This window comes from Lycium barbarum, chromosome 11 (assembly GCF_019175385.1).
Source record: "Lycium barbarum isolate Lr01 chromosome 11, ASM1917538v2, whole genome shotgun sequence".
Lineage (NCBI taxonomy): Eukaryota > Viridiplantae > Streptophyta > Magnoliopsida > Solanales > Solanaceae > Lycium > Lycium barbarum.
This window is the reverse complement of record NC_083347.1, coordinates 54,379,429-54,451,517: the sequence shown is the minus strand read 5'-3', so window position 1 is coordinate 54,451,517 and position 72,089 is coordinate 54,379,429. Positions and strand designations below refer to the sequence as shown.

At 37.9% G+C, this 72,089-nt stretch overlaps 1 protein-coding gene and 2 long non-coding RNA genes across 3 annotated transcripts; all 3 read left to right on the top strand.

The window, feature by feature from the left end:
* The first annotated feature begins 5,978 nt into the window (after window positions 1-5,978).
* Window positions 5,979-8,034, top strand: LOC132618424 (uncharacterized). Its single transcript, XM_060333479.1, has 3 exons — window positions 5,979-6,677; window positions 6,762-6,914; window positions 6,990-8,034. Exons 1-3 carry the CDS (start codon window positions 6,510-6,512, stop codon window positions 7,668-7,670), a joined length of 1,002 nt encoding a protein of 333 aa, XP_060189462.1. The 5' UTR covers window positions 5,979-6,509; the 3' UTR covers window positions 7,671-8,034.
* A 10,592-nt stretch (window positions 8,035-18,626) lies between these two features.
* LOC132618042 (uncharacterized) lies at window positions 18,627-19,315 on the top strand. Its single transcript, XR_009573928.1, has 2 exons — window positions 18,627-18,691; window positions 19,049-19,315. It is a non-coding gene; the product is annotated as an uncharacterized LOC132618042 (long non-coding RNA).
* Window positions 19,316-25,902: 6,587 nt separating this feature from the next.
* LOC132617093 (uncharacterized) lies at window positions 25,903-30,139 on the top strand. Its single transcript, XR_009573578.1, has 3 exons — window positions 25,903-26,039; window positions 28,396-29,664; window positions 29,740-30,139. It is a non-coding gene; the product is annotated as an uncharacterized LOC132617093 (long non-coding RNA).
* The last annotated feature ends 41,950 nt before the right edge of the window (window positions 30,140-72,089 follow it).

Genomic DNA, 72,089 nt, shown 5'->3' with positions numbered 1-72,089 from the left:
CTGTTAAAAGAGCATGATTCATAATTTATGTTTGAAGAAAAATTCGCATTCCTTTTACCCCACCTCATTTTCATACCTAACTCGTCATTGTTTATCCATATTACTTATAATTTGCACTATGGATAAAGGGAGTCGAGGAAATGGAGAACTAGAGAAGCATGGATCGAGAAATAGACCAAGAGGAACGGAGTGAATTATGTCTGTTCTCAGTATCTAAAGACCTAAAATTTTAAATCTACTATACAAAAAAAGCATATACTGTAACCATATGTGAAAAATGCATCATTTTAGACATGACTTGATAAATGCACCATATAGTTTAACTTAATACCAGAAAAAGATAATAAATGCATTTTCTTCTCTCTTTTTTTTTTTTTTTTTTTAAAAAAATTTTAGAAAGCGGGTGTTTCTTTTTATAATACAAGTTCATGTCTATCGACTATGCCTCCACTCTCGAATTTGTACTTTGTTCATCAAATATCCCTTTTCCACCAATTCTTCTTCTTGTTATCAAAGATGGTGCACCTGTAATAAAAGCAGTTAAAAAGGCAGGATTCATACATAAAAATTATGTTTAAGGAAAAATTTCTTCCTTTTGCCCGACCTGATCATTTCCATACCTAACTCGTCACTTTTTTAATCCCTATTACTTACTCCCTCAGTTTCAATTTATGTTAACCTATTTCCTTATTAATTCGTGCAAAAAAGAATGACTCTTTTTTATATTTGAAAACAATTTACCTTTAATAGCCACACAAAATATATGTGACTCATTTACCACTATAAATTTAAAAATCTTATTTTATTTCTTAAATTTCATGCCCAGTCAAATGGGTTTACATAAATTGAAACGGAGGGAGTCTAAGTTGCACTATGGAAAAACGGAGTCGAGGAAATGGAAAGCTAGAGGCTGGAGAAGGATGGATCGAGAAAATAGCCCAAGAGGAACGAAGTGAATTATGTCCATATTCAGTATCTAGTGACTTAAAATTCAAAATCTGCTACACAAAAAACGCATATATTGTAACCATATGTAAATCATTTTAGACATGACTTGATAAATGCACCATAGATAACAAGTTGGCAGCATGAACCAAATAGTTCCAGTGAGGAAAGAGAGAGCAGTGATTTAGATTTAAAGCACTAGCCAAGATTCCTTTGCTTTTAAAGGAATATACTTGTATGCCTATGTTTTCAGCTTGCTTAGCTTTAATTAAATAATATAATTATGCCATTCCTTACCTCCAAACCAACAAACAATTACCTACCATTACAACAATTTTTCAGGAAAGCAGGTTTCACCTTAATTAGGTAAAGCGGTGATATATCCTTTCATTTCTCTTTATTGTCTTTTCCTTAGATAACATCTTAAAAGAAAATAACAGTTGCTTATAAGAGAAAAGGCACGATAATCGTTCGAACTCATAAGCTAAGATAGAAAAATCAAAGCCTGTGCTGTATAATTGCCTTAATATTTGGTTTAATTTCTTCTCTATTTTTGAGTACTAGCAGGTTATTTATTTGTGTTCTTCAAGAAAAAAATCAAACCGAAGTGAGACAAGTGCCTTTCCTAGACCTAATCACCTAGGTAAAGAAAAAACAAAGTGATGGTCGGTTTTGTAGGGTCAGAAAAGGACCTAGCTACTTCTTAAAGAGTTTGTTGCAATTGGGACCTAAGCCAGCCTCCTGCCTATTGTTGAATAAGCACATGTTATAAGTAGGCATAGATTTCACATGCCTTTGTAAAGTTATGAGAGCATAGAGATATATGTTTCTTTCAGCTGATAATAAAAGGAAAGTTTCGGTTTCCTTCTTACTTCCAAGTGGTTGGAGCATATATATCATCAACCCTTATTTACATGGAGTTTCCGTTTTCCTGAAGGTGTTAAACCATAGCAAGTGGAGGACGGGATAAGATAAACCCAAAATTGCATGAAAAGAAGTCATTTTGAAAAGACATACAATCTCTTGAAATTTATATCTGCAGTCCTAGCAAAAAGTCGATCGAACACCATGAAAGAAAAAGATTTATGCAATACAAGACAGTTGTAAGTTTTAGTCCTACTTTAGATCAAACTAATGTTTGCTAGTAATCATTTTACATCTTGTCAGAGATTTATGTACCGGTAGAGAATATAGAATAGAGAAATTAATTTTTATAATTATTGGATTTAAGTTGGGACTTAAATGGAGCTAGTTCATATAGACACCTCATGTTGAGATTGAGACATAATTAATGTTTTTGTTAGCGTTTATTCCCTGCTGGTTTGACATAGTGGTACGTGACGGTGAATGGTCAGTGGTCTATTTCTCCACTCGTGGTCCTGTAGCGTTCAAGCCTCGATAATTATTACTACCAAAAAAGTGAAGTGTTAGGGTTTGAACTCGTGACATTTAGATTTAATACTCCTAGTGACTTATACATTCTTGACCACCTCGACGATGTCTCATGGGAAACAAGATGCATATGCTGGCAACAATTTAAGTCGCGGAGAAAGAAGAAGCATATATATATATATATATATATATATATATATATATATATATATATATATATATATATATATAAAAGCATTGTGAATTTGTGACCATGGAGTCCAATAAGTTGTGGTGGAAAGGCATTTTTTTTTTCTTTTTATCTGAAAACTGAAAAGGCAAATAAGAGGAGAGTATTTGGCTTTGAAGTCACTCCCTTAGTTTAATTTGCAACAGGACCACTCATTTTTTTTTCCTTTATTTTTTTATTTTAGGGTTAAGGTTAGTGGTCCCGAGGTCACTTTACAATTTTAAATTTTTTAGAGTTTTCAACTTATACACTTAAGTCCCCTTTCACTTATTATTAAAATATACAAAAGCCCCTTCTCTCTTCTCACTTCTTCCCAACTCCCGCTCTAAAAAAATTAAAGTTTCCAACAAAATTCTCCCTCTCCCTCGGTCTTGATAACGTTCCTGCCGTCCATTCCAGGTATTTTCTTTAATTTAGCAACTCCTCCAGAGCATTTAGAGCTCCATTTTGCCATGAAAGTTGTTATTATTTTACGAACTCGATAGAACCCTAGTGTTCATAAAGTTGAGATTTTTTTTTCAAAATTTTGGAAGTTTCGCCTGTTTTTTGCTAGAAATATGTGTTATTTCTACTTATTTTGCTTGTTTTGATCTTTATTTTTCTGTTTTTCCTTTTTGTTCAGTATGGTCTATTAATAGACTTTTGGTCGATTATTCTTGTTTTTTGTCGTGGCTGATCAACGTCACTGTGTTGTTTGTATATTGATTATAAAAAATGGTTAGAACTAGAGGAAGAGGAAGGCACATAATTCAAACCAGTTCTAGGGCCACATCTGACTATAGAAAAAGAAAAGGTAGAGAAGTTAGCCGAGAAGGTAAAAGAAGAAAAATTGTAGAACCTGAAAATAAAGCGTACTCGGAGGAGAATAATGATATGTATCGTGTCGAGGAAGGTGAAAGAGATGATCCCCATGTTTCCGAGGAGTCTGGTGGTGATGAAAATGCTGATCCCTTGTCGTTGCCATATTGTGCAAGGACAATTGACGTCGACAAGTATGGTCTGATCAATTGGTTGGATGATTACGAATCGTTTCCAGCAAAAGTTTCGGTTAGGAGTAGGCTAGCATTGCTTGCTAATTTTAAAACATTGATAAAAGATTATAAACTTAGGAAAATGTTCAGGCATTCCTGTTTTGGTTGTCACGACCCGACTAGGGGCCGCAACGGATACCCGGGGCTAACCACCGAGCATCCTTCGTTCTACTATCTATCATGCTCATTTAAATCTCTTTTATTCGATATTATACTCGAAGCACAACGAAGTTCATCTTTCGTTTCAAAAACATAATTACCTTTCTATGCACAAGCCTTTTGGTCATTGAAATAACATATACATATATATATATAGCAATCTCGTGAGACCATACAACCCACACTGCATATCTACGAGCCTCTACTAGAGTACTAGACATATGGACGGGACAAGATTCCGTCGTGCCCAAAATATACATGTACATAAAGGAAATAACCATAAGCACCTCCGGAACAATGGAGTGCTCTCAATTTCGCTAACAGCTCCTACAAATCTGGATCAAGATCACCTCCCTGTCTACCTGTGGGCATGAACACAGTGTTCAAAGAAAACGGACGTCAGTACGAACATTGTACTGAGTATGAGAGGCATAAACCATAATAATACATCAATGAAATAAGGGGACACCAATGAAGAGCAACCTGTAACTGACCATGCAGCATAAAGAATAATGCGTGCTGACTTACCCTCATAATTATCATCATCCCATGTAAGCATAGATACAAATATATATATATATATATATATATATATATATATATACTGCCCGACCAAATAGGTACGGTGTAATAATCAATAACATCAGCCCGCGTCCGGGGTACCATCTCATGCCGCCCACTAGTGGTGTCTGCCCATGCCATCTGGCCATGGTGTATAGCTGCCCACCTTAGCGGTGACTGCCCGGCCAAATAGGCGCGATGTAATCTCATCATCATAATATGCTCAATATAATGCATGCATAAAGACTTAAGGTTAACTATGCTTTATCGGGGTGACGTAAGGTTGTGTTTCCCCGATTTCCTTATGGAGCACACATTAACATTCTGCCTCACCTTGAAGGGAATAGTGTATGAGGTGAGTGTAAACAATAAATGACACCATGAATGTTTTGGGAACTTCCCATCATGAACATCCAAAATTTATATACTCTAACTCATTACCTTGTGTAGTAATTTAGGGTCATAGGTTCGTAACTTTTCCGGAATTTAAGAGATTCATGAAGAGAAGAGAGATCATGCTACAGGATTCATGCCATGGAAAGAAAGGACTAGCCTCACATACCTTTTGCGCTTAACTAGATTATTGTTCGCTTGGTTCCCCTCGTTGCCCACGTTTCTACCTTCAAAAGGAGTCGCATTAACATTAGTTACTCGGCTATAAGAACATTTCACTATTTCTAGGGAAAATTGGGCAGCACTTCCTTTGTTTATACTACTTTTTCCACATCCTCTATCAACTCCCAACGTTAATAACAACATCCACAATATGGCAAAAACAATCATCATATATTTATATTTACCACAATTCACCATTTCTCTCCAATTTCTCCACAATTTTGATTATAACCCACTATCGCGTTTTCTCATATATAATACTTATTCCATGGTCTAAATGTCATTTATAACATAATTACAATCACAACATACCACCATTCATGATTCATCCCAACCACTATTCAATAATGACACTATTCACCCATTCATGACCCAATTTCCATATCTTTCCACAGCTCAAGTGTTACAACTTTCAACCACTCAAACCATTGAAGAAGTGTCATAAAACGTACCTTAGATGATGGATGAACAACCCTCAAGTGAAGCTCATCTTCTTTCACCAAAACCCTAACTCACTTCCCTTGAGTTTTCTTGGTTTAGATGAACTTTTAATGGGTTTCATAAGCTTGATTTCATGGATTTGGTGTAGTTGACCATGGTTTTCCTTTGATTTCTTGTGGATGAATGGTGGAGAAGGTTTTAGAGAGTTCTTGGAGAGAAGAGGGAGGAAGATGAAATGAAATAAAATGGAGGAGGGTCCTTATATTAATTCTTGAAATCAATCCCGACCGAGATGTACGGTGAGATCGACGGAGCGTCAATTGGATCGACGGAGCATCGATTGGATCGACGGGGCATAGATCTGGTCGTCGAAGTCGTTAAATTTCCAGTGAGCAATCTGCCATTTCCCTTCATTCGACGGTGAGAACGACGGTTTGTCGAAATCGACGGAGTGTCGACCTGTCCGTCGGATGGTCTTTACTCTAACTCAATTATACGGTACGATCGACGAAACGTCGACTCGTTCGACGGTACAAAGGACGGCCGTCGAACTCCCTTTTCACAAACTGCGTCGGGGTTTCGTTTGACGAACTTTTCTTTCTTGCCTCTAACTTCTCTGAAATCTTAATTAGAATTATCAAGTATCCCTTCTCACTTGTAGGGACATCACGTTCACCCTAACTTACGTTAGTCCCTTCGCTGCTCAGCAACCCAAAGTTCCGAGGTTTAACATTGGTCACTTAAGAAAAATATCAGAACACTTCAATAAATTCAATGAAATGTTGGTGCACTATACGGTTCTTCGTCATTTGATTCATAAGAAGAAACACGAGATGTGGTTCTTGGTGAATGACAAGCCCGTGTGTTTTGGCTTGAATGAGTTTGCTTTGATCACTGGTCTAAACTGTGGATCATATCCCAGCCGAACTAGAGAGGAAAGGGAACTTAAGAAAGGGGCAGCATTTTGCACAAAAGTTTGTCGCGATAGAAAGATTTCGGCAGAAAAGCTGTTGGCGGTGATCAGAGGGCCTAGGCTGACCAAAGAGGAAAAGCTCAAATTTTGTCTAGTGTAGTTTCTGCACACAATATTGCTTGCCAAAGATGTGTCGAGGGGTGTGGATCATGACACGATAAAAATGGCAGACGATTTGGAGTTCTTTAGTAGCTATCCTTGGGGAAAGGAATCATTTAAACTCACTCTGGACTACTTGAAGAACAAGATAGACATTCCCAAGCACCACCAAGTGCACGCGGAGAAAAGGGTTGCATCATATGCTCTCTATGGCTTCCCCTGGGCATTCATGGTAAATATTATAGACCACTGGTGCAGTAGAGTATAGACTGTGTCTTGTTTATTTTTCACTCAGTTTTTATTTCTGTGATTACAGGTCTGGGCATATGAAGCTTTTCCTGCACTTGGAAGGAATGCTGGGAAATCAGAGGAGGTTCCTTTCCCTATTCTTAGGATTCTTAGGTGGCACATGAAGAAAATGGAGCGATTTGGTGAAGGAGATCCATTTAAGAGAGCTGGAGTTATCGAGGTATAAATTTGAAGTCTATTATTAATTTTTTTAGCAAATAAATAAGCTTAATGTTAATGTTTTCTTTATTTGTAGATGGTGCACCCTCACCTCATCCCTACAGTGCATGAGTTGGAGCAGGATTACATGAAAAATCTGCTGCCATATGATGATGAAAATAATGACCCAATCATTGATGAGTTGGAGCGTGAACCTGAAGGCGTGACTGTTTTGATTACACCAAAAAATTCCTCGAAGCCTTCTAGTAGGAAGGGGAAGGAGTCCATGGAGAATTTTGATGAGGACTATACTCAAGAGGCCGAGGATAATCATTCGGAAGATCTTGGTGGTAATTCAGCCGCAAAAGATAATGTTGGTGTTGGGACATCTATGGGCCGTGCTGTACCAAGTGGGCAGGTAGAGCATGATCAACTGAAGCAGCGTGTGGAGAAGATTGAGGAGTCTTTGAAGGTTCTTGTCACTTATGTTGAGGGGGAGAGAATTAGAAAGAGCGAGAAGGCGAAGAAGAAGAAAGAGACTCTCAATGAAGCTGCTGGTGAGGTTGAGGTTGATGTTGATGTTGATCAGCCAATTGCTCGACATATCGATGTGCCAAATGCTCAAGATGTTCATGTGCAAGTGCTCAAGATCTCTCTGTGCCAACTTATCAAGATCTCCCTGCTGCTGTGTCTGCTACTGAAGTTGAGAAGGAGTCTGCTACTGAAGTTGCGAATGAAAAAGAAGTCCCTGCTGCTGAAGTCGAGACCCTGTTGCTGAAGTCGAGATCCCTGCTGCTGAAAGAGAGAAGGAAAAAGAAGTCTCCGCTGATGAAGTTGAGGTACAAAAAGAAGTCCCTAATGATGAAGCTGAGAATGAAAAATAAGTCCCTAATGATAAAGCTAATGCTGAGTTTGACGCTGTCAAAGTTGTGTCGACTGTTGTCGAGGAAATTAATGGCTCCATCAAGGAGTAATTTGACATTTGGGTTGTAACAAACAATTAATTTGTGTGTGGTGGATGATAACAAACAATTTTATTGCTTAGTTTTAACTATTTTTTAATTTAACAAACAATTTAAGACAACTATGTTGTTGCCTTGTGAATTTGGATGGGCAAATTTTTGTAAGTGGTAATTTATGACGAGGTTGGAACATTGCAACATTTGTATTTAACTGTGTTGTTGCTCTGTGGATTTGAATGTGCTTTTGTTTATTATAAACTTGAGTATATGTTTATGATAATCAACTGTGAGTATGTATTGAATGTTTATTATAGACTTGATTATTATTATTAGAGTCCCCATCCATTATATACATGATCCAAAGATCTTTAGAACAAGTAATGGTCCTTAATCATCAAATATTTGCCAAAAAAGGCTATAATAAAATAAAATAAAATAAAATAAAAGATTTGATGCTATTTTAACACTATATTAACACTTTATTACATCATATTAGAGTCCCCATCCATTATACACATGATCCAAAGATCTTTAGAACAAGTAATGGTCCTTAATCATCAAATGTCACACCCCAACCTTGGGGGGGGGGGGGGGGGTATGGCCGGCACCCAACACCCGAAGGGCCGAGCGAACCAACTATGATATCTAAACTCTGTAACGTGAATCATAGGCCGACAAGGCCGCTGAATAACAATAGTAAGAAGTATATCATGACAACCTGCAAGCAGAAAAGGCCCAACAACACATATATGCTTAACTAGGGCCGATAAGGCCATAACTAAGAAAGACAACTGATTAAGGACCAAAATGGCTATACGACTCCGAATGTCTGACATGACATAACTGACTTGTCTAGTCTATGAAACCTCTATCATGAGTCTGACTGGAAAACATACTTACTGGGACAAGGCCCCCAGCATACCTTAGATGCATGACTAACCATAAAACAAAAGTTGACTAAACCCCGAATGAGATGGGGCTCACCAATAAGCTGATACGGATGCTGTCCTACTGAGCAGATGTGTCGTCCTGTATATCAGTACCTGCATCGTGAAATGCAGGCCCCCGGGCAATAAAAGGGGACGTCATCACATTGAATGTACTGGTATGTAAAGCAACTGAAAGAAATAACACGGGACAAGGAATAACATGATAAGAGCTGAAACTGAAAACCTGGACATGAACATGAGCATGAGCATGAGTACATATATACATAACATAAGTAAAACATGATAAGTAGGGAGAGCATTTCATAAACCGACATGTGAAATCACCACGTGGGTACGTGGAGTCTGGTACCTCGCCGGACCAGCAGAGCCCTCATACCTTGCTATAGTATAAGGTAGTAAATCACCACGTGGGTACGTAGAGTCTGGTACCTCGCCGGACCAGCAGAGCCCTCATACCTTGCCAGAGTATAAGGTAGTAAATCACCACGTGGGTACGTGGAGTCTGGTACCTCGCCGGACCAGCAGAGCCCTCATACCTTGCCCGAGTATAAGGTAGTAAGGTACCTGATGGATCCATTCAGTGTAAAATTAAGGTATCGTCTTATCTGGGCGGAGCGATCCTTGTCCTACGGTGGCTACGTAGTTTCAGGCTATCTGAGCCTTCTCGGTAATTTGTGCAACTCCCAAAAACATTAACATAATATAGTTGGCTAAGAAGCCCATGATTTTCGTGAATTAACTTGTACTTGTCTTGAAATAATGATTTCACGAAATAACTTGTAAACATGGTTTTATGAAATAACTTGTACACATGGTTTTATGAAATAACTTGTATTTAGTATGTATGTATCTTGTATCATAGCATGAAAACAATCATATAATATAGTTACATGAAAACTTGTAGACATGTAGGATATTTATGAAATAATCATCTTATTTAAAAACATGCATGCAAGAACCCATAGAATACAAGATATGGGTTTTCATGGATTACGGACGGATTCTCAATAATCATAAAGAAATATTAAGAACTCAATGATGGAATTATAACAATTCATACATGATATAATCATAGACATGGACCTAGGGTTATCATGAGCGTGGTATTGAAACCCTAGTTTTAGTAGAGAATCAAAATTCTATGGATTATGAGGCGTGGGGAAGAACAATGATGTTCCCACACGTAGATAGTAACTCTACATACCTGGTAATACTCCAAACTTGAATTAAAGATTTGAACTTGAAGAAGTTTTCCAAAAATCTTGGTTCTTGAACCTTGAGATGGGTTTTCTTGAAAACCCTAGTTTATGAACAATGATTTCGTGCTTAGATTACAAGGATATATTTTAGAATTGACTTGGAATGATTAGAATAGGCTTACCTTAATGTTCTTGATGATGGGAGAGAATAGAAGGTCGTTCTAGGGCTTGGGGTGTGAAGAATGAAGTGAAAAAGCCTTAGAACGAAGTTTTAAAATTACTTTCGGACCCATTTTACGCTCAATTTTACGTCCCGTATAATTTGTACGGACCGTATATCATACCGTATAATCATTCCAGTGATTTGGACATTCTGGACCAATTATACGGCTGGAATATACGGCCCGTATAATTTTTACGGTTCGTATGTTCCACCGTATAATTTTTACGGTCCGTATGTTTTCACCGTAAACTGACAGAATACTGTTTAATAAAACGGGCATAACATTTTGTACACAGCTCCGTTCAAGACCCATAATATACCGTTGGAAAGCTATTTCAAAGGGCTACAACTTTCATTAAGGAAGTCTTCCCAAATTACAAATTAATAAAGGGGTTATGGTCGTTGGAAGTAAGACTTTCTATAAACTCACTTGCAAACATGCCCCGTAGAGTGGCTTTCAACTTTGCTTTGCCCAAAGACTCTTCTCTTGTCTTGATTGGGTTTCAAACACAATTTATACACTACTCAAATTGGGTTCATTATACCCCCGTCTTATGAGTCAAATCTTAGCCCGAATGCACGAGGTGTTACAAAATATCACGGAAAGAGTCGGAATGACCTATCGTCGTTATCCTCCGACTGTCGTTATTGTCGCTACATTTATCATTCTTTAATCAATAGGCCAAAGAAGTAAAAGTATAGGGAAACATCTTGTTATGAATTATACACAAAGCCAAAGTTAGCCAAACTCTTATGAAATATGATCGACACAACTTTTATTGGAAAGCGTGTGCCAACGAGAGGTTCGTCACCTTTGAGCAATAGACAAGAAAATAAGGATTAACTCAATTAAAGGAAGTACAATCAACTCAACTTTGATGTGAAGAGTACCGTAACTAATATCATTCTTCATTCGATAAACAAGAGGGATACGAAATGTGAAAGGTACTTCAATACAAGCTATTCACGAGAAAAGAGTAAGCTTAACCATTTTGGAATATAATCGACACAAGTTGAACGGAAAGTCTTTTAGTCGATAGGCAAAAGGAGATGTGGAACATAATTTGGTACAAGTCATAGATGAAGTATGTGTCTGCTCAATTATCATAGAACTCGATCGATCCAAGTTAACGGAACAACTTTTCAATGAAAGGTCATTTGAAATCTAGTCATGCCACAAAGAGAATAGAAAGCCATACATACCTCGTCGATGAAGTTATATATGTTTCCTGAGTCCTCTAATGCCTTACGAATGATCACCTACATCATACGACCAATATGGGATCAATTCCAAGTTCATAGCTTATGGAAATACTCGTTGAGGCATTTCGTCGAACAACTTGCGGGCGTAAGTTCGTAGGGTCATTTGTAGTTTAATTTCTTCAGTCAAGACTACCATTTTCTTCTCCCTTACTCCTATTCTTCCTTATCAATCCATCCATACCTTCACAGCTCCAAGAAAATACATTTAAACCACATAAATCAGCTCAACCAATCAATTTCATCCATACTAGTTCATATGGTTCATATACATGGAATTTCCTCCGAATTTCTTAGATTAAATACTTGAAGAATCATAAGGAGATAATAAAGAGGATAAAACGTACCTTAGATTCCCAGAATCAATCCAAAATAGAAGTTGCTTCAAGATGGCATTGTTTTTCGAAAAGCGAATTTATGGAGAAATGAAGGTTTCGTGATTGCCACGGTCTTTGTTGTGTTAAGATGGATTGATTAGCTCCTTCATATGTTCATGGATCATGGAGTAATGTTTGAGAGGGTTTGGGAGGTGTCTTAGGGTTTGGTCTTGAGAGAAATGAAGTTGAAAATGATTTGGGGCTTTTTTTATATGTGTTGAGCTAGTAGCCACCGACCTTGGGCTTTTCTGTCCCGTGATAGTTTACATCCTTAGACGGAAATGCGAATATCTCTCTACTCCAATGTCGTATCGACGAACGGTAAAATATGCTGGAAACTAGACTCATAGACCTTCGATTGGATAGGTGGATCACCTCGTAAATCCAAGTATATTGAGAGAAACGCGCTTCGACATCTGACCCAAATTTCAGTGAAATTTACAAGCTTAACTCGCGAAGCCCTTTGTCGATTTTCGTATTACAACTCGTTTGACTTCAAAACTTAACAAGAGACCATTATACGATTAAAATACTTCATATCATTACTTGATTAGCATATGAAGCACTCCTAATCTCACCCAAAAGTACAAGTTATCGTATTCCCAACTTGCTGACTTTTGACGAAACTCATCCTTCTTTGATTCATTCACCCTCCAAACCTTCCGCCACTTACTAATATTTTTTTTATAGACTCTTATAGCCATTTATATTAATAAGCTCAATCCTTTTTAACCTCAAGATAATTTCTTTTGAACTTGCGTCGACTAACTCATGATGTGGCTTTAACGTGCGAAAACTTCGGGGTGTAACATCAAATATTTGCCTAAAAAGGCTATAATTAAATAAAATAATATAAATAAAAAGACTTGATGCTATTTTAACACTATATTACATCATATTAGAGTCCCCATCCATTATACACATGATCCAAAGATCTTTAGAACAAGTAATGGTCCTTAATCATCAAATATTTGCCTAAAAAGGCTATAATTAAATAAAATAAATAAAAAGACTTGATGCTATTTTAACATTAAATTAACACTTTATTACATCATATTAGAGTCTCCATCCATTATACACATGATCCAAAGAGCTTTAGAACAACTAATGGTAATCATAACACTACTATCCAATAAGTCTGACAATAAGCTAATGTTCTCAAATTACAACCTTATTCCAAGGATGACCATTACTTGTTCTAAAGATCTTTGGATCATTTGTATAATGTATGGGGACTCTAATATGATGTAATAAAGTGTTAATATAGTGTTAAAATAGCATCAAGTCTTTCTATTTATTTTATTTAATTTAATTATAGCCTTTTTAGGCTAATATTTGATGATTAAGGACCATTGCTTGTTCTAAAGCTCTTTGGATCATGTGTATAATAGATGGGGACTCTAATATGATGTAATAAAGTGTTAAAATAGTATCAAGTCTTTTTATTTATTTTATTTAATTTAATTTAAGGACCATTACTTGTTCTAAAGATCTTTGGATCATGTGTATAATGAGTGGGGACTCTAATAATAATAATCAAGTGTTAATATAGTGTTAAAATAGCATCAAGTCTTTTGATTTAGTTTATTTAATTTAATTATAGCCTTTTTAGGCAAATAGTGGCCTGGTTTATATATCAACTGCAGTAGAGTATAGACAAACTACGGAATCTATAATATACTTTACTCATTGGCTATTATACACTTTGGGTATATTATAGACCTATCCACCGTCCGTTAGATTTACGCAGTTTGGGGTTTGACTTTTTTTTAAAAAAAAAATTAATTATTTTTACGAGCTTTACATTCATCAGGCTTCTCATTCCAAAACAATCCCCTTTATTTACTTGGTCTATAATAGACCAATAGTCTATAATAGGCTATAGCTTGTGGTTATTATAGATATTGTATTTGTTTGGTTATTAATCAACTTACCTTGTGGTTATCATAGATATGGTAGTTGTTGGTTATTAATCTACTCATCAAACAACATTAAACTAACAGTATGCAGAAAATAAAGTAAGAACACAAAGATCATAACATAAACTATTTTCATTAATATGGTGGATTTTTACATAACAAAATAAAACCCCAAAACACCACCCAAAGCTTTCAGCGATGAAAGTCCAAAAACTTCCATCTACCACTTTTATCACTGAAAGCTTATACAAAAATATACTTAAAACTAATATTCTAGGGGGATGGTGGGGGGGGGGGGGGGGGGGGGGTCATCAGAGCATCGGGGTCAACACCCTCGAGCTTAAGAAGCACATGTAGGATGTGCGTGATTCTGCGGATGGCAGTTTCCAGCCACTCCGTATCCTCGCCGAGGCCCCTAAAGAGCCTCTGGAAATCGTTCCTGAGGAGTAGCAACTCAGGATGTGGTGCTCTGAACTGAGGGTGACAGTTTGCTCTGTTCCTAATCCTTCTCGCCATTGTTGATCAGAAAGTTTTTAGGAGTTTTTTGTGATGAGAGAGATGAGATGGTGTATTTGAAATAGGCTTAGGCGATTTATAGACTGATGACCTCGGTTTAGTGAATCGACGGCTAATGTGTGAGCGACGCGTGTCAATGCGCATGGAGATAGCGTTTAATATTGGATTTGATTAGACATAACCGAAGGCTTTTTGAATTTTAATTGGTGGCGTTTGGTGGTTCAGCAGTCGATGGGCTTTAAAGGCGATTATATATCATATACGTTATCTAGTATAGACTAGATATTAAGTTTATTATTTACTATACCTAGTAGATATATAGAACATAGTCATGGTTTATTAAATACAATTATACAGTTGATTAATATTGAACTGACATTCAAGAAAAACACAATGAAATACATTCACTGAAATATTTAATTGAAGAACCAAAAACTGCAAAGTACAAGAAAAGCATATTTAATTGAAGAACCAAAAACTGCAAAGTACAAGAAAACCACAATGAAATACATTGAAAAATACATCAAGTTCATCCCTCTCTATTTCGGCACGTTGTTCTCTTGTGGTCGCTTCCCTGGCAAATTGAGCACTTGTTTCTCCTCCCTTTTACACGTCCTTTGGGCTTAAAAGATTTTGCGATGCCAGGGATACACTTTATTCTCTTCCTTCAAAATTGGTTTGCCTGCCCATCATGCTCTTCAACATCAACATCACGATCATCCGTATCAACATCATGATCATCCGTATCCATTGAATGATCACCCATGCTCTCATTTTGCATTGAATTTGCATCCATTGGCTGTCGTGGCTGCGGTGGGGGTCGGGGTGGGGGTAGTGCTGCTGATGTTGACGCTGCTTGAGACCTCTCAACAACATTTATTCTCAAAACAGGCCTACAACCATCAGCAGAAACATCAAGCATATACAACACCACATGCCTATCATTCGTTATGAAAGAAGGGTGAGCTTTTCCCCTAGTGGGCAGAGCATTAATCATATAACTAATGCGCAAGTCGCTGAGGTCACAATCTAACTCCCCGCTTTCCTTTACGCTCTCAACCAAATCGTTATACGTACCATTGCGACGCACGGCGATCGGCACTGTCACCTTGCTCGCAGAATTCCAAATCCAACATTTTGGGGTCTCCACCCATTCACCCATGTAATCACCACCTACTATAACGTATTCTGCAATAGACTCCATACTAAAGATATAATAGACTATTGCTATGGTCTATAATTGGTAGATGCTAGACTTAGAACAGTACCAGATTCAGACAAAGAAATCAACGGGGATACGACTCTTTTAATGGAGAATTGACTCTACAAGAGGATTAGAACAAAAAACGAACTTCACTACCAGTAGACGCGGACGGAATTGACACCTGGTAATTGAGCTTTGACAATAATGGTGAAACTAATTCGAGCTTCTTTTCAATAATTTCTAAGAGATTTAAGTTACAATGACTGAAGGGGGGAAAAAATCTGTCGTTTGGGACTGATTTTCAGATGAAAAGCCAGAAATTTGGCTAGAAACGGGATCGGAAAAGTGCAGAAATAGGGAGCATCCTTGCTGTTGGAGGGAACAAAAAAATTTGGGCTGCTAAATTGGGGTAATTAAATATTGGTGGTTGGGGGCTGTTTTGTATTTTTTGAAACTTTGGGTATAGGGGTGACAACATGGGAGACTTCATTTGATGATGTCATAAATAGTGGCCCTTTAGCCAATTCTTTGAGACTTATGACCTTTTGTCAAAATAAGTGTTGAGAGTGGCCTTTTAGCAAACTCCCCCAAATAAGGAGCCGTTTGGACATGATTTGAAATCATGAGATGAAATCATGCATGTTTGGACATGCAATTTGGATTTCTTAAGTTGCAGCTTTTTTTATAAACATAAAAACCCCACAAGTTGTGAAAACCATAATTTTTTTTTTCAATTCTTATATAATCTTACCAAATAAGTAAATCATAGTTCATAATAAAATTAATACGTTACTAGAAGGTCTTTCTAAAAAATACAATATCAATTGATCAAACTTTAGTTCAATAAAAAGGAAAATTTAACATGAATAGTAATGTAACTACTCTTTAATATAATCCTCCCACATGGTAAACATGATTGATAAATATATTTTACCAACTTGCAGATTAATATTTAATACAAATGGTTGGTAAACATGATTGGTAAAATTATCTACCAACTTATGGGTCTTTTTTTACAAAATATAAACGTATGAGTCAAATTTTACATTTATATTTTTTGAAATCATGATTTCAAATCCCAAATCATACCTTTTTGGATGATTTGGGATTTCATCTCATGAGATGAAATCAGAAATGAAATCGCATGTCCAAACGCTGATTTCATCTCATGAGATGAAATCGCATATCCAAACGCCTACTAAGAGAGATGGGAACATGCGGATTACTGAGTGAATAGGAAAATACAACATTAGAGTGAGCACGTTTTGGCAAACATATACTCCTTCTGTTTCAATTTATGTGAACCTATTTTTTTTTAGTCCGTGCCAAAATGAATGACATCTTTCCTAATTTGGAAAAAAATTCACTTTATAAAATGCTTTACAGCCACACAAATATTCAAGACTTATTTTGAATCACAAATTTTAAAAGTCTACACTTTTTCTTAAATGTTGTACCCAATGAAATGCATATAAATTAAACGGAGGGAGTATAAGTCAAGAAACAAGTGGAATGCCATCACAACTTTCTCAAAATAGTTTCCTAACTAGCTTCGCATGTCTCATATCCATCTTGTTACTTTACTTCATTACAAAGACATCCTCTTTTTCCTTAAATCACGTATTTCACTGTTTTGGAGCAGTTACTACATTACAACTTACCCTGCCTCTTCAGTTTTTTCTTCTATATATTTTCAGTTTTGGTAGCTAGCTAGTCGAAGACAAGATGATCTCTTTGTTCCTTCAAGTCAAAAAGATATATACATATTATATGAACAAGAGTTTAACTAATAAATCTGTTACGTAAGTTTTACATACATTTTCACGTCACTTAAAAAAAAGTGAATAAACAGGTATAACTATAGTTACAATTTACTGATTGTTTAAAGGTTTTTACAAAGTCGATCTGTGTATAAGTTAAATCCAGTAACAATTACTCCTTTCATCCCAATTGATGTGATATATTTTGACTAGACACGAAATTTAAGAAAGAAAAGAAGATTTTTGAAATTTGTCGTTTAAAACAAGTCATAGATATTTGTGTGGCTGTAAATCATTTCATTAAAGGTAAAAGAGTAAGTTTTAAGCTAAATGATTTCTAAATATAGAAATGTATCATTCTTTTTGTGATACACTAAAAAGAAAAGTATATCACATAAATTGGGATAGAGGAAATAGTATATAAGTTTGAAATGAAAATGGTTCGGGTGCTGAGATGAACACCACATGGCATCCGCCTCATCAACATATCAGCGCCACATGAGATTGGGTGTCTGCCTTGGACAGCCCTAATGAGGAGGGGTAATTTGAACCATTTAGGTAATGACGGAATATTTTTGAACCGATAGTACAACGGAGGGTAAAATTAATCATTTTTGCTTAGTAGAGAGGCAAATTTGACCCTTTTCCTTAATTATATCTATGTATTTGGACAGAGTTTTTTTCTTTTTCATTCTAATAAAGAATTTCAAATATTCATTTTGGGCTTTAAAACCATCTTTCAACGGATTATTCATTCTGTTTTGAGGTTACCTATCCAATACCTGATATAAATACTTGAGCTTAAGTGTTATATACCGTGAGTGTAAAATAACTTTTTACACTATCGGGTTACCTAAAAGATATCTACAGAACACTACAGATAAGTCTCCTTAAAATGTGTGGGTTGTGAAATCTTAAAAATAAGATATATTATCTACTACAACAAGTACCCGATGGTGTAAAAGTTATTTACGGTCAGTATATTTTACGTAAACTTTAAGTATTTATTTATTATTTCTTTAAGTAACGTGATTGTGTACATATACTTTAGATCGTCCTAGATAAAATTTAACCTGTTTGTTTATTGCAATAGTTTTGTATGTCGTACCTCCCACCCAATAAACTCAAACTCTTGGAAGCTTCCCTCTCCATCAAGTGCACAGATCATATTTTACTTAATTGTTTCTGATGATATGATGTGTGTCTGGTCATCATCGCGCGTGACAATTTTTTCAACAAATTGATATTTTATGACAAATAATGGCCACATTCAGTGAACATATAGCAGCCACTCTAGTAGTACATTTCACCTACTACTGGTACTGAAAATATATATCTTGTCATCATATCATTCAAAAGATAACAAACATTGCCAGTGTTGATTAGGGAATCCACTCATTAATAAAAGAAGAAACCATCCACAATATTGGTATTCTCTCTGTTTATTTTTCTTTCTTTTGACGTATTAAAATTTCAATTAAGATGCATGAAGCATGTTTCTGTTGTCCAAACCTGTGTCCAAGATCAGAAGCCAAAAAATCAGAAATTGGAAACGAAAAAAAATTTAGAAAGTAAATATCCGAGTCCACAGAATTCACTGTGTGTCCTTAAGGAATTTAACCCCCTCAAATACCTGAGGTTAAGGATTACTTCCTCCCAGGAGAAAACGGATAAACCTGTCAAAAGAGTAGCAGTACCTCAAACGCCTTTGACTTCACGCGAACTCCAAGATGGGAACAAATCATACACGACACTGACTCAGTTTTTGTGTTGTAAAAATATGCAGAATGCAGAAAGTATGCAGAGAGTATTTTCAGAAGCAGAAAAATGAGGCATTGCCTATGTATTTATAGCCACGGTGTGATGGGAACAAATCATACACGACACTGACTCAGTTTTTGTGTTGTAAAAATATGCAGAATGCAGAAAGTATGCAGAGAGTATTTTCAGAAGCAGAAAAATGAGGCATTGCCTATGTATTTATAGCCACGGTGTGGTGTCTGTTCGGTAACGCCATGCCTTTTCCGAAAATAAAAATGTCTGTTAGGAATTATTCCGCGAATTTCTAAATTAATTTTAGCGTGGAAAAATGAATAAAATAAATTTGGTCTAAAAAGGTTATCAATCAATCAGATCATTTGACCAAATCCATCTAAATCCGAAGCCGAGCCAAGCGACGACGACGCGAGGGGAGTCCCTCTTCTAAACTCTTTAAGAGCTAGAAGAAGTGCTTCTCTATTTAAGCACACTTACTTTCCTTTCCACCACCTATGTGGGACAAAGCTCCTTTCCAAAATGGACTTTGCTTCATTTTCCCTCCATTTTGTTTTTCCTTCCATTTCTCATTCACACGCATTTAGCTAGCTTCATTCATTAGCTAGCTTCAACAATCCCCCACATGAGTGGGGAATGGCTATATGACGAAAAACATGCATGTATGAAAAAATTGTGTGATTCGTTAGCAAGGATTAATTGCATCTGGATAAGTAGGTTTCCCTTTGAACTTTCGTAGTGAACATATGTCGGATATACTCGGTCAATCAGTGGATTTGATATCTTTGAACCGTCGAACTTTGGTGTATACCTAGACAACCATTTGTCTCACAATTAACCCTTTAACCGTCTTTGGTTCTCACTGTTGTGTTCGTTTCAGCCATGAACACCGCTTGGTTTCATGAGTGTGTAGAGCATGGGCCTTTACCTAACATACTCCTTGAAGCAGCTTACACTTCACACTCACATAGGTGATTTCTAAACGTGTCATCCCGTAGATACACTATCTGGTCATACCCGCCAAACTTAGAAACCATTAAAAAGCTTAAGCTTTATTAACTAGTTAAAAAGCCTTAATGATTTATCCTTGTTTCTGAACATTGTCTTCATCATGAGAATGGGTTGAGTTATTTGACAATGTTGAACCGTCAATCATAACTTTGTTTGATCTCTTTGAACCTAGCCCTTGGGATCTCCAGTCTACTAGGTAGAGTTACCGCCATGATGACTTGTCCTAGGCCTTAAACCCATTCACCTCGATGATCTTTCAACGCCTCTTTAGTTAGGCCTTTTGTAAGTGGATCCGACACGTTATCTCTTGACTTTATATAGTCAATTGTGATAACTCCACTAGATAGTAGTTGTCGAACGGTATTGTGTCTCCGTCGTATGTGACGAGATTTTCCGTTATACATAACACTCCTTGCCCTTTCTATTGGTGTTTGGCTATCACAATGTATGTATATAGGTGCCATAGGTTTGGGCCAGAAAGGAATATCTTCTAAGAAATTCAGGAGCTATTTAGCTTCTTCACCGGCTTTGTCTAGAGCTATAAACTTAGACTCCATTGTAGAGCGAGTAATACACGTTTGTTTGGATGACTTCCATGACACTGCTCCTCTACCAATCGTGAATACATATCCACCTGTGGATTTAGATTTTGTTGATCCGGTGATCCAATGCATCACTGCATCTTTCAATAACTGTGGGATATTTATTGTAATGCAAGGCAAAGTTTTGGGTATGTTTTAAATATCCAAAAACTCGTTTCATTTGCATCCAATGCGTTTGATTAGGATTACTCGTGTACCGACTTAGTTTACTTATAGCACAAGCTCTATCTGGTTGCGTACAGTTCATGATGTACATTAAACTTCCCAATACCCCAGCATAGTCCAATTGACACTCACTTTCACCTTTGTTCTTTGCAAGAGCAAGGTTTACGTCAATTGGAGATTTTGTATTTTTGAAATCTAAATACTTGAACTTCTCAAGTAAACTTTCAATGTAATGAGACTGAGACTGAGCTAGACCTTGAGGAGTCTTGTGAATATTAATTCCTAAAATTAAGCCGGCAACTCCTAAGTCTTTCATATCAAATTTGCTAGCTAGCATACGCTTAGTGGCATTTATGTCAGCAATGTCTTTACTCATTATCAACATATCAACAACATACAAACAAACAATGACTATATGATTCGGAGTGTTCTTAATGTAAACACATTTATCACACTCATTAATCTTGAATCCATTGGCCAACATCGTTTGGTCAAATTTTGCATGCCATTGTTTGGGTACTTGTTTTAGTCCGTACAGAGACTTAACAAGTCGACATACTTTCTTTTCTTTCCCGGGATTTTTCAGATTCTTCGGTTTGTTCCATGTAGATTTCTTCATCTAAAACCCCATTTAAGAAAGCTGTCTTAATGTCCATTTGATGGATTTCAAGACCATACACAATGGCTAAAGCTATTAACACCCGAATAGATGTTATTCTTGTTACCGGTGAGTATGTGTCAAAATAATCAAGACTTGTCGTTGTCTGCATCCTTTGACAACAAGTCTTGCCTTATATTTTTCAATAGCACCATCATCTTTCATCTTACTTTTGAATATCCATTTAGAACCTAAAGGTTTGTTCCCGGGTGGAAGATCAACCAACTCCCATGTATAGTTGTTCAATATGGATTCAATTTCACTATTGACTGCCTCTTTCCAATATTAAGCTTCTGAAGAAGTCATAGCTTCTTTAAAATTTTGAGGCTCATTTTCTAACAAAAATGTTAGAAAATCTAATCCAAAGGATGTAGACATCCTTTGACATTTACTACGACTTGGATTTTCGTTACTTGGTGTATTTTCCTTTGATTCTTGCCGAGGTCATTTAGATCCTTCGCCAGATGAATCACATTTACCTTTTTACGGATAAATAGTTTCATAAAATTCGGCATTATCTGATTCTATTATGGTATTGGTATGAATGTCGGGATTTTCTGATTTGTACACCAAAAATTGATATGCTTTACTATTTGTGGCATATCCAATGAAAACACAGTTAGCAGTTTTGGGTCCTATTTTTACCCTCTTGGGTTTAGGAACCTACACCTTTGCCAAACACCCCACACTTTAAAGTATTTCAAGTTGGGTTTTCTTCCTTTCCATACTTCATATGGAATGGACAGTGTTTTTCTATGGGGTACTCGGTTGAGTATTCGGTTAACTGTAAGTAAAGCTTCCCCCCACAAGTTCTGCGGTAATCCAGAACTTATCAATAAAACATTCATCATCTCCATTAAAGTTCAATTCTTTCTTTCCGTAATCCCATTGGATTGTGACGTGTAGGGAGCAGTTGTTTGATGAATGATGTCATATTCCAAACATACTTCTTCGAAAGAAGATTCAAATTCACCGCCCCTATCACTTCGTATCATTTTGATCTTCTTGTTGAGTTGTGTTTCAACCTCGTTTTTATATTGCTTGAATGCATCTATTGCTTCATCTTTACTATTAAGTAAGTAAACATAGCAATATCGTGTACAATCGTCAATAAAAGTTATGAAATACTTCTTTCTACCGCGAGATGGTATTGACTTCATATCACAAATGTCCGTATGAATTAAGTCTAACGAATTATTATTCCTTTCAACGGAGTTGTAAGGATTATTAGAATATTTAGACAACACAAATTTGACATTTTGATTTGTTGCATTCAAACTTAGGCAATACTTCCAAGTTGATCATTTTCCGCAAAGTTTTATAATTAATATGTCCCAAACGTTCATGCCATAAAGAATCTGACTCAAGTAAGTAAGACGAAACTTCAACTTTATTATTATTGATAGGAATTACATTAAGTTTGAAAAAGCCCTCGCTAAGGTAACCTTTTCCCACGTACATATTATGCTTACTTATAACAACTTTGTCAGATATATAAACACACTTAAAACCGTTCTTCACTAGAAGTCCGGTAGAAACTAAGTTCTTCCTTATTTCTGGAACATGAAGAACATTCTTCAAAGTCAATGTCTTGCCCGAAGTCATTTTGAGAGTAATATTCCCAATGCTTTCAACCTTAGCTGTTGCGGAATTTCCAATAAAGATCCTCTCTCGGGCCCTGCGGGAGCATATGAGATAAACATGTCTTTGTTGGAGAAGACATGGCGTGTGGCGCCAGAATCAATCCACCAATCTTTTGGATTTCCAACCAAACTACATTCGGAGAACATTGCACACAATTCCTCCTCTTCTTCATTCTTCTCAATTATGTTTGTTGATTTTTTTTCTTGTTCTTGGGGGCATGAAAATCTGCAGATTTTTGTCCGGTCTTGCGACAATTGTAGCAGTCTCCTTTGAACTTTTCTTCTTAGAATTGTTCGTCGGCCCGGATGATTTCTTCCTCTTGCTGGACTTTGGTTGAGCAGTCTCAGCAATATTTGCACCTGATATTGTTGAATTACTACGAATCTTCCTCTCTGCAGATTTGTTATCTTCCTCGATCTTTAGACAAATCACAAGATCTTCTAGCGTCATTACCTTGCGTTTGTGTCTCAGGTAGTTTTTAAAATCTCTTCATGAAGGAGGCAATTTTTCAATCATAGCAACCACTTGAAACGCCTCATTACTAATCATACCTTCAGCAAGGAGATCATGGATAAGGACTTGAAGCTCTTGGACTTGGGTTCCGACAGATTTATTGTCCGTCATTTTATAGTCCAAAAATTTTGCAACTACAAAACCGGTGAAGTTTTTATATCTTCAAACCGAATGCACAAACTTATATATACTCGATGAAGTTTTTATATCTTCAAATCGAGTAAACAATTGAGTAGAAAGTTACAAAATCTTTAATCTCAATACCGGAGTAGAAAATCCGAAGATTTAGTCTCCAAATGAGTAGAAAGTTACGAAAATTTTAATCTAAAAAACTGAGGTAGAAAATCTGAAGATTTTGGTCTCCAAAAAAGCAAGAATACATTTATTTCTGAAAAAGTAGCTTTTGTATCTCAGGAAAGAGTACTTTTATTTCTGGGAAGAAAATACTTTTCTATCTTACAAACGATGAGAATAAGTGAAGATTTTATTTGTTCAAACCAACACAATTTCCTAACTTCGACAAAGTTTTGATATTCTTTAAACCGAATTTACTAACTCTACAAATTTTTATATTCTTTAAATCGAGCAGTAACATAGGAGTAGAAATGAACAAAGAAAATATATAAATTAAATTCCTTAAGATTGTTGTCCAAACCTGTGTTCAAAATCCGAAACTGGAAATGAAAAAATTCAAAAAGTACATATTCGAGTCCATAGAATTCGCTGTGTGTCCTTAAGGAATTTAATTCCCTCAAGTACCCGAGGTTAAAGATTACTTCCTCCTAGGATAAAATGGATAAACCTGTCAAAGAGTAGCGGTACCTCAAACGCCTTTGACTTCACGCGAACTCAAAGATGGCAACAAATCACATACGACACTGACTCAGTTTTTGTTTTGTAAAAATATGCAAAATGTAGAAAGTATGTAGAGAGTATTTTCAGAATTTCAGAAGCAGAAAAATGAGGCATTGCCTCTGTATTTATAGCCACGGTGTCGTGTCTGTTTGGAAAGGCATGGTGTCTGTTCGGTAAGGCCATTCCTTTTCCGAAAATAAAAATGTCCAAAAATAGAAATGTCTGTTGGGAATTATTCCGCGAATTCTAAATTAATTTTAGCGAGAAAAAATTCCAGAATTGGAAAAATGAATATAATAAATTTGGTCTAAAAAGATTATCAATCAATCTGACCAAATCCGAAGTAGAGCGAAGCGACGACGACGGCGCGAGGGGAGTCCCTCTTCTCAACTCTTTAAGAGCTAGAAGAAGTGCTTCTCTATTTAAGCACACTTACTTACCTTTCCACCACCTATGTGGGACAAAGCTCCTTTTCAAAATAGACTTTGCTTTAAATCTCATTTTCCCTCCATTTTATTTTTTCCTCTATTTCTCATTCACAAGCATTTAGCTACCTTAATTCATTAGCTAGCTTCAACAGTTTCGAACTTCACACGGTCAAGGAATAAGAGATTTTAGATTTTGTTAGAGTAGACTAAGATGGATTCTCTCTTTAATAGTAGATACAGAAGTTGTTGTGCCTCATTCACTAAGATTGGGTTGAACATAGTAGCTACATGCAATGGCGTACACAAGATTTTAAAACATTGATATCACATTTACAGGTAAGAGGTAGCCTTGACCTATTGAATAAGTTTTGTTTTAACCTACAAGAGGTTGTGGGTTCGATTCTACATAACAATAATTTTTAGTCACAAAGGTCAAAATATTTTAATCATAAATTAAAGTCACATTTGTTTTTTTTTTTTTTTTTTTTGATAAAACCACCTAAAATGATGGGAATTTATTGTAGCAAATATTTACAGAAGAATTCCAAAGAAAAGAAACTATCTAGAAAGCTGAAAACTAGCTATGATCACCACATTAACATTACTAGAACCTTCATCATACTAAAGCAAACCAGGGACCTTGATTTGTATCCATCTTTCACACTCTCAAGTCTCACAAGTGGAATGAATCAAATCTCTTGAATTTATCTTCAGGTCATCCTGGATGAAGTAGAGTTCAGTTCCAATCTTATAGATGCATGATCTTAACTAGCATAGATTCTGAACTTAGTCACAGAAGCTGCTGATGATCCTCCTGCTTATTACTTGCTGCATCTGATTCCACATCGATGAATTCCGAACTAGTAATATCAGTGTTCTGTGGTAGAATGAACCAAGGTTGATACCACACACCACAAAACAAAGTTATTTCCAGTTGCATCCCCTTCCCTACCTTCATTGATGTTCTGTGCTGCTGTTGTCCTGATTGCTGTATGAAGCCTATTTTGTTGTTGATCTAATTCTGAAGTTTGGAAGTTGGCTTTTATCCATGTTGATCAATCTTCTTCCATGAGTTGGAATATCTTGAAACTGATTGTATTGAATTGTACTTGCAAAATCAAAAACCAGGTTAGTAAAATAATCTGCCACACTGTTTCCTTCTCTGAACACATGCACCACTGAAACCTCTTTGTCCTTCCTCCATCTTTGTATACTCATCACTGGCAAAGCAATGTTCCATGGCACCTCCCAAATACCATCCAGTACCTTTTGCATTGTAAGGGAATCTGTTTCAACTATAACAGGCAATTACTCATGTAGAACACAGTACTTGATTCCCTCTTCAATGGCCACAGCTTCAGCAACTAGATTAGTAGTCTCAGTTAATATCCTTGCCATAGCATATATAAACTCTCCTGAATCTAATACAAAAGGCTGCTGAACTTGATCCTGGATTCCCTTTAGAAGCACCATCAGTGTTGCATTTAAAGCATCCTCTATCTGGAAATGTCCACTTCACCTGTTTATATATTAATGGCAGCCTGTAGTTCTCTAGTAATTCAACTATCCTAGGCCAGCATTTAGGCATGTTCTGCAGCCAAGGATATCTCTTCCTTGCTAGCATATATATGTTCCTGTTGACCTCATGTATGACCTTGTTATGAGAAACAACCCCTTTGAGTTTGTAATTTTTTTGAAGTCACATTTGTTTGAAGTTTTTGAGTTTGTATTTTTTTTTTTTGAACATTTCCGACTTAGTTTCAAAACAAAAAAATTATTTAAAAGAACTCCTTAGCTTTTGAGTTTTGAAAATTGAATTTGGATTCTTGTTAAAAATATTAGGAGTACAATTTTTTTCAAGATTCTCAAACAACCACTTAGGACAATAATCTGGAGTTTTCCAGTTTTTGATCTTAAAAAAAGAAGTTCTATTTTTTTTTTAAAGATTAGCTCAAACAAACAGTTAGGACACTATTATATGGTCAAATGATAAATCATGAATACAGTGGCCAACCAACAAGGGTTGTGGTGTATTGGATGGTATTACTCCATTCTTAACCAAGAGGTCTCGAGTTCGAGCCTCTTTGGGTACAGAGTCACTCTTGTTAGGGAGTGTTTTGTCCCTCAATGTGAGACTACCCGGTACGAATCCAAATTAATCGAGCCCCAATGCGGGTACCGGACACCGGATGGAAAAAAAAAAAGGATACGGTGGCCAAAAGGAACAATTTAATGATCAAGAGGGTTGAAACATAATACGGTGAGTTTGAATTCACATGGTCATATTGTCCAATTAAATCTTCTTTTTACTTCCTCCATTTACTATGAATTTAAAAAGAATGAAGACCAACCAACCTAGTTCTCTACTCTCTTCTAAGCCCAATCATAGACAAAGCTCCGTTGGATTTTGCTCCATTAATGTCAACGTATTATTACTTTAAAATGGAGACAATCCAGAAGAATTAAAACTAAAAATTATTGGAGTAGACTAATTAGACATAAATTAATAGAAAAGAGACGCATAGTAATATGTTAAGGTCATAAGTACAACTTCTTATCTCCAGAATATATAATAGAACACAGATAGTCTTGACCAGCACAAAAAGTGGCTGGGCACATGGTCTTATTGAGGCAAAAGTCAGTGAAGAAAGTGAAAAAGGAGGTTTGAATGCTGGACAGGCCGCAAAACCATGAAATTTGTAATGTGCAACATGTTAGAGGTGTTGTTTGGTTGGGAAACATATGGGGAACATTTTACAATATTCAATCAATTAGTACAGATCATGCAAACTTGACTCACATTAATTCTTAGACCATCTGCCTGTTGAAATTGAATTCTTCATGGAGAAGATTTGGCAAACAGGCCACTTCCAACACTTATTTAGCAAAAAGACCACTGAATTTTTTTTCTTTCATTTTAGGGTTTAGAAAAGAGGGGTTCGGGGTTCATTTCATAATTTAAAAGTTTGTTTATTAAAATATATTTAAGTCTCTCCTCTTCTCCTTAAAATACACTTAAGTCCCTTTCACTTGTCCTAAAATATACATAAGTCCCTCTCTCTCTCTTGAACAACTAAACATATTCCCGCTTTTTTTCTCTCTCAAGCTCTCAAAATTTCTAGCTGACTCTTCCACTTCCCCAAGCTCGGAAACTCTCCAGTCGTCGTCCCAAGAGTTTTGTTTGATTTTGCATCTCTATCGAAGCATTTTGAGCTGCATATTGCCCTGAAAATTGATAAAAGTTATTTTTTTCAATCTTGATAAAACTCTAGTGTTCATAAAGTTTTGTGTTTTTTCAAAATTTTGGATGTTTAGCCTTTTTTTGGTCGAAATATGTGTTGTTTATGCTTATTTTACTTGTTTCGATCGTGCTTTTTCTGTTTTTGATTTTTGCAAATTCATTATGGTCTACTACTAGACTCTTGGCCATTATTATTGTTTTTATATTGTGGTTGATCAACAACACTTTATTGTTTGTATGTAGATCATAAAAAAAGGCCTAGAAGTAAAGGAGGAAATAGAGGAAAGATAATCATCCGTTCTGCTCATATAGTTCAAACCCGTTCTAGTGTTAATCCTGATGATAAAAAAAGAAGAGGTGTACAAGTTAGACGAGATGGCAAAAGAAAAGTAACTGTAGAAGCTGAAAATAAGGCCAACTCAGACCCCATTTATCAGAATGATGAGTATAGTGAGGATGGTGATGAAGGAGATAAAGTTGTGGGTGGTGGTGCTGTTTCTAAGGATGGTTCAAAGAAGTCAGGTGAAAAAGATGAAGATGTTGATCCCCTGTCCTTGCCATATTGCGCAAAGACAATTTTGTGGAGAAGTATGGTTTGATTAATTGGCTGGATGATTTAAAGTTTTTCCAGCAAAATTTTCTGTTAGGTCTAGGCTGATGTTGTTTTCTGATTTTAAACAAGCGTTGAAAGATCAAAGAATTAAGAATAGGTTCAGTCGTTCCTATTTTGATCACTTTAAAAATTTGTATGAACACTTCAAAAAATGTACCAGAATGGTGGTCTATTGTTTGCTTCTTTGTCATGTCGATGAGAATAAGAAGCATGAGATGTGGTTCCTCGTGAATGACAAGCCAGTGTGTTTTGGCTTGAAGGAGTTTGCTTTGATCACCGGTTGTGGATCCTTTCCTAGCGAATCTATAGAGGACAGAGTATTGAGGAAAAATATAGCATTCTGCACAAAGGTTACTGGCAACAGGAAGATTTCAGTAGAAAGACTATTGGGGGTCGTTAGAGGGAGTAGTCCAGACAAAGAAGAAAAGTTTAAATATTGTCATCTTGCTTGCCATAGATTTGTCCAATGATGTGGACTATAGTTTGATTAAAAATGGTGGACTCTTTGGACTTCTTCTAGAAATACCCTTGGGCAAAGGAATCCTTTGACCTCACTTTGGACTAGTTGAAGAACATGTTAGACACGTCCAAGCAGCACCAAGCACACATTGAGAAGAAGAATGCGCCATATGCTCTCTATGACTTACATTAGGCCTTCGTGGAAAACATTATAAACCAATGGCGCAGGAGATTATAGAATGTATGTTATTTACTTTTACACTCATTGATTATTTGTGTTATTTGTCTGGGCATATAAAGTCTTCCCTGCACTTGGACAGTACGCTGACAAATTAGAAGAGGTTCCTTTTCCGATTTCTAGGATCCTTAGATGGCACACCACTAAAAGTGAGCGACTTGCTGATGGTGATCCATTGAGGGCTCGAGCGGGAGCTTTAGAGGTATCAATTTGGAGTTTAATAGCAATAATTTTTACAAAAATATAAGCTAAATGTTATTGTTTTGATCATTTGTAGATTGTGCACCCTTACATCATCCGTACAGTGCGTGAGTTGGGGTAGGGATACATGAAAACCTTTGTGCCATATGATGATGAGATCGGGGTTCCAGTCATAGATGCCTTGAATCGTGAATTAGAAGGAGTGACTCTATTGATTTTACCAGCACATGCATCAAAGGCTCCTAGTAGATTGGGAAAGGAGCCCTTAGGAGTGTGACGGTTCACTTTTACGCGAAGCATAAAAGCTACTTCGAATTTGTTGACTCTTTTGGATTTATTTATTTTTAGAGTCGCTACCTAATTTATAAGGGAAATTAGAAAAACCAAGTTAAAAGGGTTTATTCAAACAAGAGAAAAATCATTTAAAAACCAGAGTTCGAGGTAAGGATTCTGATGATTCCTCGGGGAAGGCGTTAAGACACCCCGATATTAAAAATTCATAGAATACAGTTGACCTTCGAGCTTCAATGTGTGATTTTATAATTATTTGCTTATAATAGTTTAAAATCTTGTATATCTTGTCATGGCATATCATTTGAAATACTTGGCAAAAATCCTTTTGTTTGAAGAAAATTTGAATTCTTTTTTAAAAAAGCGTATAAGGTTAAAAGGGTCATCTTATTTCAGGACCAAAAACACACCGAGATTTCTCTTGAGTCAAGTTCCACTTAATTTGGTCCAAATGTTATGTCACTTCTGTCCTTATAAGTTTTCTATGAAAGAGGTTCCAAATACATGTCATTTGTAAAAGGCGCCATGAAATTTATACAAGTTTATAAAAATGTCATTTTTCAATTTCAAGTTATTTATTCCTTTTACTTAGATTTGAAGGTCAACCATATCCTATTCAAAACCTTTCTTAAACCTTGGCTTTAAGTAGATCTTCCTTTGTTTATTTCACTTAAAATGGGCTTGACCAAAGTTTTTGAGAAAAAATAATCCTTAAGTTATTTGAAACATAAACATTTGAAGCCCATTTCATGTGTTTTCCAAAATCAGGTTTTTGTCATCCTTTGGTAATTCTTGATATTTATTTTTTTTAAAAAGAGTGTTGCATTTGTTTCTTTCAAAAAATCCACTTTTTTAATTCCAGTTTTGCTGAAATTCCAAGTTAGGAAAAAGAATTAATTTTTTTCTTAAATTACTCTACTATTCCGGTTTTTTTTATAAACTAAATATAAAACTGTTTTTGTCAAGTTTTGAAAGATTATTGTCATTTATCTTTTGGCGTGTCTGAGTTTGAAAACTATTTGGGTTTCTATCCGTTCTAAATGGTATACGCATCGTTTTGCCTAATTTTCAACCAGGTTCCAACCAAAAGGTTTTTAATAATACACAAGTATAATTACAAATACATGTACAAAAATAAAGGAGAAAGTAAGGCTAGTGGCCCTACCAAGCCTACCAGTTAACTATTTCCATCCATGGTTAGGCCTTCAATTTGGTTCGGACTCAATGAAAGAGAGGGATGTTGGGCCTCTGGCCCAACAACTGTGGCTGATGTGAACTTGGCCCAAATGGCCCACGTCATTAGATTCCATGCAAAAGGGAGAGGGGAAAAAGGAAAATAGAGGTTGGAGGGTACCTATACTTAACAACTAATTTAACAAGAACTTAAAGAAAAGAAAAACTTAAGCATGATCACACATATAAGTATATGTATCGAGTATAATTCAATTATATCCTATGTTGCTCGGACTCGGTATCGAGTGTCGGATACGGGTACGGATCTAGAGGTCGGATTCGACATAATCTAAATTTTAAGATTTGGGGGTACGGATCCAGGTGTGGATACGGGTGCAGGGATTCAGCTAAAATAATTCAAAATTATAAGTAAAATAACTAAATCTATGCCTAGAAATAAAAAACAAAAGCAATTTTTTATAGTTATGTTTCATTTATAATTAAATATTAATTTTTAATTAACTTGAAACTCTTCTAGATGCAATAAGTGTCCACTCTTCAAGAGCTCTCCGTTTCTTTCAATTCGGCCTCAAATCTTTTCTCAGATTGGTCCATGGATTTGATCAAAGTATCCAATGTCGTTTGACCAGATCCGACACGAATCCGGTGTCGGTGTCGTGTCGTGTCGGACACGGGTGCGGCATCAAAAGTGAAGGGTCCGAGCAACATAGGTTATATCTACTGAAGTAACATAAGAAGGATAAAAAACAAACAAAGGGAAAGACAGGCCTAGATATGCTTAAGGAAAAATAAAACAGCAGGCCCAATGTGATGTTGTATGCAAATAATAGGAAGGAAAGTCCAAATTAGTTATTAAGGAGGTAGCATTAAAAGGATAGACCTAGTTCAGCTAATACTAGTTTCGATCCACAAGAAATAGCATGATATACCATAAGTATACACGATATACAACCCCAATATATACCGGGGTATATATAGAGCATATATATTTCGTATACCTGATGTATATTCAGTCACAATAACATCAGACAAGAAGAAAAGGGAGAAGAAAAGGCAAATTGAGCAAGCAGGAATGGGCATTCATCTCAACAAAGTCTCAATGCATCCGGTATACACATGTATGCAGAGAATATACACCAATATACTCAGCACATTCACTCCTCAAAGACTATCATGATACTTATTAAAGAAAACTGATACACAAATTTCATTCACTTTAGAAAAAGGAAAAGACACAAAAGCTTCATATTATATTCATCTCATTAGCATATTATACATACTTTAAGTCCAGCGTTTCAGGCATAGTACTCAACAAGGAAGATACTGAGTTAAGACATTTCAAGTTTTAAAGAAAAACAAACAGGCACTCACATTGACAGAGAAAATGCACAAGCAGAGGATCATTTTCTTTCAGGACTAGAATACTATACATACATTTCAACATTTCAGAATCATAGAAAAGAACGGGGAAAAGGGGAAGGGTGGTCATATTAATTTATCCTTATACTTCATCATTTCTTCTTTTTATACTTGGGAAAGGACAAGAGCATCCAGATTACTTTGAGAGTGTTGTCTTAAGCATGAAAATAGCCAAGTGTGGACATGTTATAGCCTAGACTATCCTAGAAGAGAAATAACACTTTGATTCATCAAATCCATAACATTAAGAAGCAGCAGGGCAGGACATAATCACAGAAAACACCAAAGAGGAAACAAGGCTACACATATGCAATACTATTTTTTTCTTTGCACACAAAATCCAATACTTCATTTCATCATGCTGTTTTCACAGTATTCCCTTTTTCATTTACTTAAAACTTAGAGGGTCCCATAGGATTGTGGTTCAACAAAAGAGGAACCCCAGCAGGCTAGGATCAGTAGTACTAGACTGCGTAAAAGAACTCAAAGTCTTTCCTAACCTTTCCCTAACCCTAGGATAATCACTCCTTGCCTTACCACATCCTAGTGACATCCTCTTAAGCCTCTTTTGTACTTAAGTGATCATAAACAATTCCTTTATCTACCCTAGATGTATCTCACCAGTTCAACTTATCATGACAAAAGCCCAACATTTTTTATCCCTTCAGGCTCTTAACTATTTCAGGCTATCAGCTTTCACTCAAGCAGCTTAGTCGTATCAAAGAGGTATATGTTTGATCATTTAAGACATGTAAGCATTTAAACTCAAGACTTATGGTTCATCCACTTCATACACCTATACTATCATCAGGTTATTTCATTTTCATTTCACATCAAATCAAACAGGACATGTTGACTAAAGCCTAATAAGAGACCATGTATGCAAAAACCCAAGACAGATCAAACCACCAATACTAGCATAAGCTTTTAGATCAGGACAAAATCAAGTTCATGCTGAGAAGTTATGCTAAAACTAAATGACAAGTTCATGAGATGCACAACCACTAATCGGATCAACAACCAACAAGTGCTTAATAATGCTTAAGCTACTTTGTACAAAAGCATTAGCATTCAACAAGGACTAAGCTATTTCTGAATAAGCATACATACATAGGGACACGGGATAAGACAGATGACAGGTTCAAGACTCAAGACAGGGTACTTAACATGATTAACATTATCACAGGTCTATGCTTTCTATGAAGACCAAACTTAATCTAAACCAGAGCACATTTGAAACATGGTGAGGCCAATAGACTACACTGATCTTACCAAACTAATCATACAGACTCATAGAGCATTTCAGACATAGGATAACATTTGATAGCCCGAACTTAAATAACAACCACACAGAGACAATATATACAAAAAGGTACTACTGTTCAAACTATTCAACAAAAGACACATAAGCTCTAGTGAACTAATCCAACACCACTTGGAAACAACATACAAGTTTTACATTCTTACCTAGTTCAAGACTTCCACAATATATGAACATATGAGACCAGACTCAATTTCAGACAAGCTACGTATTACTCTTAAGCAGGATTAAACTCATCAAAATACACAAACGTAAAGATCCAAACCGAACATTAGACAATATGCTAACCACTGAATATATTAACTAAACATGTTTAAATTAAGCAAACTAAGCAATTAACATATTAGAATCCTAATAACTAACTAAACTAATCTATTACTAACAATACTAAACAAAAACACATAACATACTGACTATGCAAAAATACTTAAGCAAATTGCTAAACAATGAACTAAAACTAAAATTAAATGAACAAGCAAACTAACAAACAAACAACCAGTAAAATAAGCAAATAAACAAAGAGAGGAGGGATTTTTACCTTTTGCAGTGGTAGCCTGGTCGAGAATAGAGTTTGACAGCCTTCTATCTCATCCATAACTCACAGCCACACAAACCATAAAGACAATGAAAAGGTTTCAGAAAACTAAAACCAAAATTTTAAAACTAATAAGGGTTTCGAGCAAACCAAAACCTTAAGTATGCTCACAAATTCAGTATAAAACCTAGAAATGGATTTTTGCTGGGACTTGCAAGTATTTTCGTGTGTCTATAATGAGGGATTTTTTTTTTGGTATAAAATCCCAAAAACCCAATAGCTAGGGTTTGTATCGATGTGAGAATAGTGGAATTAGGGCGAAAATCTTCTTTAATTCCCTCTAATTGTGTGACTAACCAATCAAGACCCAGTATTTGAAATCACAACTAGACAAAATCCATTAAAGAAATGCAGAAAAAGCAAAGCGAGAGAGGGGCAACCTCACCTTGAGGTTGTTTAATGGTGGTGTAGATGAGAGAGGGCAAGAGCATTCATTTCCCTTGCCCAAAATGGATCGACAACACTGAGAAAGCAAAAACTTACACTATACGGATGCCATTCTTGGCAAAATGACGAAGAGAGAGAGAAATGGCTGAGGCGGCTCTAGGGTTTCATAACCCTTCTCTCAACAATACAAACACAAGTTGTGTTTGTATATTTGAGGGTCGTTTTGTTAAAGCTATAGAAATGAAGGGAATGGGCCAGTTCTGATGTGTTATTGGACTGCGCCTAGCCGGTTAAAAAGGGTATTGGCCCAAATTCTTTCTTTAATGAAATTCAAGGTAAACATGGCCATTTATGCAAATGAGGTTGTAATCTAAAGAAAACAATTTGAGAAACATTTCAATTAGAGCCGTTTTAAAAATACCTAATCATTTCTATTGTAGCCGAATTAATAAAAATGACTTAATTGACCCTTTCAAATATGACCATAATTGATATGCAGGAAAATAATTTGGTCTTTTCAAATATAACCACAGTTAAATTATAGAAAACAAATTGATTATTTCCATTATAACCACAACTAACTTATGATATGATTTGATATTTCAATTTTAACCGTAATTGATGCATAAAGTAATTTGGCCATTTCAAATCTTTTGAAAGTAAATGCAATTGAAGTTGGATGATTTGTAAAAATTGAGACGTAATTGATTATTTATTCAATTAATCAAACTTCTTGATTTAACAGAGTAAATTTTTTATCAATTTGACCATTAATAGTTTTAAAAAATTAATTTCATAATTCTTTCTACTATTTTTGAATTAAAATCTTGATAAATTTGTTTGAAATTCCTTGAAAATATACCAAATATACCGGATGATACACAATGATGTATTTGATGATATTTTTGACAAATGAAATGGCAAAATGTCACAAAAATAATTTTGACTTGTAAAGGGCATAGTTCACTTCGTTTGTGATTCAAGAACTTCGAATAATTAAATAAATTATTGGAGGACAAAATTAGGTGTCAAAAACTATCCCTTCGTTGTTCGAGGATGTTAGCATAAAGCCATATAATGTAGTTTTGAGGAATGACAAACCAGAACAAGTAATTCAGCATATAAGGCATTAAGTGAAATGATTGAAGCGGAGGAAGAGATAAGAACAATGCTCCAAGCAAGAAAGCACAGTGAGAACAGGTCCAAGGACATGTTCCATTGCAATAAAACAGATGAGACAGATGCAGACAAATGAACAAACAGGTTGCAGATATATATATATACATATATGTGTGTGTGTGTGTCAGTACGAAGGCTGGTGGAATGCATATCAAAGAGACAATGAATGGTCCACATACATGATCTACCACAGAGGCACACACACATATGCTCCGTGTATAGCATGTGGTATACCTTGGAAAATTTTGCGTCGTTTGCATTATAAGTAAACTAATGAAAGCAAAAAGTGGGCCTAAAGCCCTCACAAGGTTAAGGAGGATATCTAAAATTTTTAAGTATGTACCTTAAGGTTTCGGAGTTAAATGAATTGGCGGAAGCAAGTTCGTTGAAGGTTAGAATTGGTGTCATGTTTTTAGGAAGATTTCGCATAATTTGTGCTATACATTGTTTAACATTAGCTTGAGAGGGAGTTATAGGTCTCCTTATATGGTTACATAAGTGTCAAGAAGGTATCATAAGGATTGGAGGTCAAACGAATCGAAGAGAACTCATTTTCGTGAAAATCGGAGTTTATGGGCAGTTTGCGGCCGCATACTGAGTTTGCTGTGCAGCATACTGGCTGTAAACTTGCCATTTTGTCTGAGCTTACTTCCTAGAACCACCCCCATGTTGTGGAGGGAGTATGCGGCCTCAAGTTCAACTTGCGGTGCCGCATCTCCCTCGCAACACTGAGCGGTGGGGCGGTTTTAAGCCTTTTTTAAACTCCAAAAGATCCCATTTTTCATATCCAATTTCCACACTTCTCTACCCATATTATTAGAGTGTTTTTTAAGGTTCTATAACATTCCAAATCCTTCCCTATCATCAAAAGAGAAGATCAAACTCTAAAAACCCAAGCTAACTCGTGGAAGATGATTGTTCTTGCTTCTATTTAAGATTGTGGTGAATTTGGTCTTGGAAGAAGTTGATTGAGGTGAATTTCTTCTAATAAAAGGTATGTTATTCATCTTGATTCTTATGATTGAGTTTACTTAAAGGTTTAACAAGTCTTGGAAAGGAAAAGAATCATAATGGAGAAGTCACAAGGTATTAAATTGAAGTTGATGGCTATGAGTTGAATTTGAAAGAGAATTTTGGATTAACTTAAATTAGTTTGAATGAAATATTTTTATTATGGTATTGTTAATGTTGTTATTGTTGTTTGGGAGTTTTTTGGGAATTTGGTGGAAGTAGATAAAATAGGGGAAGTGTTGCCCAAATTCCACTAGCTCACTAATTACTCTAGTTTGAACTTATGAGTGTTTTCAAGACTTAAATCTAGTATGGATCCTCTTGAATGTAGATTTGAGATCTTGGGAGGAAAAAAATAAGTTAAGTAGTTGAGGAGACAAAAAGGTATGTTAAGCCTAACCCTTTCCTTCTTATGGCATGATCACTCCGATACGAACATTATATAAAATGTCCTGATGACTCCATTTCTAGAAATACTAAAGCTTATAGTTCTTTATGTTCTTATGACATTATTGAACTTTGTTTCATGATTATTGGTCTTGTTCATTGTTGTTGATCTCATCTTATGGTAATTGTTCCTTCAAGGTGAGATATAGCGATGATGATGATTCGATAATGGCAATCGGAGGTTTACTGACCTTACGTCACTCCGATAGAGTTATAGCTTTCATTTGGGCTCTCATGCATGCTTTATATATATGTATCTGTTTTTTCACATCAAGCCACGCTATAGCCGGCCGGGTACGACACGTAGATGTGCACACCACTGCAGTGGGTACGTTATGATGTTACCCCGGACGCAGGATGATGATGATATGATGATAATACCGAGCCTATATTGCCGAGTACGGTATTATATATGTATGTATGAAAATGTTTTTTTTAAAAAAGCTAAGCATGCGTGATATCTGCCTTAAGAGGCATTCAGAGGTACAAATTGATCTTTTGATCTTATGTTATCTTCATACTTTCATTATTTTGTTACTCATGCCGTACATACTCGGTACATTATTCGTATTGATGTCCTTTTGTTGTGGACGCTGCGTTCATGCCCGCAGGTAGACAGAGAGACAGACCAGACCCCTAGGCTGCTTTATCAGCGATTGTACAGGAGTGCTCCATTTGTTCTGAATCTGCGATTCAACTGGTATTATTCTTTTGTGCACATATATGGGAATGGCGGGATCCTGTCTCGTTTTTATGATGTTATGCATTCCATGTAGAGGCTCGTAGACAAATGTGAATAGTTAGATGTTCTATGACCTCTTCGGTTCATATTTTGTATATCATTTTGGTAGCCTTGTTGGCTTGTGTATATATATATATATATATATACATGGGTATAGTTTGTTGACGAATGAATATATGTGCATTTATCTCTTGGACTCATGCCCTTAAAAATTATGATATCTATGAGTTACCCTTGTGGTCCACCTAGATATATGAGATGTATGTCAAGAGGTTCTCGATAGGTTAGCTCCGGGTGCCCGTCATGGCGCTCTGGTTGGATCATGACAAAAGTGGTATCAGAGCAGTTCGTCCTAGGGTTTGTCTACGAGCCGTGTCCAGTAGAGTCTTGTTTATGGATGTGAAGCGCGCCACACTTATAAACAGGAGGCTGCGGGGCATTTAGGGATGACTGACCTTTCTTTCTCATCTTAGATCGTGCGATAGAGCTATGTTATAAGGATTCCTTTTTTCCTGACTGTGTGTTATGATTTCAGCGATGCCTGTGAAGAGAAAAGCTATAGTGGCCCAGAAGGGCAAGTCAGTGGTAGGTAGGAGAACTGGACGGTAACCGCTTATAGATGTAGAGGAGGGCGAGTCCTAGAATGAGGTTCCATATCGGTCCCTCCCATACTCCGCCCGCTCCAGAGGAGCATAGAGGATCCCCAGCTCCAGCTCCAGCACCCTGATGTGCCGTGAAATTATGGCACATTTGATGTTTTTTAACTCTAAGTTTTACTTGTTTTCAAGTGAGTTTTTGTCAATTTGATGCATTTTTTGTATGTTGCAGGTATTTAGAAGTTGGAATGCAAAAACAGTTGAAAACAAGGAATTTCGAAGACAAGGCACTGCTATGCACTTGTATGGACCGTCAACATGCTTGACGGTCCGTCAAGCATGTCGTCGATCTGCCCTGAGTGAAAGTTCAGACACTGTGCAATTTTGATGCAATTTCGATGTACATCCACTGTTGTGGTTCTGCAGCTTGATTTTGTCATCAGATTGTCGAAGTGCACCGTCGAGTAGTGCACCGTAGTTACTCGACGGTACCATCAATGTGCAAAGACGGTTCATCGAGTTGCAAGCTAACCTGGGCAGGATTAGTTTTATTAATTTCGAGTTTTGGACTTGTATAAATACCTGATTAGGTTTTATTTTTCAAACATCTTGAGTTTAAGACTTGTATTGAGAACGTTTGAGTTCTTAGTACTTTTCAATGGTTTCAAGACTATTCTATTTTTTTTATCTTCAGTTCTCTTTGTACGTTCAAACAACAATTACAATTACAATGTCTTGCGTTTTTATCAATTCCATGAGTAGCTAAATTCCCTACTAAGGTTGTGGACCCAAGGATGGGTGTTTTGTGCATAGGTTTCTAGTTGTGATATATGCATAATGGATTGTTAGGGTTTGTTAGTTCTTCATTAATCATTGTTAGTTGATGGTTGCAAACATTAGCTGACGCCATAAACCTTGATTTATTTGGGAAAATAATTAGGGTTTGGTAAGAACTAATAACAAGAACTCAAGGCTTTAAACCTTGTTTAATAAATTCACTTAGGAATAAGAGGAATTTACTTGGTATATTTAATCGTTCTTCGGGGAAATCATAAAGAGATATTGTTCTTAACTATTGGGAAATATTAGGAACTCCATTCGAGATTAAGTTCACTCATATGGCGATCCATTAGAAGTATATCATATTAGAACCCTAAGCATTGCATTCATCTGGCGGGGACACAACCTTGATTTCTTTTAGCATACATTACAATCCAAAGAAATTAGTTAGACATTAGTCATAAACAGCCAACTTACTACAAATTCATCGGAGCAAGTCATTAGACCTAAATAAAGCATTCTACGAGTTTAGTAACCTTTTCACACCATATTCCCTATGGGATTCGACCCCAACCTTGCTAAGTTACTATATTTGACATCTTCCGCTTTACGCTAATAAAAGGTGTAATTTGAGCGTATAAAATTTTGGCGCCGTAGCCGGGACATACGGTTTTGAAATTACTAAATAGTGTTTGCTTTGATTGAAGTCTTTTTCTTAGTCTATCACACCTTGGTTGCTATTCCTTGTGAAATAGGTGAACATGGCTTTGCGAAATCAACGTGCAGCACCTGGTAACCAGGGTGGTCAACATAATAACCCCCGAATGATACGGATGAGGAGAATGTATTTGCTGATCTTATTGCTGAGGAGGACTATGCATCTGCTATTGTTCATCCTCGGGTTGGAGCTACAAGTGTCAAAATTGACTCCTCTCTCTACCAGTTGTTGAAACTTGAGGGCTACATTCGAAAGTCTACCGATAATGATCCTCAATGCCATTTGCAGAACTTTGTGGATGTATGTGCTCATCACATGTCACAACCCAATTCGCGAGTCGTGGTGGCACCTACATTATCTCTCTGAGTAGGCGAACCACATTACTAATAACAAGTTAAATAAGCGGAAAATTAAATAAGAATAAGTTATCAAGTCTTAAATACTTATCATAACTAGAAATGTCACGACAACCCTAAAATCTGGTCAAAGGGTACAAGAGCGCTAAAATAGTGTGGAATATAAGTCTGAAAATACCCGAAGGCTAAATATTGTCTGTCGAACACAAATAAATAAATAAATAAATAGAGGAGGTCCTTCAGGAGCAACGCATGACCAAGTAGCTCACCCTGAATGACTTAAAGATGTCACCCTTGCATATCAGCCACGAGCTGTTGAACTGGAACCTAGATCGTACTCTGCACTCAACAAAAAGTGCAGCAAGAGTAGCCTCAGTACAACACTAGTACCGGTAAGCATTATAGGCCGACAATGATTAGATAACGCATGAAGAAGTGGAAACTAACACGTAGCACATAGAGCAAACAGATATGGTCACATATCATATACAAGTAAAGTGTAAAGGAATCATGAAACCAACCAAGACAGAAATAGTTCACCAATGATCAGTCAAATATATGAGTGGATGAATGCAATGCAATGCAACCTTCACCTCTCTCACTCCACTCTCGTACACACATGCTAAGGGCAGTGCCTCAAAGCCATGACCCATGGGGGACTCGCAAAGTCCATGTACCACTCGTGCTCTCTGGCAGAAACCTCGGAGGCTATCAATCACTCTCAATCTCCGGCAAAGACCTCGGAGTCTCTCTGTCACTCTCAATCTCTGGCAACGACCTCGGAGTCTCTCAATCACTCACCTCACCAATCATCACAACAATAATATGGAAAGCATGTCATGCATAATATCAGTCTCAACAATATCACCAATATAAAATCAACAAGTACAAGTCATATTACTATCCACTGTTCAATTATCAATATTACCATTCCTTTTCATGTGATGAGTGAGCTAGTATGTGACAGAGATACAAATAGGTGATAATCACCGAAAATAACACATACGGAGACAAGCCCACATAACAGCTGACAGAACCAACTTAACTGGAATTCGCCTCCACTTCATGCCCGAAGGCCTATCATGCTATCCCTGTCACTTTTTACAACTACATACGATTCTCTAATCAGAGTCTAACTAAAGTAGACAGTAACCTACCTCAATGTCGAACGGGTGCCACGAACAATCAAACCAAAGACTTTCCTTTGCGTAGAGCCTCTGAACGATCGAAATCTATCAAATATGTGATTTACGTTAGAACACGAATCTAAGGACACCCATATTGCTATATTTATATTCGAAACCCAAAAACGCACCCGAAAAGTGACCTCGGCCCACAGGGGCAAAATTGGAATTTTATTGAAAAATAATTTCACCCATAATCCAAGGGTCATATATTTTAAAAATTATCAATTTCATCCATAAATGGACTCTCAAATCATTAATTCTCATTTCTTAGAACTATGACTCGAAACCTTTAATTACCCCAAAATCTTAACTTCGGACAAAAATCTAACTTTCCACAATTCGAATTCAATGAATTTGAAGGTATTCATATATCCCAATACTCCTAATATTCAATCATATAGACTCAACATATCAAAATTGAAACTTTAACGTAATGAACATACGAGAATTTCAAAACCAAAAGAAAATAAAAAAAAAATACGGAAAGGGCATTTTAGCGGAAAAGAGTCCAAAAGTGCTAAATGACCAAATGGGTCGTTACATAAAATACCAATCAAACAATCGCTCGTCCTCAAGCAATAAGGGAAAGATGGAGAAAAGGGTACCTGAACTGTCGAACAACTGAGGATATCTACTCCGCATATCCGCCTCGGTCTCCCAAGTGGCCTCCTCAATCGGACGGTGCTTCCACTGCACCTTAGCCGAAGCAATATCCTTGGACCTTAACTTTCTCACTTGTCTATCTAGGATTGCTACCGGCTCTTCCTCGAAGGATAGATTCTAATCTAGTAGTACCGAATCCCACTGAATGATATAAAACCCGTCTGAATGGTACTTCTTCAGCATGGAAACATGGAATACCGGATGAACACCTACCAAACCTGGTGGCAAAGCCAACTCATAAGCCACCTCGCCAACACGACGAAGAATCTCAAAAGGGCCAATAAACCTCGGGCTCAACTTGCCCTTCTCTCCAAATCGCATCACACCCTTCATGGGTAAAACCTTCAATAGGACCTGCTCACCAACCATGAACTCCATATCACGAATCTTCCGGTCAGCATACTCCTTCTGCCTACTTTGAGCTGCCAGAAGCTTTTCCTGAATAAGCTTCACCTTGTCCAAAGACCCTTTCAGCAAATCTGTACCGCATGGTCGAACCTCAAAAGCATCAAACCACCTAATAGGAGAACGACACCTCCTTCCATATAAAGCCTCGAATGGCGCCATATCAATACTGGAATGGTAGCTATTGTTGTACGCGAACTCTACCAAGGGTAAGAATTTGTCCCAATGACCACCAAAATCAATAACACAAGCCCTCAACGTATCCTCAAGCACCTGAATAGTCCTCTCGGACTGACCATCTGTCTGCGGGTGGAACACGGTGCTAAGATCTAACTGAGTTCCCAATTCCTTCTGCAAAGTCCTCCAGAAATAGGAAGTAAACTGAGTGCCTCTGTCGGAAATGATGGAAATAGAAACCCCGTGCAATCGCACTATCTCTCGAATGTAAATCTTGGCCAAGTTCTCTGCATTATAAGTAATCTGAACCGGAATGAAGTGTGCGGATTTAGTCAACCTATCCACAATAACCCAAATCGAATCAAACTTGCCCAAAGTCTTCGGAAGACCAACCACGAAATCCATAGCAATCCTCTCCCACTTCCACTCGGGAATGGGCATCTTCTGAAGCACACCACCTGGTCTCTAGCGTTCATACTTAACCTGCTGGCGATTCGAACACTGGGCAACAAACTCCACAATGTCTCTCTTCATCCTACCCCACCAGTAGTGCTATCTCAAATCACGAACATCTTTGTTGCACCCGGATGAATGGAATACCTATCACTATGAGCCTCTTTCAAGATCAACGGAATCAAATCACCAACTCTAGGAACGCAAATGTGCCCCTTAATCCTCAAAACACTCTCATCATCAAGAATAGCCTCATTGGCTTCTCCACTTAGAACCTTATCCCGAATCTTGCACAATTTCACATCCTCAAACTGCTGGGCCCTAATCTGCTCCAAAAGAGACGACCTCGCCTCCACACAAGCTAGAACCTTACCAGGTTCTGAAATATCAAGTCTCACCATACCATTAGCCAAACACTGCACCTTCATGGCTAAAGGACGCTCTCCCACAATCAAACGTGCTAAGCTACCCATACTCACTGCCTTTCGGCTCAACGCATCAACTACCACATTAGCCTTTCCTGGATGATAAAAATGGTGATATCATAATCTTTAAGCAACTCCATCCATCTAAGCTGCCTCGAATTTACATCCCGCTGATTAAATACATGCTGAAGACTACGGTGATCCGTGAACACCTCACAATGGACTCCATACAAGTAGTGCCTCCAAATCTTCAAAGCGAAGACTACTGCAGCCAACTCTAAGTTATGAGTGGGGTAGTTTTTCTCGTGAACCTTCAACTGTCTCGAAGCGGACGAGATCACCCTACCCTCTTGCATCAGTACACAACCCATGGCAATCCGAGAAGCATCACAATAAACAGCAAAGTCCTTTCCTTCTACAGGTAAAGCCAAAATCGGGGCTGAAGTTAATAAAGCATTGAGCTTTTGAAAGCTCTCCTCACATTCATCGGACCACTGGAAAGGCACATTCTTCTGTGTCAACCTAATCAAATGGGAAGCAATAGATGAAAATCCCTTCACAAATCGACGATAATAACTCGCAAGGCCTACGAAGCTCCGAATCTCAGTCACTGAAGTAGGCCTAGCCCAATCTCTAACCGCCTCAATCTTCTTGGGATCAATCATAATCCCATCCTTGGACACAACGTGTCCCAAAAATGTTACGAAACTGAGCCAGAACTCATACTTGGAAAACTTGGCATATAATTTCTTCTCCTTCAACAGGCCAAGCACGATCCTCAAATGCTTCTCATGATCTTCCTTACTCTGAGAGTACATAGGATGTCATCAATAAACATGATCACAAATGAATCCAAGTAAGGCTTGAAGATCCCATTCATCAAATTCATGAAGGATACAGGGGAATTAGTAAGCCCGAAAGACATCACCAAGAACTCATAATGACCATCACGGGTCCTTAAAGCGGTCTTCGAAACATCCTCCGCTCGAATCTTCAACTGATGACAGCCTGACCTTAAATCAATCTTAGAAAAGATCGACGCACCCTGAAGCTGATCAAATAAGTCATCAATACGGGGTATTGGATACTTATTTCTGATTGTAACCTTGTTTAATTGCTAATAATCGATACACATTCGCATGGTACCATCTTTCTTCTTCACGAACAAAACGGGAGCACCCCAAGAAAAAATACTGGGTCTAATAAATCCTTTGCTCAACAAGTCTTGCAACTGCTCTTTCATCTCTCTCAACTCTGTCGGAGCCATCTGATAGGTTGGAATAGAAATAGGTCAGGTGCCTGGCTCCAAGTCAATGCAAAAGTCAATATCTCGATCAGGCGGCATACCAGGAAAATCTGTAGAGAAAACCTCTTAGAACTCACAAACAACTGGCACTGACTCTACGGAAGGAGTATCCACACTAGTATCCCGAATATGAGCCAAATATGCTAAACACCCCTTGTCTACTAACTTCTTCGCCCGAAGAAATGATATGATCTTTTCAGGTGCTGGATTAGGAGTACCCTTCCACTCTAACCGTGGAATACCTGGCATGGCCAACGTGACTGTCTTGGCATGACAGTCTAAAATAGCATGATGATGAGATAACTAGTCCATGCGCAAAATAATATCAAAGTCCACCATATTCAAAATAACCAAGTCTACCCAAGTATCATACCCCATAAACGTGACCACACAAGACCTATAGACCCGATCTACTATCACAGAATCTCCGACAGGAGTAAAGACACGAATAGGTACATCAAGAATATCACAAAGCATATCTAGACCCGTAGAGAAATAGGTGGACACATAAGAGAAAGTAGAACCCGGATCAAATAAGACAGAATCTGATCGGTGACAAACCGAAATAATACCTGTGATAACCGCATCATGGGCCTCGATCTCTGGTCTACCCGGAAAAGCATAGAAATGGGCACGTCCACCCTCGGACTGTGTGCCTCCACGACTACCACAGATTGCCTGAGATTCTCCTCTCACTGACTGAGCGCTGCCCCTACCAGACTGATGACCACTTCTGCTAGGCTGATGGCCACCCCTGCCCGACTGCGAACCCCCTCTACTAGAATATCCTCCTCCTCTAGCTGGCAGTGCTGGAGGCCTAGATGTCTGAACTCTGGAACCCTGCCTGGATCTAGGACACTCTCTCGCGTAATGCCCTGTCTCACCACACTCAAAACATGCTCCTCTGGCCATAGGCTGCTGAACTGTCATAGAAGAACCAAAATACCCTCCGCGGTCTGAAGGTTGAGAGTAAGAACCTCGGGAAGTCTGCTTAGAACTGTGCCCGCTATAACCTGAAGAACCACCTGTTAAAGCCTGTAGTGATGACTGGATGGGGCGGCTGTAGGGATGATGATGAACCCTGTCATGGTGTCCCCCACCTCTAATAGGACCTCTGAGACTGTCAAATGTACGAGCTTTCTTGTCGCCACCCCCACTATGTGCCCGACCCATCTCTGACTCAACCCTCCTGGCATGCTCTACTACTGACTGAAATAAGGCCCTAGAAGCCTCCAACTGTAAGGTCGCCAGCCGAAGCGGAAGGTCCAAACCCTTCACAAATCTCCTCGCTCTCTCAGCCTCTATGGGAAGTAATGCCGTCGCATAACAGGACAAAGCGAGAAATCTGGTCTCATACTCCGCAACCGACCTACCGCGTTGCTCTAATGTTGAAAACTCATCCTTCCTGTTGTCTCTCAGAGTACGATACTTCTCTAGGAACACCTGGTAGAACTGGATCCAGGTCAAAGGTGGCGAGCTAACTGGTCGACACTCTATGTACGATCTCCACCACTGCTTGGCATCCCCAACTAACTAGAAAGAAACAAAATCGACCCCGTGAGACTCCACTACACCCAACTTATGAAACATCTCATGGCAACTAACAATAAACTCATACGCATCCTTCCCGGGAGTATCATAGAACCAAGGAGGAGACATTTTGGTAAATCTCTCGAACAATTTTCGCTCCTCACTGGACAACACTGGCCCATCCATAGGCCTTAGAGCAAAATCAGGCACTGGAGTAGCATCAATACGGGGAGCCACTGCTGTTGCCGGCAATACCCTCGATGTCCGAAATCCTGGAGCAACCGTAGGATCAGGAGTATGACCTCCCACTCTAGTCTGTGAGCCATCTGGAGCAACTGGAATCATGCCCGCCTGAGCCAAACTGTCAAAGTACCCCAACACTCGAAACACAGCCTCTTGAAAATTAGGAGTAGCAGCGACCCCAGGCTGTGCCTCAGCAGCCCTAATCTCCTCCTCCGGATGTCATCAAGCTCCGGAGTCAACTCTCTGTCAAGGTCCTGAGCAGGTGCTGGTGCTTGGTTCCTATCTGGATTAGCTGCACGGCCTCTGCCCCTGCCACGTCCTCTGCCACATCCCCTGCCTCACCCATGGACAGCTGCTCGGGCAACGGGTATGGATGCGGGTGCGGGTGCGGGTACAGGTGCAGGTGCAGGTGTGGGCTCCTGGCTTCCAGTAGCGGTCGATCGCGTCCTCACCATCTGTGAGAGAACATAGAAATGAGGTTAAGATACCAATCTGAATAATCTCGCACGAAAAGAATGAACCAGATACCAATCGGATTGAACTAGCACGAAAAGAAAAAAAAGAAGTGGAGTGTTTCCTAAATGTCCTATAGCCTCTCGAGGATGCGTACGGACGTCTACGTACCAAACCGAAAGACTATACTAGACATTGCTCTTGTACTCATTAGACCAATTAACCTAGAAGCTCTGATACCAACTTGTCACGACCCAATTCGTGAGTCGTGGTGGCACTTACACTATCCCTCCGAGTAGGCGAACCACATTACTAATAACAAGTTAAATAAGCGGAAAATTAAATAAGAATAAGTTATCAAGGCTTAAAACTTATCATAACTAGAAATGTTACGACAACCCCAAAATTTGGTCAAATGATACAAGAGCGCTAACATAGTACGGAATATAAGTCTGAAAATACCCGAAGGCTACTTATTGTCTGTTGAATACAAAAATAGAAATAAATAGAGGAGGTCCTTCAGGGGCCACGGATGACCAAGTAGCTCACCCTGAATGACTGAAAGATGTCACCCTCGCGTATCAGCCACGGGGTGTAGAACTGGAACCTGGATCGTACTCTGCACTCAACAAAAAGTGCAGCAAGAGTAGTATCAGTACAACACTAGTACCGGTAAGCATCATAGGCCGACAATGATTAGATAACGCATGAAGAAGTGGAAACTAAAACGTAGTACATAGAGCAAACAGGTATGGTCACATATCATATACAAGTAAAGTGTAAAGGAATCATGAAATCAACCAAGACAGATATAGTTCACCAATGATCAGTCAAATATATGAGTGGATGAATGCAATGCAATGCAACCTTCACCTCTCTCACTCCACTCTCGTACACATATGCTAAGGGCAGTGCCTCAAAGCCATGACTCATGGGGGACCCGCGAAGTCCATGTACCACTTGTGCTCTCTGGTAGAAACCTCGGAGGCTATCAATCACTCTCAATCTCTGGGAAAGACCTCGGAGTCTCTCTGTCACTCTCAATCTCCGGCAAAGACCTCGGAGTCTCTCAATCACTCACCTCACCAATCATCACAACAATAATATGGAAAGCATGTCATGCATAATATCAGTCTCAACAATATCACCAATATAAAAATCAACAAGTACAAGTCATATTACTGTCCACTGTTCAATTATCAATATTACCATTCCTTTTCATGTGATGAGTGAGCTAATATGTGATGGAGATACAAACAGGTGATAATCACCGAAAATAACACATACGGAGACAAGCCCACATAACAGCTGACAAAACCAACTTAACTGGAATTCGCCTCCACTTCATGCCCGAAGGCCTATCATGCTATCCCCATCACTTTCTACAACTACATACGATTCTCTAATCAGAGAATAACTAAAGTAGACCGTAACCTACCTCAATGTCGAACGGGTGCCACGAACAATCAAACCAAAGACTTTCCTTTGTGTAGAGCCTCTGAACGATCGAAATCTATCAAATATTTGATTTACATTAGAACACGAATCTAAGGACACCCATATTGCTATATTTATATTCAAAACCCAAAAACGCACCCGAAAAGTGACCTCGAGCCCACAGGGGCAAAATTGGAATTTTATTGAAAAATAATTTCACCCATAATCCAAGGGTCATATATTTTAAAAATTATCAATTTCATCCATAAATGGACTCTCAAATCATTAATTCTCATTTCTTAGAACTATGACTCGAAACCTTTAATTGCCCCAAAATCTTAACTTCAGACAAAAATCTAACTTTCCACAATTCAAATACAATGAATTTGAAGGTATTCATATATCCCAATACTCCTAATATTCAATCATATAGACTCAACATATCAAAATTGAAACTTTACGTGATGAACATACGAGAATTTCAAAACCAAAAGAAAATAAAATAAAATACGGACATAGTGCTTCCAAACTTAATAAGAAAACGTACTGGGGCCATTATCCAACAACCATTCTATCATAATTTCTCAAAGTTTAGCTCATGATTGCATCATCATTAGGCCTCATATTCTATTGTAATCATTATGCCAATATAACTTGACCCAATCAATAGCCTAATCATAAGTATAGGAGTGAATATACATTATACATACATGGTCTCTGATTAGTGGAATAATATGATATTACTCACCCGAAATCCGAACATTCCCCTTCCATTAGTGGTAAATTAGTTGTTCAAATACAGAAAAGAAATTACACTAGGCCTAACCAATATAAAATATGAAGTGTTGACTAACACACACACAGTTCTTGATAGAAAAGTACCTGAAGCTAGAATTTGATGGAAAACCGCACTGCCTATTATTCTCACGGTGAGCAGCCCTTTTTTTTGTGCAATTGATTAATCCCCAAAAGCCAATAATTCTTTCACCCTAATATATCTCATATTCTAGTATGTGGGCTAGGAATAAATGGGCCTAGCCCCCCTCTCTTATAAATTACCTAAATTACTTAGTCATCCAACTGACACATAATAGTGTAAAATAGGCTCACTAGCCACTTAATTAATTCTCCAACTCATACCTTATATGAGCAAATAAAATTCCTATGAGCAAACTATTCACACACATTAAATAAATATAGTTCAAAAAGTACCCGCCAATTAAATCACCGTGCCACCAATTCTCGCAAGTCAAAATACCTTTAAAAAAAATACAGAAAGGGCATTTTAGCGGAAAAGAGTCCAAAAGTGCTAAACGACCAAATGGGTCGTTACATCACATCCAAAACAATGTTTCACAAGATGCTATTCGGCTGAGGCTTTTCAAATATTCCTTAGTTGGAGAAGCAAGAACGTGGTTCGAGGAGCTGCCCCAGAATTCTATTACTACATGGGTAGAGATGGTAGCAGTCTTTCTCAAGAAGTAGTATCCTCCTAGCAAGAAGACCGAGATCCGTGGCAAAATCTATGAATTCAAACAGCGACCGGGGGAACAATTATACGAAGCTTGAGAGAGATTTAAAGAATATTTACAGAAGTTTTCGAGTCATGGTTTTTCGGAGAACATATTAATGGAGAAGTTCTATCGAGGGCTGGATCCTATAACGCAGTCAATTGCAAACAACGCAGCTGATGGTTGTTTCATGGATAAATCTTATACTCGAATTACTAACATACTTAATAGGATGACTACGCACAATCAGGCTTGGCACTCGAACAATGCTGATAGTGTACCCTATGGGAATGTCATAAACCAGAATATGGTGAAGGAGAATTAGGCTACTCAACAGACATTGGCTTAACTTGCAACGAATATCTCTCTACTGACCAAGAAGTTTAATGAAAAGGAGACTAAGAAGGTAAATGTTTGCGAAGACACTTCAGGTATGCTGAATGGGATGTACCAAGTCCAAGAGGGTCCATATCATAAGGGACCTCCTATGTAGGTTGAGGATGCTAACTATGTGACTCTCAAGGGAGTTATCAAAGGAAAAATTACGAAGGGGGTTATCAGAATTAAAATCAATAGAGACCTCAGCAGGGACAAGGTACTTACAACAACAGCCAGGGGAACTACAATAATAATTATGGTGGCACGAACCAAGGGAACTACAAAAACAATAGCAATTTCGGAAACAAGAGTTCCAATCCATACATTCCACCAAAAGGGCAGTCAAACGATCAAGGTAGTTCGCGGATGGAGGCTATGCTTGAGAATGTGTTAGCAAATCAAACCAAGGCTAAGAAGACCTTATCTGGGCTGACCGAAATAGTGGGATCTCATACAGCGACTATTCAAAAGCTCGAGTCGCAGATGTGTGATATTTCTAGAGAGCAACACCCTCATAAAAAGGGAGGACTTCCTAGTGACACTATTCCTAATCCGAATAATGGGGGAGGTGGTGTAGAACGTGTGTTTTGTTATATCCCATATTTTTGCATATACGGAAAATTCGAAACAATTTTGACTTGTAAGAAATAAGGCCATAATTTGATTTTTATTCAATATATGGGTGTTGTTCATGAAATGTGGATGTGGAAACATGGAGGAAGGTCAAGGGCAAAATGGGAAATTTTAGAAATTAGTTTCGGGAATTTCAAGATAAGACCCGCAACAAGTTGGGCTTAAATGAAATGAAAAAAAAAAGGAAAACAAAGAGGCCCAAATAAAGGGTGGCCGGCCATGGTCAATTAAAAAGGGCCCAAGCCCATACATTAATTAAACTAATGTATTAAAAAGGAAGAAGGGGTCACAACTAGTCATCTTATTTGGAAGATTCAAGAACAACAAATTTGAGAGGAGAAAAAGAAAGGCCTCACGGCCAAGGAAAAAAAAAATAATTTCTTGGAGCTCAAATATTTGGTTCAAAATTCATCTCTTTTGAATTCCTACTAAGTTGGAAACCCTCTTCAATGTGATACAAATTTTGAAGCAAGAAAGTACTTTTTTTTATCAAGTGGAAAAATTGGAAAAGGTAAGAATTCTACCCTTTTCTTATGGAAGAATTATATATATATATATATATATATATATATATATATATATATATATATATATATATATATGTTGTAGTATGTGGAAGTGAATGAAAAGTATGAAATTTGTGTGTTGTGGGTATGTGTGTGTGGTAGCCGTGTAGTGTTGTTGATGGAGAAGGGTGAACTAATTTTATTTATTATGTTAATTGTGTTGTTGTGGCTTTGTGATGTAAATGGAAGAATACTAGTTCAAGTTTGCATGAAAATTGGGTGTTAAGTTATTGTAGGAAATTTGGTGATTTTATTATAGGTTTATGTAATTATGGAAATGGAATTGTTAAGGTGCAAATTGTGGTTGTAGTTGATGAAATTGGAAGATGAAAAATGTGTTGCGAATTTTGTGTCGGAGGTTGGAGGTTTCGGGTGAATTATAGTTTTTGTCAAGACCCAGCTCCGGGGGCCACGACTGGTGCCCTATTTGGGCACCCCAAACAAACTCACATGCTAACTCGTCATATTCTAATTTAACTCAGATCTCGTGTCAATTATTTTAAACAGATTTGAAGTCAAATATTATCTTAAGCGGTCACGCGTACCAAAAACATCATATCGGAACAAAAGGGGCGGCAGAATACACATCGCCGATCATATGTACATATGCGAACACATGGGCCATTTTGGCCGCCATAACAAACAGGACCGCATTAAGACGCAAATCAGAAACAAAACGAACACACATAGGACCAACGACCCACATATATGACTACAGGCCTCTACAAACCAAAACGGAAACATATGGCGGGACAGGGCCCCGCCGTACCCCAAATAGCCAAATATACATAAATATATACATGACAGAGATGTGTACCAAAATATGGGCTCCGAATCAAAAGGAGCACTCTGTAGTAGCAGAAAGTGTGTCCTACAGTGGCGGATCACCAACGTCTGTACCTGCGGGCATGAAACGCAGCCCTCCGAGGAAAGGGGGTTAGTACGAAAGATGTACTGAGTATGTAAAGCATAGAGTACAGAAATTCAAACCATAACCATAGTAAAGGTACAGAAAGGGAATACCGAATCAGCATATCAAAACCGGTACGGAAATCATATGTACATAATGCAAGTAAAAGAAATCATGCATAAGGCTCAGGAACGTGGTCGCCACTCCGACACTGGCGCCACAACACAGCATACTCCGGAAAGTTTCAAATCTCCGTACAACCCCGAACATAACATATCATCACACACATCATATCATAAGCCATATCACAGCATAACTCCATAGACGGAACCCGGCCCTATGGCGAGGTCTCGGGAACCGTAACACAGCATACTGCCGAATATATCATAGTGCGCACGATCACAAAACCGGCCCGGGAACCGGCGAACGATATCTTAATAATGGGCACGAGCAGAGTAGTGCGGAAACTAATGAAATTTACATATCAAAACATTTATGAAACTGGATATAATCATATGACAACCCGTTAGGCAAACTAGTCCGGACAACTGATCTACACGGAGTTTATCTCACAAAAGTACTTCTGAAATCGTATTCATGGTTCAAAATGTAAATCAGAATATCATGGAGTAATCAAAACATTATCCTTTAATAGCTAGAGTCATAAGTAAAAGTCTCTTTCCGATATCGTACAAAGTTAAGTCAATTAGGGCAACGAAGGAGACTCGGGGCTAGTGTGCCCACCTCGGTCCAAGTCGAGGCGGCGTACAAATTTTTACAGACATTTGACCTTATGGAATCAACCATGGAGGCTTAGGGGTGATTCGATCATGTTTACGAAAGTTACGAATGTTTGAACATTTCTTTTCAACAAAGCATAAGTTTCTAATTCAATTTCACTGAATGGAATAGTGCTAAAAGTAAACTCGGATTTCTATGAATAGGATGATCCCCAAGGTTCAAACTCAAACCTAGGACACCTAGGGCATGCCAAGAGAAGGAAAGGGATAGCTTTACATACCTTTTGCGCCTCCTATACGTCTCCAAAATCAAGTCTCAAGTTCGCCAAAATCTACAATTTAGTCACATTTACCAATTGTGAGTTATAGCTTCTAAGAATTCAACTTAAATTCATATTTGTCTACCGAAATTTCGGCAGCACCTCCCCTATAAATTTAACATCCCCGAGAATTTGCTCGGCCAAAAATATCAACAACAACAATACCACAATACCAAGAGCATCAATAATCATCATAGAATATATTATAACACAACTATTCTTCCTTTCTACATAGTTCAACAACTTCCATTCCAACTTCACAATTTCAAGCTAATATCAACATTTCAATATTCATTTACTAATTCAAGATCATTCAAACATAATTCAATAACATTTCAAGCAATGCTCATGGATTCAAGCATTCCCGCCAATTCCATATTCTATCCAAAACCTCCACAATTGTAACAAAACTACCAAATCACATTGTCTTCTTCCAAAATCAATAACAATAACAATAATTCACATTCTAACATCTTACTTTCGTAATTACATATAACTATGTAAAAATCACATTAAAATGACATAACCTTCTACAATCAATTTCCATGCCAACTTAACCCATTTAACCTTCATTTACATCACAAGGGTCACAACTAACATATTAAACAAAATTAATTCATTTTCATTCCACCACTATGCACCACACGGCCAACACCCCTTTTTTTTCACTTCAACCAATTTCATTCAACTTTCATCTCCAATACAAAATCCACAATAACCACAACTAAAATACGACAAAAATTCAACTCATTTCACCTATACATTAATACCCATATACGGCTATATGCATATATGTACACCCAATATGCAAACTTCTATATTTTCATGATTTCTACTCATATCTACCTACTACAATATAGGTAAGCCTTCATAACATAACTTAAAGGGATTAATTCTTACCTTTTTCTTCAAACTTCAACTTGCCGCAACGTAGTCTTCTCGCTCAACTAATTATACCGCGTTGGAGAGCGTCCTGAGCTTAACAAGAATTCAAGAAGAGTAAGATTTTTGGATTAAAAGTTGATGGCTAGAATATATTTTTTTTTTCTCTCCAAGGGTTTCGGCCGAACAGCCCCGCTCAAGCCCTCACTCTCTCTTTTGTTTTAATCTCTTGAATGTTCTAGAGGATGAATATGTGTATATAATTATCCTCTTAATTAGTTGATCACATGACTCATCACATGACCAAGCTCATGGGCTTGGGCCAAGCCTCATGGCCGGCCACCCCACATACAATTGGGCCTCAGTTTTTTCTTTTATATTTTGAGCCCAATTAATTTATGGATCTTATTTTTTTTTGTAATTCCCGAAACAAATTTTCCAAAATTCCAATTTTTTCCCTTGGCCTTATTCCGTACTTCCGCTTCAAAATTTTCATGAATATCACACATATGTTAAATAAAATAAAACATAGCCTTATTTCTTACAAGGCAAGATTATTCCAAATTTTTCAAATGCGCAAAAACACGGGATATAATAGTTTTGGTGGGATTTTTGTATATTTTTTAGAATGGTATGAAATGCTTTTGAATTGCACTTGAATGGTCTTGAATTGGTAGTGAATATGTAAGTGTCGATATCGGCTTGAAAATTCGTAGTTGAATCGAATATTGATGAATTATGTCGAAAGGAAGGTTACTAATTTTAGAATGTGTTTGAATTGATTATTGATGTTGTTGGTATGGTGGTTGATGAATTTGGCCGAGTTTAATTCTCGGGGATGTTGAATTTACAGGGGAGATGCTGCCGAAATTTCTGTAGACAAGTACTAGTTAAAACTGAAATTTCTAAGTATTTGTAATTAATGTTTGGACAATTTATAACTTTATTGTAGATATTGGAGAGCCCGAGACTTGAGTCGGGATTTATTAGCGAGCGATCGGAATTTGGTTAGCGAGCGTTCGAGGTATGTAAAGCCTAGCTTTCTTTCTTTTTGGCATGACCTTTATGAAATGAACAAATGACATATACGTATGCTTCTAAAGGAGAATTCTATTCTTAGACCCATTAGGATGGCCGATGTCTTTGATCTCCCCAAATTATTTCATATGATTTGCTACGAAATTATGATGTCCAAAAGATTCTAGTTGGTATGTTCCGAATGATGTCCGAAAAATATTTGAAATGGCTAAAGTTTGGATACATGTATTTTGATATGATTCTTAGGCTCCGTTTGATTTGCTCCATAACGTTCCTTGGAAGCTCCTTATTATAAATGATACTTGAATTTATAAGAATGACTTATGAAATATTTTTAGAAGGATCAGTACTTCGAAAATTTGTAATTCTCTCATACTAATCCCAATCGATTCGAATCTTATTTGAGCATTCAGATGTCTGTAAAAATATTTGGCTATCGAGTTTGAATATGTGCATATGATTTTTAAGGCTCCGTTGGAAGCACTCTATAATGTTATTTGAAAGCTCCTTAAAAATGAATGATACTTAATTTTCAAGAAAATGACCCATGAAGTGTTTTTCGAAAGTTTTGTAATTTAAAGGCTCTCAATTTTTGTATAATAATTCCGATGGAATCTACACTTACTTTGAGCCTTCTACTATCGGTATATATATTCATTCGTCGAGTCTTGGAATTTATTTATTTGTGTGCATATGGTTTCCGCACTACTCCGCTCGTGCCTACTACTATGATGTCGTTCGCCGGATCCCGGGCCGGTTTTGTGATCGTGCGCACTATGTGATATTCGGCAGTATGATGTGTTACGGTTCCTGAGACCTCGCCATAGGGCCGGGTACCGCTTATATACGGCGGTATGATGTGATATGGCATACGATGTGTTCGGATGATGTGATATGTTCTGATGATATGATATGTTCGGAGATTGTACGGAGATTTGAAACCTTCTGGAGTATGATGTGTTGTGGCGCCAGTGTCGGAGTGGCGACCACGTTCCTGAGCCTTATGCATGATTTTATTTGCATTACTTATGTTTGTAAAACAGGTTTGATATACTGATTCTGTAACCGCTTTCCATACTCCTCATTTCAGTTCTGATTTGGATTATTGTACTTCCTGCTTTACATACTCAGTACATATTTCATACTGACCCCCCTTCTTCGGGGGCTGCGTTTCATGCCCGCAGGTACAGACGTTTGTTCTGGTGACCCGCCAGTGTAGGATACATTCTGCTACTTTGGAGTGCTCCTTTGACTCGGAGCCCATACTTTTGGTAAAGACCTTTCATTGTATATGTCTTTGTATATATGTAAGACTATCTGGGGTACGGCGGGGCCCCGTCCCGTCATATGTTTCTGTTATGTTTTGTAGAGGCCTGTAGTCATATATGTGGGTCATGGGTCATGTTTGTTCGTTTGTGATTATGATCTGCGTCTTAATGCGGCCCCGTTTACTATTATGGCCAAAACGACCCATTTGTCTGTATATGCGTATATATCTGGCGATGTGTATTCCGCCAATCTATTGGATTTGGATATGATGTTTCTGTACGGGCGACTGCTTAAGATGATATTTGTTTCAATATTTTGCTTAAAATGACGTATGTTAAGTTTGAATGAATTTTGATATGTCGATCTGGTACGTAAGTATGTTTGGGTGTCCAAATAGGGCACCAGTCGCGGCCCACGGGGCTTGGTCGTGACAGAAGTGGTATCAGAGCGGTTTGTCCTCGGAATGTCTACAGGCCGTGTCTAGTAGTGTCTTGTTTATCGATGTGTTGTGGACCACATCTATAAACAGGAGGCTACATGACATTTAGAGTGTTACCTTTCTTTGGATCTTAGATCATGCGATAGAGCTCAGCCATAGGAAATGAAATTCCCTTCTACTAACCCTTAATATCAGCTGAAGGACGGTATCGACAGAAGAGAGTGGCTGATGATATTGGAAGCTGCACTGTACACAGGTAAGTAACGGTACGAAAAGGGGCATGTTGGATAAGGTAAGAATATCGAGATATGGTTGAAAAATATGGTTGAAGAATGAAAGATAAGGTAAACAGGAAAGTGTAACAGGTGCAGTTTGAGTTGGACATGTGAGGTAAATCTCGACATCTTTATACTTTTACTTGAAATTGTTAGCCCTGTGTGGCTATGATACGGTATGATATATGCGTATATATGTTGGCCCTGTGAGGCATTGTTTGTATTTCCTGCGTGCAGGTTTTGGGATAGTAAGAAGTATAGAGGAACCTCTGCCCAAAATTTTTCAGAAATATAAAAAGGAGAATGAGATATAAGTCCATAATATGTCGTAAAAGTTGATACCGATAGGGTAAATCTATTATGTTGGATTAAAGCTTAAGAGATATCCTCCATGCCATTTGTAAGAAGCATCATCCTTATTTGGGAAATTTTATTTCGAGAAAGAATATATGAGTAGCGAATTCGTAATTCATTTAAACGGACCAGAATACGTTCCAACTACATTTTGCTTTAGAAAAAGCCTATGTTGAAGGGAAAATGTCCGACAATTAATTTCACCTTATTGGAAGAATATAAAGAGTATGACAAGCAGTTGGGAATTAAAGCTCATGACTAAAAAAAATAAAATAATAAATATGGAGATAAACTATGTGAATTAAGTACTAAGAAGTTCTGTGGTACTTGTCGGACTCTAGTTTTCTTCTGCTGTTGGTTGGAGAATACCTTATTGTAACATTTTATCAGTTCTCACCGACTAATTGGAGGTGGAATTTATGGAATAAAAATTTAAACTTGTGGGCTGTCTAGGATCATATATTTCATGTGTTGTGTGCGAAGTACTAAAGACGATCTAGGAAGAGGTGAGCAACAAGACAGAACAAATACCAGAAATGACTGGTGTGATAAGAATAAAAAGAGATAAACAGAATCTGATTTGGAATTGAGAAAGGGCTTACGTAGAAGTTGTATTTTCGGAAGGATACGGGCATAGCATGAGATTCCTCGTGCACGAAATAAAAGATGGACATAGACTGGAGAAATGAAATAAATACTAAAGGAAGTACCCAAGACGGACATAATTAATTGAGTATGAGTATAGAATAAAAAGGGGAAACATATAGTTATGGACTTAAAGATGTAGTGCGACGAAACGATAATAAGACATGACCACTATTAAGACAAATTCGACATGATTTCGGGTAAGTTAGAAGTTAGCATTTGATATACAACAAGAAAGAAAGAGTATGAAGCATAAAAGAGTACCGCGTATATGCGACTTCACCTCGGGAATAGTGAAATCCTTAATGGAAAAGGATTGTGGATTTGCGAAACAACTGATGTATTGTGAATTTATCAGAAGAAATAGACGATATTCGTTGGAATAAAGATAGTGTTATAAGAAAGTTTGGGGGCATTTATCATTAGAATATAAGTCCTACCTAATGGAGAATTTGAAACGACTATAAGCACTAGCTAATTATTGATCGGAATAAATGGAACGTGGCTTCGGATAAATTACCACATTCATTACATTACTTGAGTACCAGCCATAAAATAAGATTTTGTACTATATAATCGAGAGTTCTCATCACCTCGTGATTTTGTTAAGGTCCCATACGAAGATAATCAAGTTATAGATTATAAAGAGAAGACATGGATATGGTATAAAAACAACCCCAAATGGGGGGAAGTGGGTGAGAGTAAAGTAAGTATAAATGGAAACAATTGACACACAGAAGATCGAAGCTGTAAAGAATTGGCCTAGGCCTACGACACCGACTGAGGTACGCAGTTTTCTGGGCTTGGCCGGATATTACAGGAGATTTGTGGAGAGTTTCACTTCTATTGCAGCACCATTAATAAAGTTAACTCAGAAGGCAGCCAAATTTCAGTGGACCGATGCTTGTGAATGCAGCTTCCAGTTGCTGAAGGAAAAATTAATTACAGCCCCAGTTCTAACTCTTCCAGAGGGATCAGATGGGTATGTTATTTATTGTGATACTTCTGGTATTCGGATAGGTTGTGTATTAATGCAGCACGGTCGTGTTATAGCCCATGCTTCCCGGTAGCTCAGACCGCACGAGAGAAATTATCCCACCCATGATCTGGAATTAGCCGCGGTGATTCATGCTTTGAAGATATGGCAGCATTATTTATATGGGGTCCATGTTGATATCTATACGGACCACAAAAGCCTTCAGTATATTTTTAAGCAAAAGGAGTTGAAATTGCGACAAAGAAGGTGGCTCGAATTACTGAAAGATTATGACGTCGATATTCTGTATCATCCTGGAAAAGCTAATGTTGTGGCAGACGCACTTAGTCGCAAATCTATGGGCAGTTTGACCGATGTGCAGCCAGAAAAGAAGGAATTAGTTCGTGAAATTCATCAGTTAGCCAGCCTTGGAGTCCGTTTGGCCGATTCTGGAAATGTTGGGGTTTCTGTCCGAGAAGTTACTGAATCATCTGTCACGACCCAACCCCGTAGGCCGTGACTAGTGCCCGAGTTGGACACTCATGTCCCCTGTTAACTATAATCTTTTATAACCAGCATATTATGAACTTATTTGTATAAAAAGGCAGGATGTTATTTTAAAGCTGTCACAATTCTGTATGTCGTAGGCACCTGTCTCCTGAGGAGTTATGATCTTCAACAACAACATATATATATCTACGCAAGCCGACAAGGCTGCCACTACACGCAACATCCCAACATATATATATATGCAAGCCGACAAGGCTGTCATTACGAATGGGTACGCCCCAAACATAAGTCGTATTCATACAACGCAACAACAACTATATACAGACCCACACAAATGTCCACAGACCTCTAAGAGTACTGACAGTATCATATGACGGGACAGGGCCCCGCCGTACCCCAAATAAACACATACATATACAACAAAAGGGAGTTATATCACAAGCTAGGCTCCGGAACAAAGGAGCACTTCAAAGTAGCTGAATAGATATCCTAGGCTGGCGGATCTCCGAAAGAAGCGTCTGTACCTGTGGGCATGAACGCAGCCCCCCGAAAAAAGGGGGTCAGTACAAAATATGTACTGAGCATGTAAAGCATGAAATATAGTAATAGACTTATACTGAGACAAGGTGTGTAGGACCCAATGCAACAAACAGAATTTCATAAAACTTACCTTTGAACATATTTCATCGGTATCGTTCTCATATCAATATCAATATAGAGTTTTGTAATCAAAGCTGAATAATCATTCTGTATATAACATATATAACATGTCCCGGCCCTTTAGTGAGGGACTCGGTAATTACAATCACAACATCATAAAAATATACATATACGTGTCCCGGCCCTCTAGTGAGGGACTCGGTGAATAATGAACATATGCCCTCCTGGCCGCCATCCCCATATCATCATGTCATCATATCATCATATCATCATATCATCATATATATATAACGTGTCCCGGCCCTCTAGTGAGGGACTCGGTGAATAATGTAATAAATATGCGCACGAAAATATGTCCTGGCCCGGGACTCAGTGAAGGATGTAACGGTAAGCACGAGCAGAATAATAAGCAACCACATACATGCAAATCATCTTTGGAGACTCAATAGATAAGTAACTAATCAGCTTTCAAGTGTCAGGATAATAATCATATTCAGTTCTTTCTAAATCTTATTACAAACCATAGCAAGGAACATTTCAGGATTCATATACATGTATCAATCTAACATGATATGGCTTTTGAAAGTCAAATATGACTCTAATTAGGCAATTCTTTAAGAGTAGGAATTTCCATACATCATTTGTTAGTCAATCATATAGTAGGCTCGTGACAATAACATTAAGGAATGAATAGAATCATAAGTCATGCTTGGAACTAGAGAGTATAGTTTACCCCAAGGCTCATATCATTTCTTACTTACGTCTAGGACATGCCAAAAGAAGGAAGGATTAGGATACCTTTAGCGTTTAGTCGTATTATAACTTGTACTTGCTGCCCAATGGTACTTATCCTATATCAAGATATCAAGAGCTACGATTAGTCTACGAGGGAATTCAATATGTATTTTAACGTTAACAATCCCTTTCTAACATTTAGACGACGTTTCGTTCGTATTCAAACCAACTAGTACTACAAACTAATATTGCTAATCATACTTTCAAGTATCATTCCGAACTTGGTTAAACATGACTTAAGGGAACTTTGGACAGTCCGTACATCATTCAAAACAGTCCCCTATTCACGGCCAAACAGCACGCACAACATTACCATTTTCAATTCGCAGTTTTCCAACTTCAACTACAACGACAACAACACGTTTACAACATTACTTATACGATTATTGGAACTGTTTTAGCATCATATTTATTCTTACAACAGCCCACAAACCATTTCAATTTCAATTTGAATCATTAAGCTTCACTTTCACTATACGTTCATAACAACAATCAACATTCAAAACGCACTAATCCACTCCTATCATTAAAACAGTCCACGGTTTGGGACTGTTTTCCTACTTCAACATAATTCATTTCTTTTACACCCCAATTCATCTTTCCATAATGCATACAATACACCACAATGTCCATAACAACAACAATTAAAACATGACACAAAACAGTCCATAACCTCTCCTAAAGCAGTCCCCTACACGGCTTCAACACAACTACAACAACTTCATGATTTTCATCCATTTATCCATACTACAACACATTCAATTCATTCCCAATACATGTACAAGAAGATTAAGCATCATTTCACCTAGGTCTATAGCACAAGGCCCACTTCAACTTCAAGAAAAACAGTCCAATACCAACATGCACAATCATAAACATTCAATTCATCATACAATACATGAAAAATGATCATTCTTACCTTACAATTTACTCTTCAACCTTGGCCGAATTTCAACATTATTGCCATGCCACACTTCCTTGTTTCTTTCCAACAACTACTACACGTTCTTATGCACTTGGTAAGGAGTTGAATTGATGGAGAAATTTATTTATTTTGATCAAACCTTGGAGTTCATTCTCGGCCAGCCATGGCCGAGAGCTTCTCTCTCTATCTCTTGATTTCTCTCAACTTGTGAAGGTGAAATGGTTAGCTAGTTGAACCATGAATCAACATTTTCACTTATATATGCAGTCCACAAATTGGACATGTGTCCCACCCAAACTTGAGTCAATTTTCATTGACCAACTCAACATAACTTACACAGCCACTTATGGCTATTTTAATGGACTGATTTAGTTTTTTAATCCCACTTAATAATCTAATCATGGTTAATTTAATCCCAATTTCCCATTAATGCTTCTATACCAAACGAAATTTATAGGTAACTTGTGACTTGAAACGAAACCGGAAGTTAAAGTCTCTACTTTGTATCTTAAAATAGTCTTGTCTTTAACTTGTCGCGTTTAGTTTAAAACATCCCAATGTATGAAAATATGGGATATAACATCATCGATTATGGAAGAGGTAAAACAACGTCAGTTCGAGGATCCTATTTTGGTACAGTACAGAGATGTGACCCTTAATAAAGAAAGGACCCAATTCGAGATGTCACCTGACGGGGTATTGCTATATAGTGGCAGGTTATGTGTGCCTGACGTTGCAGGACTGCAGCGACAGATTATGGGAGAGGCACATTATGCTCGGTATTCTGTCCATCCTGGATCCACTAAAATGTACCAAGATCTCAGATGTTTATATTGGTGGGATGGTATGAAAAGAGATATTGCAGAGTTCGTTGCTCAGTGCCCGAATTGCCAGCAAGTTAAGATCGAGCATCAAAAGCCCGATGGATTGTTATAGGAAATGGAAATCCCAGCTTGGAAATGGAAAATAATTAATATGGATTTCATTACAGGTTTACCGCGCACTACACGCAGGTATGATTCTATTTGGGTTATTGTTGATAGACTGATGAAATCAGCCCATTTTCTTCCGGTCAGGACTACTTATTCGGCTGAGGATTATGCCAGATTGTATATCAAAGAGATAGTAAGGCTTCACGGAGTTCCTATATCTATTATAACCGACAGGGGTGCTCAGTTTACAACAATTTTTTGGAGGTCATTTCAGGAAGGATTGGGGACTCAGGTGAGTCTTAGCACAACATTCCATCCTCAGTCCGACGGACAGGCCGAGCGTACTATTCAGACGCTGGAAGATATGCTACGAGCCTGTGTTATTGATTTCAGAGGTAGTTGGGATGATCATTTGCCGCTTATTGAATTTTCTTATAATAATAGTTATCATTCCAGCATCTAGATGGCGCCGTATGAAGCCCTATATGGCAGAAAATGCAGATCGCCGATTGGTTGGTTCGATGTGGGTGAAACTAAATTTATCGGGCCAGATATGATCCAACAAGCAGTCGATAAGGTGAAACTTATTCGGGAGCGATTATTAGCAGCCCAAAGTCGACAGAAATTATATGTAGATAAACGACGTCGACCGTTAAAGTTCCAGATTGGTGGCTGGGTATTTCTGAAAGTGTTGCCTATGAAAGGTGTAACGAGATTCAGTAGAAAAGGAAAGCTCAGTCCGCGATATGTTGGGACTTGTCAGATTATTCGGAAGATAGGCGAGGTCGCCTACGAGCTAGACTTACCATCTGATCTGGAGGTAGTACATCCGGTATTTCATGTGTCAATGTTCCGTAAATGTATTGGTGATCCTTCTAGAGTATTCCCCATAGAAGATATTCAGGTAACGGAGGAATTGTCTTATAAAGAACAGCCTATAGTTATTTTGGATCGTCAGGTGAGGAGACTACGCACCAAAGATGTACCCTCTGTTAAGGTCTTGTGGCGAAACAATAATAGAGAAGAAATGACCTGGGATGCGGAGGACGAGATGAAGAAGAAGTACCCTCACTCGTTTCCTATGCCTTCAGGTAATCTAAATTCCGTAATTGGTTATGTTGATTAATGAATGATTTATTTGTGCTGTCCATATAAAAAGAAACTCCCCCGAAATGCTTGTAAGACTTTATGAGGCTAATTTAACATTCGAGGACGAATGTTCTCAAGGGGGGGAGGATGTTATATCCCATATTTTTGCATATACGGAAATTTCGGAACAATTTTGACTTGTAAGAAATAAGGCCATAATTTGATTTTTATTAAATATATGGGTGTTGTTCATGAAATGTGGATGTGGAAACATGGAGGAAGGTCAAGGGCAAAATGGGAAATTTTAGAAATTAGTTTCGAAAATTACAAGATAAGACCCGCAACAAGTTGGGCTTAAATGAAATGAAAAAAAAAGGAAAACAAAGAGGCCCAAATAAAGGGTGGCCGGCCATGGTCAATTAAAAAGGGCCCATGCCCATAAATTAATTAAACTCATGTATTAAAAAGGAAGAAGGGGCCACAACTAGTCATCTTATTTGGAAGATTCAAGAACAACAAATTTGAGAGGAGAAAAAGAAAGGCCTCACGGCCAAGGATTTTTTTTTTCTTGGAGCTCAAATCTTTGGTTCAAAATTCATCTCTTTTGAATTCCTACTAAGTTGGAAACCCTCTTCAATGTGATACAAATTTTGAAGCAAGAAAGTACTTTTTTTTTTATCAAGTGGAATAATTGGAAAAGGTAAGAATTTTACCCTTTTCTTATGGAAGAATTATATATATATGTTGTAGTATGTGGAAGTGAATGAAAAGTATGAAATTTGTGTGTTGTGGGTATGTGTGTGTGGTAGCCGTGTAGTGTTGTTGATGGAGAAGGGTGAACTAATTTTATTTATTATGTTAATTGTGTTGTTGTGGCTTTGTGATGTAAATGGAAGAATACTAGTTCAAGTTTGCATGAAAATTGGGTGTTAAGTTATTGTAGGAAATTTGGTGATTTTATTATAGGTTTATGTAATTATGGTAATGGAATTGTTAAGGTGCAAATTGTGGTTGTAGTTGATGAAATTGGAAGATGAAAAATGTGTTACGAATTTTGTGTCGAAGGTTGGAGGTTTCGAGTGAATTATAGTTTTGGTGGGATTTTTGTATATTTTGTAGAATGGTACGAAATGCTTTTGAATTGCACTTGAATGGTCTTGATTTGGTAGTGAATATGTAAGTGTCGAAATGAAGGTTACTAATGTTAGAATGTGTTTGAATTGATTATTGATGTTGTTGGTATGGTGGTTGATGAATTTGGCCGAGTTTAATTCTCGGGGATGTTGAATTTACAGGGGAGATGCTGCCGAAATTTCTGTAGACAAGTACTAGTTAAAACTGAAATTTCTAAGTACTTGTAATTAATGTATGGACAATTTATAACGTTATTGTAGATATTGGAGAGCCCGAGACTTGAGTCGGGATTTATTAGCGAGCGATCGGAATTTGGTTAGCGAGCGTTCGAGGTATGTAAAGCCTAGCTTTCTTTATTTTTGGCATGACCTTTATGAAATGAACAAATGACATATACGTATGCTTCTAAAGGAGAATTCTATTCTTAGAGCCATTAGGAGGGCCGATGTCTTTGATCTCCCCAAATAATTTCATATGATTTGCTACGAAATTATGATGTCCAAAAGATTCTAGTTGGTATGTTCCGAATGATGTCCGAAAAATATTTGAAATGGCTAAAGTTTGGATACATGTATTTTGATATGATTCTTAGGCTCCGTTTGATTTGCTCCATAACGTTCCTTGGAAGCTCCTTATTATAAATGATACTTGAATTTATAAGAATGACTTATGAAATATTTTTAGAAGGATCAGTACATCGAAAATTTGTAATTCTCTCATACTAATCCCAATCGATTCGAATCTTATTTGAGCATTCAGATGTCTGTAAAAATATTTGGCTATCGAGTTTGAATATGTGCATATGATTTTTAAGGCTCCGTTGGAAGCACTCTATAATGTTATTTGAAAGCTCCTTAAAAATGAATGATACTTAATTTTCAAGAAAATGACCCATGAAGTGTTTTTCGAAAGTTTTGTAATTTAAAGGCTCGCAATTTTTGTATAATAATTCCGATAGAATATACACTTACTTTGAGCCTTCTACTATCGGTATATATATTCATTCGTCGAGTCTTGGAATTTATTTATTTGTGTGCATATGGTTTTCGCACTACTCCGCTCGTGCCTACTACTATGATGTCGTTCGCCGGATCCCGGGCCGGTTTTGTGATCGTGCGCACTATGTGATATTCGGCAGCATGATGTGTTACGGTTCCCGAGACCTCGCCATAGGGCCGGGTACCGCTTATATACGGCGTTATGATGTGATATGGCATACGATGTGTTCGGATGATGTGATATGTTCTGATGATATGATATGTTCGGAGATTGTACGAAGATTTGAAACCTTCTGGAGTATGATGTGTTGTGGCGCCAGTGTCGGAGTGGCGACCACGTTCCTGAGCCTTATGCATGATTTTATTTGCATTACTTATGTTTGTAAAACAGGTTTGATATACTGATTCTGTAACCGCATTCCATACTCCTTGTTTCAGTTCTGATTTAGATTATTGTACTTCCTGCTTTACATACTCAGTACATATTTCGTACTGACCCCCCTTCTTCGGGGGCTGCGTTTCATGCCCGCAGGTACAGACGTTTGTTCTGGTGACCCGCCAGTGTAGGATACATTTTGCTACTTTGGAGTGCTCCTTTGACTCGGAGCCCATACTTTTGGTAAAGACCTTTCATTGTATATGTCTCTGTATATATGTAAGACTATCTGTGGTACGGCGGGGCCCCGTCCCGTCATATGTTTCTGTTATGTTTTGTAGAGGCCTGTAGTCATATATGTGGGTCATGGGTCATGTTTGTTCGTTTGTGATTATGATCTGCGTCTTAATGCGGCCCCGTTTACTATTATGGCCAAAACGGACCATTTGTCTGTATATATGCGTATATATCTGGCGATGTGTATTCCGCCAATCTATTGGATTTGAATATGATGTTTCTGTACGGACGACCGCTTAAGATGATATTTGTTTCAATATTTTGCTTAAAATGACGTATGTTAAGTTTGAATGAATTTGATATGTCGATCTGGTACGTAAGTCTGTTTGGGTGTCCAAATAGGGCAACAGTCGCGGCCCACGAGGCTGGGTCGTGATATGTTTGCTATCAGTATTCGGAGTGGTAAAATACTCCAAAGTACTAAAAAGAAGGTTGTTGATCTTGAGCCAATCAATGAAGAACAGATGTGCAGTTTGATGCACCAATTTTTATTGAAAAGGTTCCTAGTGAAGAGAAGGTTGCGGATATTCCAGAAAGTTCCAAGGTGGCTGATGATAAGAGCAAGCAGACTGTAAAAGGGGCTCTCCGCCCTTTGACTCAGCTTTTCAAATCAAAACCTCCCTTTCCTCAAAGGTTGGTGAAGAATAAAGAAGATGCTAAGTTTGAGAAATTTTATGATCAGCTGAAGCAGTTATCTCTGAACTTTCCATTCTTAGATGCTGTCAAGGAGATGCCCGGTTTTACCAAGTACTTGAAAGACCTGTTGACTAAGAAGAAGACGGTGCAACATGAAACCGTGAGTTTGACTCACACTGTGAGTTCCATTGTTTCAACAACTACTGTCCAGGAAAAAGGAGATCCTGGGGTGTTCACCATTTCTTGCTCTGTTGGGTACCATGACTTTGCTCGTGCTCTGTGTGATAATGGGGCGAGTATAAATTTAATGCCACTCGTTATCTACAAGCAATCAGGTGTGGGGATGCCGAGGTCGACTACTATGCGATTACAGATAGCTAATAGATCTAATAAGCGGCCGGTTGGCGTGGTTGATGGTGTTCTTGTGCGGGTTGGAAAATTTATGTTGCCCTTTGACTTTGTGATTCTGGACTGTGCTGTTGATCGGGATATTCCTATTATTCTGAGGATACCTTTCCTTGCTACAGGAAGAACTTTTATGGATTCGGAAAAAAGTGAAATAAAATTCCGAGTCAATGATGAGGAAGTTACTTCTCAGGCAAGTAAGGGGATGAAGTTACCAAGTGGTTACGAGACCATTTCGGTGATTGATTCTTTTGATGCTGTTGATGAAGCTATGGAATTCAAGATGGAAGAGGAAAGCTTGGGAGAAGCTCTTGCTGCTATTCTTGTCAATTTTGATGCTAAAGACATGGAGGGTTATGTGGAGACAGTTAATTCGCTCGCTGGGTTGAGTTCATATTCTTACCACCCAAAGAAGCTTAATCTTGAACTGGAAAATAGAACAACTCCTCCAGCAAAGCCTTCTATTGTTTAGCCACCAAAGCTTGAGCTTAAGCAGCTCCCATCACATCTGAAGTATGAGTTCCTTGGTCCAAAAAATATGTTACCAGTTATTGTTTCAGCACTACTGACTGAGGAGCAGATCGCGATGCTTGTGGAGATATTGCGTGAGTATAGGCGTGCAATTAGTTGGACCATAGCAGACATTCGGGGGATTCCTTCTGGGATATGTGAGCATAAAATTCAGTTAGAGGAGAATAGCAAGCCAAGTGTGGAAAATCCACGGCAACTGAATGAAAACATGCAAGAAGTCGTAAAGAATGAAATCATCAAGTGGTTGGATGCTGAAGTGGTTTACCCGATTGCTGACAGTAAATGGGTGAGCTCAGTCTAATGTGTTCCGAAAAAGGAAGGCATCACGGTGGTGCCGAATGCAAAGAATGAGCTGATTCCGAAGAGGAATATGACAGGTTGGAGAGTTTAGATGGACTATCGTAAGCTTAACACTGCTACTTGTAAGGATCACTTCCCTATGCCCATTATTGATCAAATGCTTGCTCGGCTAGCGGGGTGGTCTTACTATTCTTCCTAGACGGGTATTCTGGCTACAATCAGATCAATATCGCCCTTGAGGATCAGACGAAGAAAACATTTACTTGTCCTTATGGGCCATTCGCTTTCAGCAAGATGCCCTTCGGTCTTTGCAATGCACCTGCTACGTTTCAGCGGTGTATGATGTCGATATTCTCTGATACGGTAAGACTTTCTTGAGGTCTTTATGGATGATTCCTCGGTGGTAGGTTATTCTTTTGATGACTGTCTTGACCATCTGGGTCGAGTGCTTAAATGCTGTGAGAAGACTAATCTGGTGCTGAATTGGGAGAAGTGACACTTCATGGTGAATGAAGGGATCGTCCTCGGGCATAAAATCTCTGAAAAGGGGATTGAGGTCAATTAGGCCAAGATTGATGTGATTTCAAACCTTCCTCCACCTATCTCTGTTAAGGGTTTCCGGAGTTTCTTGGGACATGCTGGTTTCTATAGGCATTTCATCAAGTATTTCTCTAAAATTGCTAACCCGTTGTGTAAGCTTCTTGAAAAATAGGCTAAGTTTGAATTTAACGAGAAGTGCCGAATGGCATTCGATGAATTGAAGGAGCGTTTGACCACAACTCCTATTATTGTTTCTCCTAACTGGTCTCTGCCGTTCGAGCTGATGTGTGATGCGAGCGATTTTGCTATCGGTGCTATGCTTGGCCAGAGACATAATAAAATCATGCACCCTATATATTATGCCAGCAAAACATTGAATGCGGCTCAAATGAATTACACAGTGACTGAGCAAGAGCTGCTTGCTATAGTCTTTACTTTTGAGAAATTTCGAGCCTATCTTTTGGGGTCCGAGATTGTGGTATACTCCGATCATGCTGCATAGAGGTACCTGATGGCGAAGAAGGAAGATAAGCAACAATTGATTCGATGGGTACTACTTTTGCAAGAATTTGATTTCGAGGTGAAAGACTGTAAGGGAACTGAAAATCAAGTTGCTGACCATCTCTCTCGGCTTGAAGAAGCCAGGAGACCTTCAGATGAGCTAGATATTGATGATGCTTTCCCCGATGAGTGGGTTTTAGCAGTGACAGTTGAGGTAGCACCATGGTATGCGAACATCGTCAAATTTTTTATGATGGGCATTATTCCTAATGAGATCAAGTCATACCAAAGGAAGAAGTTCTTGCGGGATTCTCATCAATACTACTGGGATGAGCCCTACTTATTCAGAACAAGCGCCGATAACATTATTCGGCATTGTGTTCCCGAGAGTGAAGTAATGGTAATTCTCAAGGCATGCCACGACTCTCCGGTTGGGGGTCATGATAGTGGTAACCGGACGTTGAAAAGGCTAAACATGGATTGGGAAGAAGCAACTAAGCTCCGGTTGTTTCAACTCAATGAGATGGACGAGTTCCACTATTAATAGGCCTATGAGAGAGCATCATTGTATAAAGAGAGGATGACGCAGTATCATGACAAGAAGATCCTGAAGCGAAAATTCTACAAGGGTGATCCTATCCTGTTGTTTAATTCTAGATTGAAGATGCTACCAGGCAAGTTAAAATCAAGGTGGTCCGATCCTTTTGAGGTGGTAAGTGTTTCACCCCATGGGGCGATTGAATTGAAGTCCGATGATGAAACTCGGCCATCTTCGGACATTTAAGGTGAACGGGCAGAGGGTGAAGCACTACCATGGTTGCATTGATGGGGATAGAATTGTTGAGCGGTACCGGTTGAAGCATCTGGGAACGGATCCTGATCCGAAATAAAACGGTACCACCATCGTGCCGCGACGTTAAATGAAGCGCTTCTTGGGAGGCAACCCAAGTTTAGATTTTTGTATTTTTCTTAGTGTGTTTATTTTGTTTTCAGTAGTGTATCTAGGCTGTTTGACGGGTGTTGAGTGTGTAGGAATTGGAACTCAGGAATCTGGCAACAGTTCATCTCAGTGCTAATTGACGGAACCGTTGACATTGTTGACAGACCGTCGATGTACATTGACAGTATACAGAGCCAAAAGTTCAGAGAATTTGCAAATTCCCACTCTCTGACAAAGTGATTCGACGAACCGTCGATATTCGACGTACCGTCTTTGTACATTGACGGTCCGTCGAATTACCTAGGTAAGTTTTTTTTTGTTTTTTGTAAGTCGACAGACCGTCGACATTCAACGACACCGTCGATGTACAAAGACGGTTCGTCAAGTTATCCAGGTAAATTATCATTTTAACGAAAAAAATCAAAAATATAAAATAAAAGTCGAGCAGAAGGTTTAAAACCGATACACTTCCACGCCTTTTCGCTTTCCACCTTCTGCACCCACGGTCAAACCCCTTAACTACCCTGAAATATCTCCCCCACTGTACCTCCATTAACACTCCAATTTCCCCATAAAAACCCTCATTATTCCCAGAGAAACCATACC

Excerpts from the sequence above, each read along its gene's own strand:
- LOC132618424 (XM_060333479.1), top strand. The coding sequence starts at position 6,510 with ATGGCAGACGATTTGGAGTTCTTTAGTAGCTATCCTTGGGGAAAGGAA. Across the intron at positions 6,678-6,761 it reads GCTTCCCCTGGGCATTCATG|GTCTGGGCATATGAAGCTTT; the intron begins GTAAATATTATA and ends CTGTGATTACAG. Across the intron at positions 6,915-6,989 it reads AGAGAGCTGGAGTTATCGAG|ATGGTGCACCCTCACCTCAT; the intron begins GTATAAATTTGA and ends CTTTATTTGTAG.